At 38.2% G+C, this 70,517-nt stretch overlaps 6 protein-coding genes across 10 annotated transcripts in view; 3 read left to right on the top strand and 3 right to left on the bottom strand.

Annotated features, from left to right (window-relative positions):
* Nucleotides 1–1,571, bottom strand: part of ugdh (UDP-glucose 6-dehydrogenase) — a 7,124-nt gene extending 5,553 nt beyond the window's left edge. Inside the window, exons 1-3 of the mRNA XM_035530019.2 lie at nucleotides 1,330–1,571; nucleotides 279–440; nucleotides 1–48 (exon numbers count right to left, since the gene is read on the bottom strand). The exon at nucleotides 1–48 is cut by the window's left edge and continues 54 nt beyond it. Coding sequence (XP_035385912.1) covers nucleotides 1–48; nucleotides 279–440 — 210 coding nt within the window. The 5' untranslated portion in view covers nucleotides 1,330–1,571. The remainder of the gene's footprint in view (nucleotides 49–278; nucleotides 441–1,329) is intronic.
* A 2,619-nt stretch (nucleotides 1,572–4,190) lies between these two features.
* On the bottom strand, nucleotides 4,191–9,733 carry smim14 (small integral membrane protein 14). Of its 2 annotated transcripts, XM_027014242.3 has the most exons (6): nucleotides 9,406–9,733; nucleotides 8,706–8,742; nucleotides 8,464–8,543; nucleotides 7,411–7,459; nucleotides 7,021–7,169; nucleotides 4,191–6,654 (listed from the first exon to the last, which is right to left on the bottom strand). In XM_027014242.3, the coding sequence occupies exons 3-6, from the start codon at nucleotides 8,536–8,538 to the stop codon at nucleotides 6,616–6,618; spliced, it is 312 nt and encodes a 103-aa protein (XP_026870043.2). In that variant the 5' UTR covers nucleotides 8,539–8,543; nucleotides 8,706–8,742; nucleotides 9,406–9,733; the 3' UTR covers nucleotides 4,191–6,615. The 2 variants fall into 2 exon arrangements, with proteins under 2 accessions (XP_026870043.2, XP_026870042.2); XM_027014241.3 differs by lacking the exon at nucleotides 8,706–8,742 and having other exon boundaries at nucleotides 9,406–9,727.
* A 2,914-nt stretch (nucleotides 9,734–12,647) lies between these two features.
* On the top strand, nucleotides 12,648–16,946 carry ube2kb (ubiquitin-conjugating enzyme E2Kb (UBC1 homolog, yeast)). Of its 2 annotated transcripts, XM_035529681.2 has the most exons (7): nucleotides 12,648–13,066; nucleotides 14,181–14,274; nucleotides 14,436–14,494; nucleotides 14,599–14,681; nucleotides 15,127–15,226; nucleotides 15,510–15,638; nucleotides 16,456–16,946. In XM_035529681.2, the coding sequence occupies exons 1-7, from the start codon at nucleotides 13,004–13,006 to the stop codon at nucleotides 16,528–16,530; spliced, it is 603 nt and encodes a 200-aa protein (XP_035385574.1). In that variant the 5' UTR covers nucleotides 12,648–13,003; the 3' UTR covers nucleotides 16,531–16,946. The 2 variants fall into 2 exon arrangements, with proteins under 2 accessions (XP_035385574.1, XP_081570569.1); XM_081714443.1 differs by lacking the exon at nucleotides 14,436–14,494 and having other exon boundaries at nucleotides 13,012–13,066.
* A 1,597-nt stretch (nucleotides 16,947–18,543) lies between these two features.
* pds5a (PDS5 cohesin associated factor A) lies at nucleotides 18,544–42,698 on the bottom strand. 2 transcript variants are annotated; one of them, XM_027014205.3, is made up of 34 exons: nucleotides 42,584–42,698; nucleotides 42,089–42,282; nucleotides 41,039–41,193; nucleotides 36,236–36,439; nucleotides 36,005–36,091; nucleotides 35,754–35,851; nucleotides 33,280–33,406; nucleotides 31,148–31,228; nucleotides 30,891–31,031; nucleotides 29,788–29,903; nucleotides 29,588–29,682; nucleotides 29,337–29,482; nucleotides 28,957–29,108; nucleotides 28,468–28,581; nucleotides 28,209–28,290; nucleotides 28,033–28,081; nucleotides 27,752–27,891; nucleotides 27,161–27,276; nucleotides 26,450–26,555; nucleotides 25,776–25,936; nucleotides 25,565–25,688; nucleotides 25,238–25,396; nucleotides 25,056–25,124; nucleotides 24,786–24,922; nucleotides 24,419–24,542; nucleotides 24,107–24,311; nucleotides 23,743–23,857; nucleotides 23,443–23,575; nucleotides 23,017–23,136; nucleotides 22,750–22,818; nucleotides 21,753–21,907; nucleotides 21,423–21,507; nucleotides 20,506–20,852; nucleotides 18,544–19,855 (listed from the first exon to the last, which is right to left on the bottom strand). In XM_027014205.3, the coding sequence occupies exons 3-34, from the start codon at nucleotides 41,150–41,152 to the stop codon at nucleotides 19,852–19,854; spliced, it is 3,975 nt and encodes a 1,324-aa protein (XP_026870006.2). In that variant the 5' UTR covers nucleotides 41,153–41,193; nucleotides 42,089–42,282; nucleotides 42,584–42,698; the 3' UTR covers nucleotides 18,544–19,851. The 2 variants fall into 2 exon arrangements, with proteins under 2 accessions (XP_026870006.2, XP_026870008.2); XM_027014207.3 differs by lacking the exons at nucleotides 42,089–42,282; nucleotides 42,584–42,698 and adding an exon at nucleotides 41,840–42,026.
* Nucleotides 42,699–42,721: 23 nt separating this feature from the next.
* Nucleotides 42,722–60,644, top strand: n4bp2 (NEDD4 binding protein 2). Of its 2 annotated transcripts, XM_027014217.3 has the most exons (16): nucleotides 42,722–43,017; nucleotides 44,530–45,409; nucleotides 46,989–47,113; nucleotides 47,941–48,029; nucleotides 50,043–50,119; nucleotides 51,711–51,863; nucleotides 52,704–55,114; nucleotides 55,760–55,845; nucleotides 56,131–56,176; nucleotides 56,307–56,509; nucleotides 56,627–56,751; nucleotides 57,008–57,131; nucleotides 57,447–57,629; nucleotides 58,751–58,919; nucleotides 59,079–59,202; nucleotides 59,296–60,644. In XM_027014217.3, the coding sequence occupies exons 1-16, from the start codon at nucleotides 42,741–42,743 to the stop codon at nucleotides 59,339–59,341; spliced, it is 5,118 nt and encodes a 1,705-aa protein (XP_026870018.3). In that variant the 5' UTR covers nucleotides 42,722–42,740; the 3' UTR covers nucleotides 59,342–60,644. The 2 variants fall into 2 exon arrangements, with proteins under 2 accessions (XP_026870018.3, XP_081570568.1); XM_081714442.1 differs by lacking the exons at nucleotides 56,627–56,751; nucleotides 57,008–57,131; nucleotides 57,447–57,629; ... (1 more) ...; nucleotides 59,079–59,202; nucleotides 59,296–60,644 and having other exon boundaries at nucleotides 55,760–55,864; nucleotides 56,307–56,390.
* Nucleotides 60,645–62,194: 1,550 nt separating this feature from the next.
* Nucleotides 62,195–65,451, top strand: rhoh (ras homolog family member H). The gene is made up of 2 exons (XM_027014220.3): nucleotides 62,195–62,421; nucleotides 63,850–65,451. The coding sequence occupies exon 2, from the start codon at nucleotides 64,230–64,232 to the stop codon at nucleotides 64,815–64,817; it is 588 nt and encodes a 195-aa protein (XP_026870021.2). The 5' UTR covers nucleotides 62,195–62,421; nucleotides 63,850–64,229; the 3' UTR covers nucleotides 64,818–65,451.
* Nucleotides 65,452–70,517: the final 5,066 nt, after the last annotated feature.

The following is a 70,517-nucleotide window of genomic DNA, read 5'->3' as shown; positions in this document are numbered from 1 at the left end:
AAAGAGGTTTTTGCCACGGCAGGACATCACCACCTCATTCAAACCAGGCTGCATATAGACGGGCGTGTGGGGGAGGGGAGAGAGAGTGGAAAGAGAGGCACTCTTGTAAGAGACACGTAGCCTGCAGAACACCAACCTTTGAATGCTACTATAAACAGCACTGACTAAGCTGGTTCAACTAAATGAGAGTATAGTGAGACCTCAGTAGGCTTCTAAATGGCCAACTTATTTAATGTTAGAACATGGCATTTTATACAATGCCATGGTTCTGAAGGTACCTCATATATTGGAAGCGTGTCCGAGTTCCAGGCTTTGATTCGGGTGTCATTCACATCAACCACCGTCACCTTGATCTCGGGGCACATGCTGGCAATCACGCTACACGTCGGCCCACCAACGTACCCAGCCCCAATGCAGCATATTCTTTTAATCTGAAACATCTGTGAGAGGAGGACAAATATTCAGGCTCTAGCAATACCACAGGAAGAAGTTCAAGTTCGGTTTATTCGTCACATACATAGTCATACACAGTATAACTCGCAGTGAAATGTGAAGTAAAAGAAGTAAAAGAATGACTAAAAGTTAATCTGCCATTCTTGACTACATGACTAAACGCTGTTGAGATCCAATTATATAAAAACCCTATAAACATGACAAAAACTCAGGCAAAGTCTAGCAGTTATCCAAAATAGATGATTCACAGCTGTGAACAACCTCTCATTGTTTATAGGACTCTAAGGACAGTGGGTCCCCTTAAAGACCATTTGGAAGGCAGAGGGGGGTTAACACACTACATCCCTCTCAGCCCGTGGACTCAACGGAGACACTGTGGGCCAAATGATAAGTCATTAAGGAAATAAATCCACCTTGACAAGCAAGAAAACAGGACAAGCTTGTGGCGTAACTTGTACTCAGATTTACACCACGAGCAATTTTTTACAGGCGTTTTTTCGTGTTAGGGAAGGGAGAACTAATACTCAATGGCAAGCTAGCTAGCCTAGTTAAAATAGTTAACTTACAACGCTGACGGGCATCTTAGACTACTGGACAAGCCAATTTATCAACAATTAACATGGACAGTGATTGTCAGGGAAGTTAAAACTGGGGTGCGTTTGGAGGTAAAATCTTCGGACCATATAAAATTAACTCAAATTTCTATAAAATTGATGTTGTGTTCTATACAATTGATGCTGTTCAAAAATAGCTATCTTATGTCGAGCAATGCCTTAAATTGTTAAGGTTTTGACTTAAAAAAAAAAAACAGCACCAAGCTATCTTAACCGTACTGTAGTGTGGCGTGATATCCCATTTCGACTAGTTTCTTCTTACCTTGCTTCAATATGAAATTGTCCACCAAGGGAGACCGTTCTAGATAGCTGTAGCCACACGCTTAACAGACCGACTCCGAAAGGTTTACAGACGCTGCTTCACTAATGTCGTTGTTCCTGAACTAATAAAACTGTTAAGATATTGAGACCACGTTCATGCTCTCGCTCGTTCTTAAACTCCCAAATACACACGCACTAGACACAATCAAACCCGGAGCCCGTTTGGGAAATATTGTACCTTTGTCATATCAATAAAGTTATTTTTGAAATGAACACTTCCGGTGAATGAAACAAAATAAAAGTCACACATCAAGTTTTTTTTTTTTGGTGTGTACATCAATAAATTACTTTAATTTCAATTAACATAATAAATGAACTACGTAACTAATCATTTGAGAATTAGTAGTTTAATGTAGTTAACCTCTTGGCAATATTATTTCAACAATAACAAAGTTTTTGTCAGGCTTTTGGTTTGAACCAGATGCAAACGTTCATTGGCATGGGCGGGGTCTACAGGACACGTCAATATGCCACGTGTAGAGCTGAGAAGGGTATGTCTGCGAGCTGTACAGCTCCAAATGGGTTGGACATTACACCAAGGGGTGTAATGATTATGGCTAAATTCAGCCTGTTCAATATGTTTGGTAGGCGTTATGCGAGTTAGGATGTCGGTTGTAAGTAGAGAGTGAAATTGCAGTTTCGCACACTGTTTACCATGACTAACGACTAAACATCTATAAAAGTTTTTATGTTTGCTGTGTATATAGTATGTATTGTACTATCAGTATTCCGTTTTTATGCCCATTGTGCCCATATATCTAATATGTGTGTTCGCGCTTGCGGTGAGTATTAGTATTAGTATTTATCCGGTGAGTATTTATTTCTCATTTTAATTTGGGTGATGACTGAGATCATCAAATTCTGATTATAACGCTTAAGCTTTTCTCTGCCTCTGATGCAGGAGCCAGCAATTGCAAGGGTTTTATCCATTGCTATTCTGTGGGTAGACAGAAATTGAACACTGTTCTATGGGCATATGATGGAGCTGAGATTTTTGCAGGACTACCAGAAAGCCCTCAGTGAGCACTTGCAGGGATATGACTGAGAAGCCTAGGAGCACTTTCTGTTTATTTCTGAACACAGAGAGGATATGGAGCTTTATTTGCAAGCTTGTCTTGATGAGCAGACGCTCCAGGTAAATATCACGTTCACTGTTACGCAGTGCCTTTCTCCCCATAGTGTCTGATGTATAAGACACCAGGCATCAGTGCCCTCACCATGCACTGCCTGCGCTTTTGTTTCAAACTGTCCTCTTCTATGTTGATAAAATAATATAAATCTACACAGTTTATTAACTTTTTTTTTTTACTCAAGGTTTTGTTGTTGTCATGTGATTTTGAGTAGACATTGTGCTGGTGAGGTTAATGTATGAATATTATGGGAAATATTGTGGGTAAATATTTGAATACATTGGGTCCACTTGAAATTTATTGAGAATGAAAAAAATACTGGAAAAAATATATAAATAGTGGCCACATCCTCTCAAGCAACAATTTATCATTCAACATTCAACAATTTATCTGAAAAGACTATAAACAAAAATCAAACCTAATCATGTCTAATCAAGTCTAATCATGCTATTCCATCCATAACTTGCCATGCACAATCCAGGTAAGAATGAAAGAAGCTTTTCCAAGTATTTTCCTAAGACACTGATTTCCAGTTCTCGTCCTGGAATACACCGTGGTCCAGAATACAGCATGCCCTGCACATTTGAGTCATTTTCCCTATTCTATCATACCAGTACCAACTGATTTGTGGAAACTAAAATGTGCAGGGGTTTTAAGTATTAATATACAATTCTCTCCAAATATGATTGTTTATATTAATGTAGCATTTTCTAGTTAAGACATTCATGTGTGTATCTTGTGTGGTAGGTGTTTCTGATAAAAAGGTCAAAGATTGCAGGTACAAGGTAGGTGGACCTAATAAAGCACAAGTACATGCCAGTACAAACATCAAACGTATGACAGAATTAACATGTATTTGCAGCTAAATTACATCTAGCCTTTACAAAGCATGTAAAATATTACTGCAATGAACCAAGAATTATAAGCATTTTATTTTAACTTTTTAAGTCTGTATATATTATAGTGAGATCTGTTTAAATTAAGTGGGCTAGAGTGAATAAGTGTGCTGAAAAAAATGGATTATGCTACATGAATACAATTGCTTTCTTTAAATTTTGTTTTGGCAATTATTGTGCTCATGTTTTACATTTTATTCATATGCAACCATTTAACGCATAGCCTATATTTAATAAGCGATGAGAAGTTTAGTATTTCACAATATGCTCTTTGGAACATATAGTAAATTAAAATGGAAATAAAGCATCAATGCAATGGGAGAACACACACGAAAATAAATAAATTAACTGTTAAAAATGACAGAGCCCAGAGGGCAACCTCTTTTTTTTCTGTCTTAAAATAACATACACTACTTTAAAAAGTGCACTGAAATGCCTAAACAGATGTGCAATAAATTCTTAGCATCTGCTTCCTTTAGTGACGTTTCCAGATAAATGCATGCTGTGGTGCCCCACAGGAACCTCCCACTTGCTGGTCTCCACCCACTTGTGGTGTGAGTCCCTCCCACTTGCTGGTCTCCGGTCAGCAGCGATACATAGAGAATCGCAGTGGCCTTAAGATCTAATGGCATTTAAAATTTAGAATTACTCAGTCACACTCGGGAAGTGATTGGGCCTGCTGCTCAGAGTGAGGCAAAAAAAAAAACAGCAGAGAGAGACAGCCTCATACTCTTTTGCGTGATTATAGTAATTTGGAAGAAACACACACAAAAGAAAAGATTTATTATATTTATTTGCAGTAGCGAAAAGTGCATAGTAGGAGCCCTTTGAGCACTCAGTGAAACAGTGTCTCTACATAGTAGGCGGTGCCTCCGAGAGTATTATGCAGGCTTAAGTATCGTGAAAGGCACGCCCAGACCCCGCCCCCCGCAAAAAGTCACCAATTAGCCAATCAACTAAAATCCTGAAAATCAATGCGTCCACTTTTGCATATACTAGTAATTCAGAGAAAAATGTTACATTAAAAAAACAGAAAAATTATCTATGCCCAACTTTTCACCTTTAATATATGCTCAAACCTTGTGATCAGACTTGGGCTAGTATCAGGTAGTTGGTTACAAAACATTATGGCCTATTCTGGAAAGGATTTAAAAATATAATCCAATATTATGCAACATTACAGCACAGACTGAAATTACTATTCTAGTACATATGCAAGTCTCTCTTGATTTTAAGTGTTCATAACAGAGTTCTATCCTAATACATGCTACTGAGTTTATGCTACACAAGTGATGAAAATTGACGTTTACATGTAGTCAGTGGTCTTTCAATGTAAAAGCCTGAAAATGCAAATCTGAAAGCAACCTTTACAATCTTTTTCATTACTTTTCAGTAACAAATATATTTTAGCTAAGTAACACACTCTTAAACAGGAAAGAGCAAAACCTTTCAACTCTACAAGAGCAAATTAAAGCATAGGTTTGCCATTTTTCAACACACCTTTTTAAAATTGTTTCTCATTTATAATCCTGCACAATCTCACTGATATCTTTAGTACTGAGAAACAACTCCTTTGCAGATTTAAACAAGGATGAATGGGGCATTTAAGCATTCAAAAACCCTAATAAATCAACTTTTACATACTAGATGTTCTTTGTCTGTCAGGTTTTATTGATTTTATTTCTGTGGTTTCAAAGTTGACAAATGGTTGGAAAGTATTGTGGCAATCCAAAAATCAAACATGATATTAAGGCCTACTCTTATTTAAAAATGTTCTCATTAAGCATAAAATACACAACAACATGCTGGAATAGGCTATACTGTCAGATTTCCATTTTCAAATGCATAAGTGCTTTGGACTTGATTTCAACAATTTCCCCAATGGAATGTGTCCAGCCAAAAGAATCAGAGGACTAGTTGTTCTATGTGTGATTTTAATGTTGATAAGCAATCATTTTAATAAAGTATTTGCTGGAAAAAAACTATTATGCAAACCGTTTATGGTCAATAGCAACAGTTCCTATGGCTACTCATCAGTAAATTGATATGAATGACAAATCATGTGCAATTGAATGACTCAGTAAACAAAGATAGTTTAGCAGTGGCACTCAGTGCAGGAAAGTAGTAGTAGTTGTGGAATGCTAACAAGTTTCCTCTCTTTGCAGTCAAACAGAGAACATTCTATAGCCAGTGAAACTATAGTGGCACAAGACCTCTCAGAATTGGTCAATTTTTATATTAAAAATAAGATGCTGTTTGTGGTAGATTGCTACCACAAAAAAAAACCCTGTAGCTTCAACAATCTCCAAAGAATTTTAAAAGTAGTTTTTTTTTTTTTTTTACATTTTCATTATCACAAGTTTGGGAGATAACCAACCACCATAATTGGGCCTAGAATTAAATTCTAAATTCCCCCAGTTCCTCATTATAAGAACCTCATAAATTCCTAGTCTTGTCCTCAGTGGAAGCCACATCCCATAACAATGACCCAAAGCTAAGTCATTTATTCTTGCCCAACAAGACAGCTCACTAAATCAACATGTTCTCATACTTAGAGTCAATACAGCGCTTACAGGATCCACACAGGTGAGGTTATTGAAAAAAAAATCAAGTCTTTGTTTCCATCAACTACAGTCATCCTTAGAAAGTTAAAATTGTGTTTGAGAATCACATGGCACCAGAATTACAGCCCCTTCTGTGTATTTACAAATGACATCTGAAGCATCTAGGATGACACAGCTTTTGCGGAATGTGCTACAACCTCCATCCAGCATTTCCAACTTGCACATTAAACGTACCATACTCGTAATGAGTCATGCTCTTTTAGGAATAACCACGATGTACTGATGGCTGCTGTTAGCACATTTGTAATAGCTCTCTTTTAAAATGTTTCTACAATTTTAAAGTTGCTCTTAGTTTGTTGAAAGGACAGGTCACTCCAGTCAGAATCTAAATCTTAAAATGCAGACTTCCACTTCACTACTACTCTTCTCTTCATCTCTCTCCCTTTCCTTCTCCAACCTTTACTGCATAATCCAAGTGAATACAAAAATTGGAGCAACCGGAAAAAAAGGAAAGATTAGTCAACACAAAAACAGTAACCGGTAAGAGCAGCTGATTAGGTGGCTGCCAGGTCAAAAGCTCAGGTCATAGGTGAACGTTCTTGCCCATGCTTAGAACTCGGGAGGCCTGTTTTTAACACTAATCCACTGGAGGTGCTGGAGGGTCCCTTCCATGATTCTGAGGAAAGTGGCAGATAAAAAGTAAATTAAAACGGGCAGAAAAGCAGCTCTTTTGACAGCTGAGACATTCTGTAAACTTGGTGAAGATTTATACTTGTGTAAGTACAGAGAAATATCACAAATGCTCAAGATTAAAAAAAAGTTCAGAGAAGGAATTTGCTAAAATTCATTAAGACTTTCATTAAGAGTGTATTGGCATTTAATAAATGCTAGAGGCACTATATCTTTCTATATAAGGAACATTCTACAATATTACATTGTGAGAGTCCACGCTGGAGGGGCCAGATTTCACTGTTACTGTGCTTGAAGACCCAAGCATGTATGTAGTGAGTCCTGATTATGGGATGTTGGATGAGCTGCTTACGGTAGGGGGGATTGTGGGTTTGCTGGAGGCCCTGGGGTCCCTCAGGCTAGATGGGCGCAGCAGGAACAGCAGGAAAGCCAATATCATCCAGCCCATAATAATCATAGTTAAAGTCAGATCACCCCCTGCTGGTGCACCAGGATCTGGCACTGTGCCAACACAAAGAAAAACATGCACTCTAACATACAGGTGTAATATGAGAGCACTGAGCCATCTGCTTTGTCCATGAATGGATGACCTATGCTTCTTTTTTAATTTTCAGAAGCCTGTGAAATCTGAGAGTAAAGCTATATAGCTTGTGGTTGCTGTAATGAGAGATGGCCAGACTACTGAACAAGCTCTGATATCAATGTTTTCACCCCCTCTAAGCAAAGGAATGGCTGAACTTACATTCTTGAAGGCACTCTGTGTCCGTGCAGTAAGACTGGGACTGCCTCAGCTGGGAAGAGATTTAAACCGTCAGAATATTAGCCATCAGACAAAAAAGCGCATCGTTTTCTATAACAAGCAAGGAACAAGAAAAATTATCAATATCCATCCCAGATTCAGCAGTCCTAGCTCACTAGATGAGGCCCTCATACCTGAAAATCAATGATGGATATACTGAGAGAAAAAAAAGTTAACTCCACTCTGTTAGCTAACAGCTGTTATTTGCAAACATCTTCAGTGTTCAAAGGCAAATTGCCAAGGGCGGCCATGTGCCTGGGAAATTAATAATTACATTAGTGGAATGGAACTTTACCCTTATTGGTCTACCTAAACCAAGCGGGAAAGGAAAAAAAAAAACCTGCTTTAAGTAAATAAATATGCTTTTAACAAAGAACCAAAGTTCAAAAAGACAGCTGGGGCTCTCCCAGACAAAAACTCACCAGGACCATGAGCTCCCTCTACTGTTGACAGCACCAGCAACCAAATACTGAAATAATCTGACACTACAATACACAACATCTCTTCTTATCTTTTAATAGGAGCTCTTGAGCAATAAGGGTGTTACATGCTACTAAATAAAGGCATAATCACACCCAGCATTGCTAGTCTTAAAAAAATGGACCAGGATCAATGGCTGACAAAGGAAACCATGGAGGAGGGCGGTATCCTCTGCTGCAGGTTCTCTTGCTGTCTCAAAAATGAGACTTCCAGAAGAGAAAATGCTACACTGACATGTTGTAGACTTCCCTTTGCTGTAAAGAATGAACTGCACTATTGAAAGATATCTTGTATCAATGTTTTGTCTAAGTTAGGTTCCAGGAAAAAAGGGTATCATACTAGACTATCTGCTATCGTACTACCCAGGAGAACAGGTACAGTGCAGGAACAGTACAGGAAATACGAGAGTAAAGACAAAGGAGGTCAGAAAACAAAACTGAAAGGTTCATGCATCTTTTTTGCCCTGTTACAGGGGGTTCAGGAATAAGAGGCAGGAGGTGTGTAAGAGATGCTCACCAGGTTGATGAGTCTTCTCATTGCATGTTCCTGAGAACAGATGCACTCACAGGGGTCAAATCCCCCTTCTGCCATCCCTCCTAGAAACACAAACACACACAATGATTTTTTTCTTCTTCTTTTGAGGACGTTTAAAGACAGAACAACTATAATGCTACTGTGTGTCTTAAATTTGACTCATAATTGATTATTAAAAATTCAACATCACTGTGGTTAGGAGGTAGTTCCACTGCATAACGTACCTTAAGAATGTTAATCTTTATGTTTTACCACCGAGTCCTGTGCCAATATAGCATATACAGTGTCAGAGCAGAGGTGATCTTTTACATAGATAATAGTCTTACTGTTACATTTTGACAGAATCAGATCGTAACCAAGAACTGCTTCTGGTGAGTTAAAACCGCCAACCGGGAAATTTTAATCGTTAGCCGCCCAAACAATAGAATAGATATAGGATACTAAAAATAAGATTTACCCTAAATGTTTGTGCTTAGACAAAGCACTCGCTGAAGGCTTTATGGTTGTATGCATCTGTTTTAGTCTTTTAAGTGCAAGAGTAACAGTCGAACATACCTAAACGGAACGTCTGTTTGTAAGCGGTAAAAAATATGCAGAGAAGTAGGCTAAATTATCACATCAAACGTGTAATCATAATATTCGACTTTAACTGCATTTCGAGTTAGGTAGAAAAAAAATGTAACTTTAGGCAACATTTTAAGAGCGTTTGAAACTTCCGTAATGGCAGAACAGATTCCTTCAACGAAGCAGTGCAGAAAAAAATAGCAATATTTGCTAGTAGCACAATATGCCGGAGTGTATAGCAAAACAGCGAAGCACAGGCTATGGAGGTCGCCCTGAACGTATACATTTAAACAGTAAGCGAAAAATAAGCGTAGCATGTTGCAAATAAATGATATGGGACTGAGGCGATTTTTTACTTACCAATTAATGAGACACTTCAACTAGGCACTTTAAACCGTCCACATCAGATTAATGGAAAAATGCAGTAAGACTTTATCACCCCCCCGGAATATCGCACTGTCAGATGCAAAAACCAGATCAATGTACACTTCGCCGGACTGGCACGTCTGTTTTTGGCACGGGGACGGAGCTCCGGCTGCTGTTCCGCCTGTGTTTTGATACGCAAGACGAAAGGTATGCCAGCGCGAGAGAGCCACGTCGCTCATCACGCGGTATGGGAAGCGCAGCTGGACGCTCGAGCAGTCCGCGCCGTTTACCGGTCTCGTCGTCAGCCAGACACTGACCTCTGTTGCAGATACAACTGAAAAGCAACGGCATCTGTGCAGACTATCTGTATGGTGACCTTTGGGAATGCTCGCAGTTTGCCTGACGTTTACGTTTACGGTTACATTTACAGCGTTTTGGCATACGCCCTATTCGAGAGCTATTTACAGAACCGCTCTGTAGTCTGTCAAATACATGTCCTCATGTTACTATATAAGAGACTAAAACCCTATCTATCTATCTATCTATCTATCTATCTATCTATCTATCTATCTATCTATCTATCTATCTATCTATCTATCTATCTATCTATCTATCTATCTATCTATCTATCTATCTATCTATCTATCTATCTATCTATCTATCTATCTATCTATCTCTATCTATCTATCTATCTATCTATCTAGAGAGAGAGAGAGAGATTCAAAATTGTAATGAAGCACAGAAGGTTTCTGGAGAAACTGGATGTTTCAAAGTGCTTCTGAATTTGTAGGATACACACACACACACTCCTCTGTCAGAAATGATTACTACACTAGACTGCAGTTAGGCCCTGATTTTTTTATATATATATATATATATATGCCAACTGCCAACATACGAAATAGTTATTTCAGGTTTGACAGAGCAAATAGAGGACAACAACATATTGCAAACCTCTTCGCTTTTCAGTACTTCTTTGAACTTCTTTGAACTCCCGTTTGATCCTTTACCAAAGCCTGTACCAACACAGCTCTGCGCTCGGATTCCCCCCGTCTCACACTCCACTTCTGTTAACGTTAGTCCTTTTCTTTCACTAAAGCAGTACCCCTTCTTCCTAACAAATGGCGAGGCCCACGCACGCCCAACAATGACAATCTGGAAAATAACCACGGCCCTCAAACAGAACTTGAATTTTTTGTTTGTGCGCTATTGAATTTGGGTTGTAATATATGTACTCGACAGATGCACAAACGTTTCCGTCTTCTGTAAGTAGTCAAATTGCACGCCACAGTTCACAATTCAGCGTTTAGGCTGAATTAATATTTTTCATAAGTAATACAAAGAAAAAGATGCAAAGACGCAAAGATGCTCCTTAGACAATCCAGCACAACAGCGGTTCCTGAGTCAATGGAAGCACTAGGGACCATGAATTTCAAACTGGGAGAAAGGCTCCAGCCAATCCTGGGAACAACATCTGAGATCTCCATCCAAAAGTGGGAAAGTGGGAGAGAGAGATATATATATATATATATATTATATATATATATATATATATATATATATATATATATATATATATATATATATATATATATATATATATATATATATATAAAGATTTTTATATATATATATATATATATAATATATATATATATATATATATATATATATATATATATATATATATATATATATCTCCCACTTTCCCACTTCTGGATGGAGATCTCAGATGTTGTTCCCAGGATTGGCTGGAGCCTTTCTCCCAGTTTGAAATTCATGGTCCCTAGTGCTTCCATTGACTCAGGAACCGCTGTTGTGCTGGATTGTCTCAGGAGCATCTTTGCGTAGCCTGCATCTGGGGTCCTGCCTCGTGTGGTACATCCCAGCCTCTACTGATCTTGTATTCAGAGCTTGTTCCTGTGCTGCCATGATTAGTGCTTCTGTGCTGTCTTTCAATCCAGCCTTTTCCAGCCATTGGTTGGATTTCTCCATATCAGCCACTTACACTGTTTGCCTATGGTACACATTGTGCAGTGGTCTATCCTCCCATGATGGTTCCTGCTTTTCCTTTTTTCCATCTTCCTCAGGTTTCTACTGTCTGAGGTCCTCAGTAAGCACTTCATCACTTGGGGCCATCATCCTGGTGTACTCCTGGATCTTGGTCGTTTCATCATCAAGTGTGGTTCCGACACTCACTAGTCTTCGACCCCCTCCTTCTGCTTAGTGTAAAGTCTCAGAGTGCTGGATTTGGGATGAAACCCTCTGTGCATTGTGAGGACGTTCCTTGTTTTCCTTCACAAAAGTTTTAGTTTTGCTAAACTTTTGCATTGGGCCCATTTCCTTTCATGTTATTTTGTAAGTGCAAAAGATGGAAATAATGTCATCTTACTCAAATGTGTCAATGTGTCATCTTTAACTTAATGCCTTTTGAAAATTGGGTAATGTTTTACTCACTTCACATTAACAGACATTTAGAGCAGGGGATTTTGAAATTCATCCCCTATTGTGACACCATGTAATGGCACAAGATATCATCTTACATACACTTGAGAAATATATGAATAATAATATTTTAAAATCTGTAAGAAGTTATATACAAAGTATACATCATTTTAAGACACATTACCTGAGAAAAATGTAAACATAAAAATAAATAAGTAAACAAATAAATAAAAATAACCTAAAATGCACTGTGCATTGCTTTCGTAAGATAGAAATATTGCACTTGGTTTACTTATGTTACTACACACCAATGTAACATTTCATTTAGAACTAATAGGTGAACTTCTGAGATATTACAATGTTATTGATACAGTATAAACATCTTTCCGATGACCTTGCAATTTAACTCAGTCATTATTGTGAGTACTTGGAAACTAGTTGTAGTTTGGGTTACAACAATATTGTTTTTTTTATATTAGTAATATTACAGTCTGTTGCTGCATGAAATACAAACTAGGTAATTACATTAAAAAAAATAAAACCAAAAGTGATGAACTACACACTATGTTAATATGCAACTACTTATACAATATTGCTTTTGGTATATGCAATCTAAAGGTTTTTGGTCCATGCAGTTTAATTTTAAAGACTAATTATATACATAAAATGACCCCAATTCTTTGTATTACTTATAAAAAATATTAATTCAGCCTAAACGCTCTACCAAATAACGTTACCCTACAGCTACAAGGAGTGAAAGTTAACGACTGTATCCAATCTGGGGTATCACATGACAGTATCTGAACTGTGGCGTGCAATTTGACTACTTACAGAAGACCGAAACGTTTCTGCATCTGTCGAGTACATATATTACAACCCAAATTCAATAGCGCACAAACAAAAAATTCAAGTTCTGTTTGAGGGCCGTGGTTATTTTCCAGATTGTCATTGTTGGGCGTGCGTGGGCCTCGCCATTTGTTAGGAAGAAGGGGTACTGCTTTAGTGAAAGAAAAGGACTAACGTTAACAGAAGTGGAGTGTGAGACGGGGGGAATCCGAGCGCAGAGCTGTGTTGGTACAGGCTTTGCGGACTGGAGGCCCGACCAAACTAGCTGCGAAAACAGCGGAAGACGTGATAGGACGTAGACATGGCAAACATCGCAGTACAAAGGATCAAACGGGAGTTCAAAGAAGTACTGAAAAGCGAAGAGGTTTGCAATATGTTGTTGTCCTCTATTTGCTCTGTCAAACCTGAAATAACAACTATTTCGTATGTTGGCAGTCAGCCGCTCTTAGCCACCTTCGCTAACTAGCTAGTTGCTCAGTCCTAATCAATAAACTGTAGCAAACGCTAGCTGTCCAGCTAAGAGGGGGTAGTCGCCAGGTCCAAGAAGAATATCCTAGAGCTGTATCGGACGTATATTCTCCAAACTGCGTTTTAAGAAAAGTCAGGGTGTTAGCTATAAAAGAGTTAACACTAGGTAGCGCGTAGGCAGACATTACATTTGGCTGACTGACTATGAGCTAGCTAGTTGTCCTAGCTATGGTTTAGAGCTAGCTTAGCTAGCTAGTTTGACAAGGGTGCGTTTGTTAGCTATTTGGCTAGCTAGCTAGAATAGATGTCTGTCAAAATATAACCACCCATGCTATCACATGACAAAGAAGTCACGAAAACATTATTTGTTGAACTTTAAGCCCATTGCCGTTCTACTCTAACGTCCTGTAAGTTTAGGTGTAGCTTGATGCCTCTGATGCATCATTTGAATGTATTATACATGCTGTTTTAATGCTGTATTAAAACAGCATTAAACCACTGATCTTACTTGTTTCAGCTAAATCAGATAGCTAGCTAGCCTGCTAAGCTACCGTTTCAATAATAACAGTACATCGTCATTTGTACAGTAGAGGCCAGACTCTTTGTCTTGGTTCAGAGTTAGCTGTGTGTGTGTATGTGTGTGTGTGTGTGTGTGTGTGTGTATATATATATATATATATATATATATATATATATATATATATATATATATATATATATATATATATATATATACATACATACATACATACATACACACACACCCAATGACCTATGTGCCACAGACGTATTGGGTAACAGCTGTACTGACAATTTAGTTTGTAGACTAGAATAACAATGTCAACATAAAACATGCCTTAGTTACAAGTATTAGAGCAGCAGTGAAGTGAATAGTGAAATGTATCACAGAGCTCAGCCACTGCAAACTTAAATTTCATTCTGTTTCGCTTATCAACAAGCATATCTCTCTCTGCTCTTTCCTTCACACTGAAAATACTTCTGCTAACCAGACGAGTAAAAATCAGATAAAGGTGGACCTGGTGGATGAAAACTTCACAGAATTAAAAGGGGAGATAGCAGGGCCTCCAGACACACCATATGAGGGTAGGCGCATTCCTACAATGCATCCTTCTTTCCACATTTCTCTCTGACAGTGCATCCTTCTTTCCACATTTCTGACCAGTCTCTATTGTATGGGATTGTAAGTTTCCTAAACACCTAACAATGATTCTTATTCTCTGTTCCCTCATTTTGATGTACTTAAGGGGGCAGGTATCAATTAGAAATAAAGATTCCAGAGACGTATCCTTTCAATCCACCTAAGGTAGCAGCTTACTCTCCCTTGCTACTGTATGTAACATAAATGGAATTTCTGAGCCATTCACTGCATCAGTGTAATAACTCATTCTTTTCTTTAAATCCTGTCAGGTGCGATTCATTACGAAAATATGGCATCCTAACATAAGTTCAGTTACTGGGGCAATATGCTTGGACATTCTCAAAGACCAGTGGTGAGCACCTGCTGACTGCATTAACAATGTATGCATGAATGAGAGGTCCACAATTTTAAGTCAAGTTGTGTTCCTACTGTGCATTATTATAAAGAAGTTACATGAGTACCACTTAACACTGATTCCACAGTGTTTTCACAAACTGCCCTGTGCTTCACTGGAAGCACACACTTTGCACTTTTCATTTAGGAGACAACAGAATGCACCAGTGACCCCAGAATTTCCCACCTCCTGTTCCTCTGAATTCCATTTTCAATTTTGTCTTTTTGTATTCCTATTCTACATTTTTTAAACAATTTGTCATCTAACCTGCAATTATGCTAATGCTACATAAATCAGCAACTGTGCAAATTATGGTTCCATGCTTAAAAGTACACCAACAGGCAGTAAATGCTGTGATTTCCTGAACTACAGTAAAGCTCACATACTCATTCACTTTGTGTAGGGCTGCAGCAATGACCCTGCGCACAGTTTTGCTCTCACTGCAGGCTTTATTAGCTGCAGCTGAGCCAGATGACCCACAGGATGCTGTAGTAGCCAATCAGGTGAGTGAAATGTGTGCAAGGGACTTTTTATTAATTTCTGGGTGTATGTTAAGATGCAATAGTCAGGTGTACATGTATGTGTTGGGGAAAAGATATGTCTAGAAATTACTTTGTTTGGCCTCAAGCACTTCTGTCTAGCTTCAGTGTTAGAGAAATGTGTTTGTGTGTGAAGCCACAAAAAAGTAAAAGAAAATGAATCTACATGCTTAATGTTTATTCTTAGGTCTGAAGCTTTAGGATCTGGGCATTTATATTTTGTTTCTCTGTACTTTGGTTTGTTCAGTATAAACAGAATCCAGAGATGTTCAAACAGACTGCTCGACTGTGGTCACACGTGTACGCTGGTGCTCCTGTCTCTAGTCCTGAATACACACGCAAAATAGACAAACTCTGTGCCATGGGCTTCGACAAAGTAAGTACCATAACCAGCAAGAGAAACACTAGTCCACACAGCTATTTATAATGAAAATTTGTTTGACTCAACAAGTGATTCTAGTAAGGGAAGTTCATTCTAAAGGTAAAAGGATCATAAGAATCAGTAATATTAATTTAGCTAGCAAGATATTAACTTTTTGGGGGTGTTGGTGTAATTGTAAAGCCTGAGTCAGGAATTGCTGTATCAAGAAGGGCCATTTTTACGCCTCAGTCACACACATACTCTGTGCCTGTTAGATGAAAATATACATGCTAGTCATAAGAAATTTCAAGCTCCATGTTTCCAGGACTACATTTTACCTTGGTTTAGTAGAAGAAATCTATATTTTTTACTTTTTAAATTTTTTTTAATAAACATTAAAAACCAAAACCAAAATGAAAACTGAAAAGCAGCTTGGATAGAATGATATAAAATTGCTGGTTTGAAAGGTCCATTGAGCAATGATTTAAACTGGTTAAAACCATCCTTAATCTTCGAACAGTTAAGACTTTGCTCTGTGGTTTTAGGGTAGAACTAAGCAGGTAGTTAATAGGCATATAACTGTTGTTTATTAAATACAGTGTCACCACCAGACCTTGATTGTTAATGGCCTGCTAGCCTGTTTGTGCATTCTATTTTGGAAAAAGGTGATATTGGTCTGCTCTTTTACGGAGTCCAGCCAAACAGTGTAAATGCAAAGCAAATCCTGGGGTGGCTGTACAGCTGTTTTAATACCTGATGGGAACTTGAATGTTCCTTGGAATTTGCATATAGTTTTTAATATGACTTTTTTTTCTCTTTCTTTTCAACACAGAACGCAGTAATAGTAGCTTTGTCTTCAAAGTCATGGGATGTAGAGACGGCAACAGAATTGTTGCTTAGCAACTGAATCTTCACTCCTCATCACTTGGCCACAGTTTCATTAACCACCTCTATCCCCTTTAAAAAAAATCATCTATTTCTGCCCCATATTCATCCCATGCCCCATCTGAGGATGTATTGAGAACCAGAGGATATAAGTGCTGATCTGGAAAGAGACTGGCCTGTCCAGAATTATTATTCATTAGTTGGTAAAGAGAAAACCTGCTGTAGAACCAAACCTTTTTCTCTATTTCTCTAAAATGTGTTCAGATAGAGTCCTGGGGGATCATGGTACCACAAAGTTTAGTGTCATATCCCACTAATGCAAATTATTAACACCTTATTTGGCTGAGTTGAGCATTGGAGCAGGGAACACTAAACTGAGCAGTGCTGTGTCCTTCTCGGAATGGAGACTGAACCCAACATGATATGTGGATATGGCTAGTTACACTGTCCTTTTATTTGACCATAAACCAGCATCCTCTGACATTGTTGTAAACACTTTCTTATGCTTGCAGTCCAGTTCTGAAACAAATTACAATAAGAAGTCTGCCTCATAGTTAATTTAGATTTTCAAAGAGGGGAAAGAAAACATCTGCTTGCATGGATGCAACAAACATGACAGTACATGTAAATATGTTGAAAGTTTGGGTACATCCAACAGACAAGGGGAAGCGTTACTTTTTTAACTAGATTGTTAAAAATGCTTTATGTTTCAAGCTATGTTTATTTGAACAGGTTATTGGATTTAATTGAAAAAAATCAGAACCCGTTAAGATTACAGAACAACCCATAAAACTGCTTTTGCATTACTTTGCCCCTATATATTTGGCCAGATGGCATGATTGCTGCTGACTAGAGAACTGGCATTTTTTGTTCCAGAGTTTAGTTTTTTCTAGTTGGGTGCCATTTTTAAAGACCTGGAACCTGTTACATAAAGTAGGCAGAAAAGTGACAATGGGAGATAAGGTATTTTTGTTTAAGCTCTGCTATTGCCTTTCTCTTATGTAAAAGGAGGGGGTAGGATGCAGATTTGGTCTTTTAAGTCATTTCCTAAAACAGGCAGCTGTGTGACCCCCCCAGCCCCCAGTTCCTTAGACAAATCTACCTAAAACTGCCTCTATTGGTTATCGATGGCATGTTTTGAAAACATCTTTAAGAGATTTTATTAATGTGCAGTTCCTTTGTGGAAAAATCAAGTAACAGGACAAGAATGTAACTTAGTAACTTTTTTCTGATTCCCAGTGAGACTTATCTTTTTTCTAAGTGTCTAGCATCCAACCATTGAAAGTTGCTGTTGAAAATTGATATTCAAACATTTTTTTTTGTTTTGGTTAGTGTGAAGGGTGATGGTGGCATCATTCACCAAGCATCTTATATAGGTGATCCGATCCAGGTTTTTGTATACCTTTGATGTCTCACCCTGTAATCATAAGAGAACTGGGCTGTAGCTGTTACTCATTTTTATTGGCTGTGACTAGACATTGTCATAAGGCTCAAATCAGATTTATTGATTTAGAAGCATCAGCAGCATGTGATCATTTGCTAAAATGGCTCAGTATGTAAAATGTCATTCAAATGAAAATTCAGAAGATCTGCTTGGGTATATATTTTTTCAATTTCAGTAAAAAGATCAGACACATATCAGATGTACTGGTGGAGAAACAGGTTCTCCCTTTCTCTACCTGTCCCACCACCTTTATATTAGCTGCATCTTTACAGTGCAAAAACAAAACCCCCCACATACATAAAACCTAAATTCCTACCAGCTTTAATAGCTTTGGCTTATGCACAGATTGTACCTCCCTTCACTTGTACATAAAGCCAAGTACTTTTCTTGAAGAAAAGTAGTAGTCATCTTTAGAATGCACCATTCAAGGCTGGGTTTATATTTTGTATGAAAATCAAAGAACAGAAAAAAAAGACTGTCTTCCTGTAGTAATCAAGTTCAATATTGCACGAAGAAGCAGTGAAAGAAAAATATTTGTGGGGAGGATACTTTGTTCTCTTAAGAAAAAGAAGACAAAATTTAAACAAGCCGTACAAGCATGGTTATTTATTGTGAAACTATCATATTTCTTTGAATAAAAAAAGCTTGAAACGAAAAAAGTGTGTATCTTATTTGTAATTAAAGGACTGAATGTGTTTAATCAAACTAAAGCCTTCAGTCATTTCACAGCTAAAAGCATTTATTTTTACAGGGAAAAAAAATGAGTAAAAGAAAAAAAAAAAAAAAAGTGTGTGTGTAAACCCAAGACAAGGACCTTAAAAAAGAGGCATCAAAAAGAGGAATCAAATAGGGAAAAGTCTTAAAAAGACAACAAACCAAATGTTTCAAATTCCTTTTTTGAATACAGTAATACCCCTGCATTTGGGTATCACTCTTGAATTTAAAGTTAAAATTTTATATTATACATCCCCACTCACCTGAACTATGAGAGGAAGCAGTAGGTAAGAACATTTTGTAATTCTATACTCTGTACAAGACAGGACAAAACTTTAAAAGGCAGGTGCTGTTTCTGTGCTATGCTTAATTAAACCGATCTTGGTAGTTAACTTGAAGTTCATAACTTCAAATACAAAAGTCAAATCCAAGTGATGAGTAACGTCTCCTCATTTCTACTGTCCTGAACAGCATATACATGTGCACAAATATTCTCAAGGGAGCAGAATAGATCCACTAGTATTTTAAAGGGCAATGGGGCATCTTCTGTTGATCTCACACCAACTCAGCCATTTCTGTGTCAGTGCTTACGGAGGGGAAGCTTTTCTTACATCAGTGTTAAGTCACTTCTATGCAAGTTCCCCCATCATTGAAGACCTTATTTTTCACACGTTATGAATAGTGGGCTATGATGGACTAGTGTGTTTGTAGTCCAACTAAAGCTGCTTTCTCCATTTAGCCAAGCCTCTGTCTGTTTGGGACTATTCAAACAGCAGCAAAGCAGGAGAAGGGACAGGAAACCGTAAGAAATATTTCCAGGCATTTAATAAGCAACTGTAGAGCAGATTAAAACTGTATTTTTTTCCTTTCAAATATTCATTTTAAAAATGGCTCCATACAGTGGCAAAAACAAACAAAAAAATTAAACATCAAAAGAAGAAACAGGTGTCTCTACATACGATAACAAATCTAAAGAAGTTAATCCTTGTTCATCTTTAGTGGAAGGTTATGGAACAGTTCTGGTGTGTAAGCGTATGCGCATGCATACGTGTGTGTGTGTGTGTGTGTGTGTGTGTGTGTGTGTGTGTGTGTGTGTGCAGTTCGCATCAGGAGCAAAAGCGCATCTGTATGATGTCATCTGCTGGGCAGTAAACCTCTACTGCCTAACTTTTGCAGACCGCCGCTTTACCTGAGGCAAAAAAAAATATACATATACAATTACTATTCATTACAAATACATCTGAGTAACCATGAAATTGTATACAAGCTGGATGCTATCTGAAATCCTAGTTAAACCCTTTATTAATGAATATTGATAACCAAAATATTTCACAGCATGCTAAGCATTTTGCTACTATAGGTGTAATCTGGTGCAACCCTTCTGTGAAACTCACTCACAGCTCTCCCTGCTCATAGATGGTTTATCTCTTTCTGTGGGTTGGGACACCCCCATTCACCAGACAGATGGTTTCTCCCTGATCCTCCACTAACTGAGTGAGAGAGAGAAAACTCTCTGGGCTGGATTCCAACTCTCTCTCTGTTTCGCCCTCACTTCCATACACACTCAGACGGTGGCGGGGGTGACTGTGAACAATCCCATCTCGCTGTGTAACCTTTGCTGCTTTTGGGAAAAATAAGCTACCACCACAATCAATCTCAGTTATGAAAAGTGAGAATGGCGAACACTTACTTTCAATCTATAATCCAGCACAATACCGAAATGTGAATTACTATCAATTACTGATGCATCTCTATCTAATCCCAAAGAAAATTAACTTGAAAGTGAAACTAAAATGGAACTTAAATCAATATAAATGACTCTGAAGTAGAAAATGTTACCTTTGCAGGTCAATCTGCCTCTGTTGTCCTGCCCTCTTAGAATCTATGTCTTTCTGTTGTTTTGGTATCTTGCCACTGATTGGTTCTGCTGAGGCCGTGGAAGTGGTGTCCTGAGAGGGTGCTGCCCTCTTCCTGCCACGTCCAGCTCCAACCCCTGTCGTAGCTGTGACCTCTTTCTCTGCATTGGCCGTAGCTGCGGCGTTCTTCGGTGGCCTGCCTCGCCGGGGTTTGTTGAGTGGAGGCTGTGAGCCTGGCACGGGGTTAGTGGCCAAGCTGTTCTCCGTGCCATCGCTGGCTGGGGCACCCCGCTTCCTCCCACTGCCCTGAGCCGGAGACGCAGCCTCCTCCTGAGGCAGATGAAGGAAAATGAAGATAAAAGAGGTAAACACGCACTCATACTGCACTCCACATGGTCCTGGACAGTGCTAATCTCAATTCATTGTCATGTTCACAGAACCTTTTCTGGACTGTTCTGACTGTATAGTGTTGTTACAAATGGACCTGCTGCCAACTGTTGATTTGCAGACAGTGTCTTCTCTTTGAAGCAATGTCCAACAATACTCTGTTTATGGCTAGATGTTTTAGATGTGGGTCCATTTCAGTTACATACATGAACTGGGAACCTGCGCTTAAAAACAGCACTGCCATTTTTGACAGACTTTCTGGCCAGACATACCTAGTTAAAAGGCACTTTGATTTTTCACTTTCCCATTCTCTTCTAAATACACATCAATGAAGACCTCAAAAGTACTTTGAAGCCAACCGATAAGTTTCAAATACACCTGAATAAGGTAGATTTAACAGATCAAATTAAAATGGGTGATGGATTTCAAGCTATATCTATTTCAGTCCATTTCGAGCTTAGAGAGCAGATGTCCCAGATATGTAGTGTTACTGCAGGATTTCCAGGATCTCACCTTCTTTCCTCCCTCTGCTTTGACAATCTGGGGATTCTCTTCATTCTCCCTGGCCCCTGCTTCTGACACTTCAGAACTCACTTCCCTTTATCAAGAAGAAAATCAGAATGTTTGCCTTTATTTATTTTAGAAGTTTAATTTTATGTAAATTCCATCACATTTTTTACAGACATGTCAAGAAAGAGTCAAGAATTTTTACTCAAATATATTAAGTACCTACTGATACCTTCAGTTTGAGTTCAGACAATCTAGTATATATGGCCACATGATACACAGCTAGATAATCTTCAGCTCAATATAAATCAATCACTGTACATGACAGGCCCATACCTGTTCTTGGTAGTTGCTGGAGAGATGGGCTGAGAGTTGGCACTAGTGTTGCTTGCTGTGTCAGAGACGGTGGTTTTGGTGTATTGTCTGCGAACTGTTTGAACCGTTAAAGGCTTGTTCACTGCTCCCAACACTCCTGTCTGCTTTGCCTGTTGCTGCAGGGGGCACAAATAAAAATGCTAGTTAGTTAAGTCAATTTAGTAACAAGTTTACATCATTCAACTTAAATACATCTCTATCACAATAATGCTATTAGGCCTTTTTTAAAAGGTATGACTTAAGATATATGGCATGTCTTACATATATGTATAACTTTTTTTTTTAAAGTCATGCTTGAAAGTACATAATCCACAAGTTTTTGTTGCCTGACAAATGCTTGGCTTCAGATAAATAAATTCTCAGACATCCATGGAGTAATTTCTGATTTCAAAATCATTTTTAAATGACAATATCGCTAAAATCACATGCATTTCTTGTAAATTTTTAATAATATTAGTAATAAACTATCATTACCATAACCTCCCTTAGTTACAGTGTCATCTTCCACAGGCATGAGACTAATCTCACACAGACATGTTTGATGATGAGGCAGAAATGTTTCTATAGGAAGTGAATCTGTATTAATTTGAACAAATTAATTTGAATTTAATTACAAATGAATTTGAATTAATTTGAATTTGAGTGGCGATATGGAGTTGGACAGAAGCTGAATGCTCACAGATAACACGTCCAATCAGGTGTGGAGTATTATAGTAATCCATGACACATTGTAAGGTATTTAAACTTTATATTCTCAATATAAATAGAATTAATAATCCAACTGTTGCATCTGTTTCTAAAAGCTAACTAGAAATCAACAGATCTTTGTGCTGTCTAACACTAAAAACCAAGCATTTGACAAAAAAATGTAAAACCATTTTACACTGCAGTAAATGCTTTTTGAAGGATTGCATGGAATTATTACATGGAAGCAGGCAGTCAAAACTTGGGACCTCACCTGGATTTTTCCAGTGAGCAGAACATTTCTGGCCTCAGCAGAGAGATAATCTTTATCGTTGCTGAAGTCCTAAAGGGGGAGAGGAGCGGTCATGGCACAATTGTAAAGATAAAATTTTCTACAGCATCTAAAAATTCAGTACTTTCTGATGTTAAAACAAGACCAAATTGAAATTGTTTTTTAAAATGACATTGTTATTAAATGAGATGGTGAGAATTGGTGCATATTTCAAGTATATTCAATGGCCAGTGGAGTAGTGGAAATTACCTTATCGGGTGGAGTGAAGAACTTGGTGGGCAGCACAGGGTCTTTGGGTGAGTCTAGGTGACAGGAAGTACTCTTATTTGTGATGACGAACAGTGCCACATCACAAACGATGTACAGCTTCTGTTGACCATAAAAGAAAAGGTGCTTCAAATACAAATGTGTTACACATACTCCTCACTTTGTTACAAACTCCTGCATTGTATGTTACAAGTGTACAGGTCTAGATTGTAGCCGATTGGTATGCACACTTTGCCAGCCACCATTCATCACTGCTTAGTTTCTAACTGCAGGACCACTGCTAACCAAGGTTTTTGTTTTGCTAGAAACTGACCATTAAGGAATTGATGCCCAACAAATTGTGCAGGTCAGCAAAGACTACAAAGTGTTTTAAATAAACTTTATGTAAACAGTATGAAGCTCACTCACTTCATTGGCCTTAGGATCATCAGGAGCCTGAGCATCTTTTGTCTGTTTGATGTTTTCCACCATCTTCCTCAGGAATGAGTGACTGTTATTCTCATTCTTTGTCATCAGCACCTCTAACATGAACCACAAGCACCTAGAGAGAGCAAGCGCATGAGTGTGTGCAAGGGGTTAATATCCCACAAACCAGATGACCTTTTGCAACCAAAAACATTTCCATGCCTCTACCACAAAACCAACTCAGCAACAGAAAATACACATCTCTCTAGCTTCTGTATAGCTGACTGTGTGATGAGCTCTCACTCTTTGATGTCTCGGAGCTGCTCAAATTCCTGTGGTTTGGTGAAGTCCGGGTCGTGTGCCAGTAAGTGAATCATATATGGTACCACGTACTCTGGCAGAAGGGACAGGAGTTTCTCTGGATGGGATGAACAAATGAGAGAGAGTCATTCATTCAAAGAGAGAAAGGTCATTAATTTAAATGATCATCTTTCTTTAAAATCTGGAATTCAAATCCTTTTTTATCTCTTCATTCACAACCCAACTGACAGTTTCTACCTCTAGCTGCTATATGAGCATATAGCTAACTCTACATTTTAATTGAAGAAATTGCAAGAGAGATGAAGCATCATTTGCTATTTGTATGTGTGTCTGCATATGTCCTTACCATGTGCCATAGGGTTCTGTTTGATGTATTCCCTGCGGACACTGATGTTTTTGAGGAGGCACTGTCTGGCATGCGCACGTCTCTCCTTCACTGGGTCTTTAGCACACAGTGCAAACACAGCCATGTACTCCAGGGGCAACAAGAGCTTAACCAGTGCCACATGCAGCTTCTGTGCAAAGATCTGACGCACCTGATAACACTCGTCCTGTGGGAACAGAGTTCATTATAGTAACATTATAGAGTAACATTATAGTAAGCAAACATGGATGTACATGTAGGCAAGTACTGTGAACATGTGTGTGTTTAACTTACATTTATGACCAGCCCACAAAGCTGGAACTGTTCTGGTGTAATGATGTCATGGTAGCAAGGCTCCTGTGCCAGTTTCAAGATGGCACTGCCTGCTGCCAATCTTAATCGAGACATATCTGACTTACTACACACACACACACACACACACACACACACACACACACACACACAGAGGTTAAGACCAGTACAGAGGTAGCTGAAGTACAAATTACAAGTCACAGATCTACCCAACCAATGGCTTTGTGCCAATAAGGACAAACAAACAAACAAAATCTGCTACCCAGCCCCCCATAAATCCATTTAATAATTCTAACAGGATGTTTGCAGAGTATTCTGTGCATGCTTATGAGGGGTGAACTTTTCCCACCAGATTTTCTTCTGCTCGGTGAGGTCTCCCTCGCTGACCAGCATGGCCGAGAGCAGCCTGAGTGTGGAGTTTGCTGACTTGGATTGATTATTCTTCATCCCCAGCAGCCATCGCACCAACAACTTAATTGCCTGAACCTGGAAAAAACAAACACACACACACAATGACAGCAGCCAACAAGTATTTAATACTCATTGCACTAATGCCAGGCCTTAAGAAATTCAGGACCCTGCAACAAAAGCACACACACACACGCACGCACGCATGCACCTTTGCTAAAACTTCAGGGGAAACTTCATCATCAGCTGTCCATAGCCTTCCATTCTTACTGCCCACAGACTTAAAGAGAAAAACAAAATAGAGAGAGTAAGAGGGAGTGAAATTGCAACATTCAGTGCCATTTAGAAACATTACCAAAACACAAAACAAAACATCACCCTCGAGACACTCACTCGGTCATTCATCAGCAGGTCTTTGACAATGAAGTTGGCCACTATGGACTTCATGGGTGATGCAAACTGATCTGGAGCCAGCATGGAAATGTGACCCAGAGAGACCAGTGGAGTGATCAACTGCTCTGGGACATCAGCATTAAGACTACGAGACAATGGCTGCAGAGCGATGAGAAGGAAGTAATCAAAATTATTCATAAAATTTTTGTTACCATCATCATCATATCAAAGTCCATATTAAAAACTGAAGCTACTGTGGAATTTAATTATTATTATTTTTATTTTTTTTAAAAAGGACAGTCATTCTTTTCAAATTGTGAATTGTACCTCGAATATCTGAGCCAGTTGGACTTCTTTGTTGTGGAAGATGGCGTGGATACAGTGTACTGCCTGTTTGGCCTGGTGTGGAGTGCCTCTTTTAGCTTTTTGGTGCAGTATGGGAATTAGAGTTCTGAAAACAGAAAGGTTTGATGCTAAATTTATTGCAAAGTTTCATTCGTTGTCAAATGTGTCTGAATGTGGTGGCAGGTTGTCGTACGATCGAATCTGTGGCAGTTCGCTCTCGATTTTCTGGCCAGTGTTTCTAAAGATCTGAATCGCAGCTTCGGCCACCTTATCATCCTCCATTTTCAGACACTGCAACAAAGACTCGTACGTCTCAGCTGAATGGAAGGCTGTGGGATGGGTGAAAGACAAAACCTGAGAGAACAAGGGAAAAAGAAAAAAGGAAGGGTGCAAGCATGGAGAGAGAGGGGGAGAGAGAGATTATGGAACTAGCCCATATAGAAGGCTGTTGGGATTATTTAGAAAGGGTCTTTAAACATCTTAATTAAAGTTTCTGAGTGCCAGAGCCCTTTCTGGCTGTTTGTCACCTCTGAAATTCTAGCTGCTTAAACTTCTTTGTATTCCATAATATGCTGGATTGTCATATTGAAAGCAGTCAGGCACTTCAAATGGTACACGTAAACCAGCAACAGAAAAGGCTGCCAAATTTTTTTAATTTCTCCATTTTAGATGCAAGTTATTTTGCTGACATACTTTGCTCTGCACCAGCCTTATAACCACGAATTGACATCATAGTGAATTTATCAAGGCTTAGTTAAATAGTATATTCAAAGCACAAATTCCTTCAAGTAAGCAAAATAAAAAGCATAAAAGATTAGTAAAATTAGCAAAAAATCATTAACTACACAAATACGCATGTAGGTTCACCTTGAGCAGCTCGAGGCCAGCACGGATAGCAGCATCAGGAGTCACACCCTCATCATCATCATCAGCAGTGCCTTCAACGGACTTATTCAAAAGCTTCACCAGAGCACTACATACATAAAACAGTCACTGTTACTTCAATAGCTTGATGAGGGAGGGGGTGGGTAGTTGCAGTTATGCTCTGTCACCACTAGGTGTCCAATCACATTGAACATGCTGGACACATGACCCATTTATGATTATTTGTTCCTACACACATTAACCAAATATCTGTTTCTCCAAAATTTCACACAGATACAAACACAAAGTTAAAGTATCACTTTTCTAAGTGTGACTGCACACATTTCTACAATGTCTCCATCCATACATCAACAAATGTTAAAATTCTATTATTTTAATCCCATGTTACAAGAAGTGTTTATCCATGTCAAAAATTGTGCAACCACAAAACTGTGCTTTCAGGCTGTGTGAATCATCTGAAGACATCCCTGATCTGATCACACTGACAAAACTGTAGAAACAATAAAAATTCATTCTATGAACTGACAACAGAGGTTCAGACTCATGCAAGGAATTAGCCTACATTCGCTGCCATAAATTACACAGACAACAAGGAAATAGCAGAAAACAGCATCGTATGGCCAGGTGGTCTACAAAGCTAGCCAAGATCTTTAAAAACACCATTTAAAAAGACTTTAGATGCTGTATATCTACCTGATGGCCTCAGAGTCAATGTGCACTGGAGCAATTCTCTCCAGCAGGAACTTGACCATCTCCAGGAAAGGGTTTGTGGGCTGCTTGGGATATGTCAGCTTGCGTGTTATCTCTCTCTGTAAACAGAGATGACACTCTAAAATCCATGATATTCAGATAGCTCTTTCTATACTTGCATTCATGAGCATATAACTCACCCACAAAGAAGCTAATGTAGCTAGCTATAAATAAATCCTTTAAGATTCTTACAGACAAAGGAGTGACACTAGCCTTCATTCATCTTTAGTAACATTAGCAGATCTGGGGGAGCCATTCACAGCAAATTCATTTGACACCATTCAGCAAGCTGAGATACACCATTGCAGTGACACACTTATAATACACAAATGCACAAGATGCATTGGGCAAAAGCTATAAAAGTGTTAAATATTTGCATGGAAGTAACCTCACACTAAGCATTTGCAGGTTTTCACTTTTTAAAAAAAATTGTTACTGGGGATGTTAAAAGACAGCTCTCCATGCATTTCTGGCAGGAGCCAGTGAGGTTGTCCTCTGCTGTGCCCCACGTGGTAGGGCTCCTGTTAGACTCACCACACACTGCTCTGCCTGTTTGCAGGAGCAGGTCGGGCTGATGAGCTGCTCCAGTTGGAGCCGCAGCTTCTCATCCTCACCCAGAACCTGATTAAACTTCTTCATGAAGTCCTGGGCCTTTCCTGGATCTGGCAGATTCTCTGGTAGAAGAGATTGAGATACACTGTTATTCATAAACACAGTAACTGTGGTGTGTGTTTGTGTCTGTGTGAGGCACGGGCATGTGTGTGTTTGTGTGTGTATATGTGGCCATGCACGTTAACGCATATCGGTTTACTCACTGGCTATGGTCATGAGCTTTCCAAACATGGCTGTTGTGTTTGCCTCAGACTGTGTAAACAACATAAATAGCTTAACTGTATACAACTATGTGCTTAGCTATGCACAAACATGAATGTAACACACTGTTGCAATACCAGTTTAAACATGACAGGAAAAGAATGGAAGAGTTTCCCACCGTGGGCAGTTTATGCAGGTCCAGCAGTTCCCTGACGAGTCCTCTCAGCATGTTCTGACACTTCCACATCTCATTTAGTGCTCTAAACAAAACAAAGAGGAGGTATCCAGGTCACTCAGGACATCACTACCACTGAACTCATCAGTAAGGAAAGGTAGTAAAAGAGCTCAAAACTGTTGAACATTAGTAAACCATCAAGCAGAAAACATAAGACAGAAAAACAGAACACTAGGTTTTGAATGTACTGCTTCTGACTCACTTTACAGCATTGGTGTCCAGACAAGCGTAAAGATAATACAAGCACTTCATCTTCTCTTCAGTCTCCAAGCTGTGAGGCACCATGAACTGCGCAAAGATCTTTTCCACCAGCAACCTAAACATACACATAGGAGCGCACGTACACACACACACACACACACAAAAAAACACTGGTGTGCTAGCAACAAAGGTACCTGGGTGAACACATACGCAGACCTCCTTTGTATTAAATAAATAATAAGTAAACATTGCTTGTTTTCAGAAAGCTAAATGTTTACAACAAAGATCAAGAAGAGGGGAAAAAAAAAAAAAAAAAAAAAAAAAAAAAAAAAAAAGACACCTCAAGTTGACAATTATTTTCCACTGCATAAAACATTAACATCTACAAATAACACAGATCTACAGTGACAATTTGTGTATGAATCTGTGTGTGTGTGTGTGTGTGTGTGTGTGTGTGCATGCACAAAAAAAGTGTTGCTCATCATCTCACTTGTCATCAATGCTGTTCTGGTAGTATATATGCAGAAGCTTGTCTTTAATCCAGCTGATTTTCTGGGCTGACTCTTTGCCGGCTTCATGGTGTAGGCAATACTTCTTATACAGCTGAGCCAAACCCATCATGGCCTCCTTACGAACACGCCACTGTAGTACATGTACACATAAGCACACACTCACCAAACATTTGTAAATCACTTGGACCACGTATGAATTCGTCTCTTAATTTACCAAAAAGTTCTAAAGTTGTTATACAAATATGCATGAGTACAGCACACAACAGACTATTTATATTTCCTTGCATTCCTCTGAACAACTCATGCCCCCCCAAATCGCTTTCACAACACTGCTACAGCGTGTAGTATTCTGTCTCACCCTCTTGTCCAACATCCTCTCTCTAACAAAGCCTAGAAGCTGGTCATTAACCAGGTTCAGGTCCTTCTTCCCTGCATTGATGATGGTCACAATGACATCGTGACGGATTGCCTCTTCGGGATCGTGCGACCTCACTTTCAAGTACTCTGGTGTTGTCACAGAAAAATAAGATACATCAAGTCAAACCTCAAATGGTGTGTGTATATACACAAGGTAAATACACAAGGCCATGCAAGCACAAGCCCACATACCTGTCAGATCCTTGGCCAGGTCTGGGTGGTTCATGAGGCAATGGCTAGCAAACTTCACACACTCTAATCTCACAGGTACATGAATATCATTAAACCTTAGAAGGAAAAGAACACAAAGGGTGAACAAATGTCACGAAAATAAAACTGAAATAAAATGCTTTTTAATATGGGAACATATACATGCACTATACTAAGCATACCTTCCCAAAAAGCACTGCCAGAGTGGCCGGTTTTGCGTGGCCAGTTCGGAGTCTTTAGCTCCAAACAGTTTGGCCAACAGCTTTACAACAGCCAGTCGCTCCTCTCCATCGTTGCTCTATACCGACACAAACATGTAATTATTTATATGGACAAATACATGAGTAGAAGTGAGTGTGTGTGGAAGAGCTCTCATATGTCATTTTATCTGCAGAACTGTGCACCTAGGTACAACTAGGGTTGCCTCAAATACTGTTACTGGAATACCTGGCTACCTAATTTCAAAACCAATTCAAGACTAATATTGTCTTCTGTATCATATCCCCTTCTGTACCATATCCCCCATAATGACTACTCCATAATAATGGCTTCTCCTTTTGCACTCGGGTGTGCAAGTCAACTTGGTGGAGGACCTGAGCTCTGACTGCTTGAGAGGATGCAAAGAAAGACAGAACAGTAAAGCATCTTAACAGGTGATGGTAAAGGTGAGCTCAAACTTCACAATGTCTCTTCAAAAAGTGCTGTACAGCTGTGCAACTGAAGAGCTACAGCACCCCCCATTTGGTGAGGCATATGTCAGATAATCAACCCAAGCTCTTCAAAGACATAATGCCACAGGTGCAAAAAAGTAACAGTAAGTTACAATAAGATGTGCAGACATGGAGAAGCAGTGCACAAGCAAATTTTAATAAAAGGAACCCAGCTAATGTTGCATCTTAGCCCACACGAAAACGTCAGTATATACATATTTTGGAAAGCATACAGCCTATCTTATGTTGATAAATTAAAAGAGTTGCTCATTATTTTAAAATGACAAATGCTATTTTACATAAATTAATGTGGCATTTCTTCATACTGTGCCATCACCTCAGAGAGGTCCATGGATAAATCCAGTAGAGCTGTCCTTGCTGCAAAAAGGAAGTTTGTATAACCTGACCTTAAAATATTTTTCACTTTTTTAAAATTGCTTTTTCTCCTACCAAAAAAAAATGCACATATGAGGCCTGTAATGCATGACTATGATGATTTCCTTTTGCCTGTGTATCTATTTTGGATCATAACACACAGCACAAACTGGCATGATGCATGAATGTGAAAATCCCACCTTCAGTTTGAACTCCAACTGTGGCATGACTGAGACAAGCAACATTGGGTCGATGGCGAAGAGCTCCTGTATGAGGTCAAATACATGCTCGGACAGATCGCTCACTGAGGACTTGCCCATCACCAGCACCTGATTAAAGAACTGGGAGGAGGGGGTTGGCAACACAGATTATGACAACTGTGATCAAACAGAAAATAGCTGAGGAACTCACTGATGGACAATCAGAAGTGGAAAGAGAAAGACCCAAGAACACTTACTGACGCTATGCAAGTTTCAATGGTCTGTACAGTCCGCTTCAATAATGTCTTGGCCAAGTCATATGCCTGCTTATTCAGGTTCTACACCATCAGAGAGATACCATTACAACCTCATTTACAGATCATACCTTAGCAGAAACACTGATGACTAAACATGGGATTTGATATCATCTGATAATGAATCCTGTTTTTCTTCTAGGCAATTAATTGCAGGGATGTAAGCATGTGGGATCACATTCCCCATCACCATAACACTGACCTAATGCAAACACCAGCAATTACATTAAAATGCAGCACTTCTGAAATAGTTGAGTTATACAAAATGGTATAAATCATTGTATGACAAACTGTTCAATCTAAGTAGGAATGGCTCCTGTATAGCTTCAAGCTAATTAAAGGGGACCTATTAATGCTTTTCCAGTTTTTCCCTTCATGTTAGTGTGTTATACAGGTGCAACTCAATAAATCAGAATATCATTCAAAAGTTAATTTACGTCAGTAATTCAATTAAAAAGCGAAATTCGTATATTATATAGATTCATTACACACACAGTGATCTATTTCAAGTTCTTATTTCTTTTAAATGTTGATGATTATGGCCTACAGCCAATGAAAACCCAAAAGTCAGTATCTCAGAAAATTAGAATATTGTGAAAAAGTTGTAGACTCATGGTGTCACACTCTAATCAGCTAATCAACACAAAACACCTGCAAAGGTTTCCTAAGCCTTTAAATGGTCACTCAGTCTGGTTCAGTAGGCTACACAATCATGGGGAAGACTGCTGACTTGACAGTTGTCCAGAAGACAGTCATTGAAACCCTCCACAAGAAGGGTAAGCCACAAAAGGTCATTGCTAAAGAAGCTGGCTGTTCACAGAGTGCTGTATCCAAGCATAAAAATGGAATGTTGAGTGGAAGAAAAAAGTGTGATAGAAAAAAGTGCACAAGCAACAGGGAGAACTGCAGCCTTGAAAGGACTGTCAAGAAAAGGCGATTCAAGAATTTGGGACTGCTGCTGGAGTCGGTGCTTCAAGAGCCACCACACACAGACGTATCCAGGACGTGGCCTACAACTGTCGCGTTCCTTGTGTCAAGCCACTGATGACCCAGAGACAACGTCAGAAGCGTCTTACCTGGGTCAAGGAGAGAAAAAAGACTGGACTGTAGCTCAGTGATCCAAAGTCCTGTTTTCAGATTAAAGTAAATGTTGCATTTCATTTGGAAATCAAGGTCCCAGGGTGTGGAGGAAGAGTGGAGAGGCACACAATCCAAGCTGCTTGAGGTCTAGTGTGAAGTTTCCATCAGTGATGGTTTGGGCAGCCATGTCATCTGCTCGTGTTGTTTGACCAGCAAACTCACCTAACCTAAACCCCACAGAGAATCTATGGGGTATTGGCAAGAGGAAGATGAGACACACCAGACCCAACAATGCAGACGAGCTAAAGGCCACTATCAAAGCAACATGGGCTTCCATAACACCTCAACAATGCCACATGCCACACCGCATTGATGCAGTAATTCATGCAAAAGGAGCCCCGACCAAGTATTGAGTGTATATACTGTACATACTTTTCAGTAGGCCAACATTTACGTATTAAAAATTATTTTTTGAACTGGTCTTATATAATATTCTAATTTTCTGAGATACTGACTTGTGGGTTTTCATTGGCTGTAGGCCATAACCATCAACATTAAAAGAAATAAGCACTTGAAATAGATCACTGTGTGTGTGTAATGAATCTATATAATATACAAGTTTCACTTTTTGAATTTAATTACTGACAAATTCACTTTTCGATGATATTCTAATTTACTGAGATGCACCTGTATAACTCTTATCAAGTGCCAAGCTTAAAGTATATGCCAGAATGAGTAACACTTTCCAAAACAAAACTACTTTTCAAATGTGGAAGTGTGGAGACACAGAAGCCTTGACTGAGCATTTCACACAGAGGGTGAAAAGATGGACAATATGAGAAAATGTGTTTTTGTAACAGTGAAGCACATAAATCTATTCTGATAGACCCCAAGAATAAAATTATGATCACTGAAAATGAGGTCCCCTTTATAGCAGTGCTTAAAATGGTTGTGAAGCCTTGCCTGAGGCTCTACACTGGTGCGAAACTGATCACCTTGTGTGCAGGAATGAGATTGATGAGGATGGTATCCAGCAGCTCTTGAGTGACTCCATCACCCTCCATTATGATAGAGCTCATCAGGTCCAACATGTGCATTTGCACCTTCTGGTTATGGCTGTTACTGAAGAGAAGAAAAACAGTAACTGCATTAAAATTATGTTGGGGCTCAGCAATTATTACTACATTGTTTATAGTCCTTACATATTGCAAATGGAAAACTTAATTAAAATGTATATTTTTGTAATGTATTTTTAGCTATATCCATTAATTTACCTTTGTAAATAGTAATGCCTTATTTCACATCAGTAATTTATTATTTCATCTCAAAGCTCATGTAACAAGGAACAACACTAGAAAATAAAGCAGCTAATGGCTCTTTTAATAGAAGTTTTGGGTGTCGGAGAGCAGCAGGTACTTTTTTGTGTATGTGCTGGAACAAATTTATTTTGCCGCTATTGTTGGTTGCAAATTACTTGACATACATTATACTTTACAATTATTTATTCCACATCTGACTTATCAAATTCATACCAATTCCATAATGGTCAGATTCCCCCTATAGCATCACGTTTCCTATGCGGCTTCATTTTTATCTCTGCCCTTGTCTCGTGTTTTGTATATCCCTGCCCTTCACCATTTGCACCTGTGTCCATTTCCTCACTAAACTGTGTACTTACACCTCATCTTTCGGTCTTGTGTTGTCAGCCATAGTTGTAATCATCTCCATCATTCGCTTTGCATCTGTGTTTTAATTTTACCGTTTTCTGGCTATGCATCTTTGTCCAATGGTTATTTGACTGTGGACTGTATCAAGGTTAATGATAATGGATTTGCCCTAAATAAACATTCATGTGTCCTGTCTCAAATCACTTCATATTACAATATCACTAAAGTGATATTTTCACCTTTCTTTTCTATGAGGTCTTCTCTCTGCAAACTGCTGTTTTCAATGTTTTTTTTTTCTTTCAATGAATCTCTGATTATCATTTTGAAAATCTTGTTAAAATATTAATTAAATGAATTAATCACCCAGCACTAGGTAACAAAGATCCCATAAGAAGGGGTGCATGGAGTTTTCCCAGCTGTCATATTGACTCTTACAGACAACTTGCTTTGTTACTTGCAAACTCCTAATTATTCCGAGGACAGCTTCATGAACATCTGAAAATTGTGTGCATTTTTTATTGATTGTATTTTTCTTGCATCCTCCAGTAGCTGATTTATTTTATTGTTCTGGCAAAATATAGGAGTATAATTTGTCATAACAGTTACCTTTATTGTTGACTAGCCAATGTTAAATCCCTGTTAAAGGCTAAGTGACAAATATTGGTCATGCTTTTCAAATCACTGTTAGTTTCCTTTATATTATCTACCACAAATAAGCGGAATTCAAAATTTCAACAGATAAGCAGTTGCTGAGATCATTATCCAACGTGGACTAAAATAAGGTTACTTAAGCCAAATCACATATAAACACACACACTGATCTTACTAGCTTCTAAACATTTAGACCGATACCGAAGCAGGTGTAAGGTGTGTTATTTATAATACCATTCATAAAGTTAAAACCAACAAATCAAAATACTGTCCATTTAAAGAATTTTGTGGTTTGTTTTTAGAATAGGTCAACTAGTAATAATCTACTTCAGTCTGCTATGTTAACTTGGCCAAGTAAAAACTAATTGTTTTCTGTGCTTTATCTTCACACCTCAAACTCACTTCTGCTAACCTGAACCACATTTCTGCTAACATATAGTCATTATGATACACCCAACTACTATTTGTATTTGTCTGTAATTTAAATGCATTAATGTTAAATTTAAATCACATAGCAATATCAAAGCAAATAAACAAATAAGTTGTATTTCACTTTATTCAATTAAAAAAAGCCATAGTTGTTTTTAATGGAAGGCAAAATCTTAACATAGCCTGTCTCCCATGTTTACATTATATAGTTCTTTATCTTTTCTAGTTTAACTTTATCTTTTTCCTATTAAGTCAGTGACTAAACCAACCAGTAGCACCTAAGGTCTAAGTAAAGTAAAGAAGCACAAACCTAATTATAAATTTATGCATATCCCAGTCCGGGAAGCATAACCCAAACTTATGCATTTGGCTACAGGACATCAGGTCAAACACACACACACACACACACACACACACACACACACACACACACACACACACACACACACACACACACACACACACACACACACACACACACACACACACACACACACACACGTAGAATTTACAACCATGAGCAAAGGTTGTTTCTGAACTTTGACATCCTAGCAAGAGAGTGGGTGACCCTCTAACACTACAAAACTAACCCAAAATTTTAAAAAGCTAAAGACAAAGTAGTAAAACACTAGTAGTATATACCAGTTGTACGCACACTAGAACTTTAAGGATATATGCATGTTCTAAATGGGAATGCACAGTAAAATGCAAAAATGACTCACTTGATGACAGAGAAGAGTGTTTTGAAGAGCTGAATGAAGATCTCATTACAGTCTTCAAGTTCAAAACATATATTATATGACTTCACCCATGCCAGATTCTAAAGCAATCAAAGATTGAAGGTCAATAAAGTATCACTAACATGGCCAGTATTTAACATTTTACTGCAAGACATTTATACCCAACAGCTGTATTAATGATTAAGACAAGTGCAAGAACTGAATTTATTAAGTAAAAAAAACACACCACCAACCTCAAGTAGATAGAAATATCTGTTGAACTGGGGGCTCTTTGTGTCTTCCAAGCCTTTCAATTGACGTGTGATAAACAGAAAAATTTCCTGCATGCGGACAAGTGAAACAAAGCCTCATGAATAATATTATCCAATCAAAAAGCACCATGCATAGTTAGTGTAAAATGTACACTGTGTTGGTGCACTGACTTGTGCATGCCTGTGTGAAATGGAACAAGCATCCGTGTGTACCTTGAGTTTATCATGTGACGTGTATGGAGCTTCAGGGGCATAGATCCTGAAGATGTCTGCAAGACAGCAAGCCACGAGCAGCCGAACATCTTTGTTGGGGTTTCGCAAAAAGAACTCGGAGGCCAAGTGAAGGGCAAGAGCCAGGTACTGCTGCTTCTCCTCTTCAGAGTCCTGATCCATGTCCATATACGTCTTTACCACCAGCTAAGAGACAGAAAACAAGAGGCAGAGACATAGAAATGGAGGCAGAAGTGAAGATGGAAGAATTAACTATTCAGAAATAAACAAACAAACAAACAAACAAACAAACAGTCATAGATTGGACACACCAGCTTCTTAATTTGCATTCTAACATCAAAATAAGCCTCAGCCTATGCAAACATTTTGAAATGCACATGAAGCAAACAATGATGGCTGACATTTTGGAAACAGAGCTCAATATCATTGTGTTCAGTGAAAAGACCTGAGTGGCATGTTACATGAGAACAGAGGGCAGTGACATTACAGTGACATTACAGTGACATTACATCAAGTTCCTGTCTAAAGAGTCTTCCACTGTGGCATGTAAAAACTAGATCAATAAAAAGGAGCACATTTTTGGAATCCATAAATAATCATAGTGATTAGGTATTAAGGCGTAGATTAGTTAAACGTTCGAGCGCTTAAAGGCCTCTGCTACTACATATTTTAACTGTTAAATTGACTTTGTGGCGCCAACATCTATTGATGCTTCACCACTAGCGGCCATAAAGATTCAACCTTAGCATAATGAAAGGTGCAACATCTATATCCTAAACTCTTCTAGCTATAGGACCCGGGAGATTTGCTAACTCCGCTCTGCTAGTGAGTATGTTGTGGGGGGATGGGCAGTCAGTGCTCAGAGCCACAGCACATTCATACTCTTGCTTTCCTTCCCTGTCTCTTCGGTTCTCTGCCACAAACATTCAACTTTTTTTGCCCATTTTGTATTTCATTCTCCCTGAATGCCTTTTCTCTTTTACCATCTTTCTCCAACAATCAACTGTGACAAAACTAAGGAGTATTACATCAAAACGTTTTGTGGATTATGTGAATTAGCCTAAAAAACAAGCAGGGCACATTATAAACTATAAATTTTTTAGATTATACACATTTAATAGTGAAAAGACATTTTACTAAATTTCATGGGCTGGGGCTTTTTCCCCCATGCATACATGTGCTTCAAACTGACAGAAATACTGCAACCAAAGAAATCAATATTTCTGATAAAACTGGTCCTACCTGAAGATCACTGAGAGAGAATTAACAAGGTAAAAACTCTTGGGTTCCACAAGAAACTTGCAGATCATGTAGTTTCTACAGCGTCACATAATTACACAACCTAGAGTAATCATCTCCCATTGTTCTCGGCATTTTAGACACCAAACAGCTATCTACACTTTGTCAATCCTTCTATGAGCCATTGTTTTTCTTCCAAACCCTTCAGCACTGTCAGCATACTGTCATTAATCTTTTTTCTTTTACAATGGTCTTCCTTGTATATAAAAACCTCTGTGTAAAGTCTCTGGCTCTTAAGGTAACTCCTGTCATACAACACTTTCAACAGGTGTAGCTACCAACAACTTTTTAATTTTCAATAGAGGTACAACTTCAGTAGAGCTCAAAATTAACTAGAAGCTGTTTTAAAAAGAGATTCACCACAACTTGACCAAAGAAAATTGCATTTGTGAAGAAAACCTCAATTACTGAAATCTTACATCAGCACCACAAATAGCCAGACAATGAAAGTTAGAAAAAAACTTCCAAAGCACATGTTTACAAGTCATTATAAATGCTGCACTGGAAGATGCATATCTCTCATACTGAAAACACCAGCAGAAAAACAGAAGAGAGTCTGCAAAGTTAGAGGACAGAGCATAGAAAAAAAGAACATTTCTCTCATTCACACACACTCAATCACATGGCTAACTGAGTACAGAATCTTCCCTGCCTACAAGAAGCATGGAACATCAACCAAAGAGCTGATCAAGGGAAACCATGAAAAATCCAGCTAAATCTATGCATCATCTTGGTTACTATAACATATAATTACTACAACATTCTTGGAATTATTTTTACTTAGTTATTTGTTTATTTAATTAATTTTCCTCAGATTTCTCTCTCTTATATAGTGGACCTTGGGGACTGTGTGTACCTTACTAATAGACTGATTCCTTACTAATAAATATAAGGTAAACAAATATTGTTTCTTGCATATTTACAACTGGCAAAGACTGTGAATGTTGAATAACGAGTAAAACAGTGTAATAGCACAAGGAGTGTCTCAATACTTCTTGAGTATCTCAATCTTCCTGTCAGCAGAACCTATGGCCTTCCTGCTATTTTCTGCTCATGCTGACCACCATCAAAAATGCCACACTACATTCATCCCCTTCTAAAATGCCACTGACCAATTTCCAGGGTTCCAACATATTTTCCATTTCAAAATGTCATACTTTTCCAGACTCCAATTTCAATAGAGACAATATTTGACATCTAAATATAAATAGTTAGATGTAAATAAATAGTTTCAAAAGCCAACTGTTTACATGTTACATTGTGGCCATGTATACTATTATGCTGGCAAATAATTGTCAGGATTGTACCTAGGTACTGTATCTCAAATCAAATAACACCAAACCCAGACAAGTTCAATGCACACCGTTTTCTTTAAGCTACAATACTGAAACAGTGCAACGTTACTCAGGTTGTCATGTTTAAAAAAAAAACAACAACAACAAAAAAAAAAAACTGTACACCTTCAGCCCCTACAAAAACAAACCAGGGAACTAGAAAAGAGAACTAAAGTCAACTGACTTTAAGCAAACTGACTTTGCTTAATTGGCTATAAGATAGACTAAATATATATTGAATAAATAAATGTTATTGCCCCCCTTATTTTAGTCTAATTTATAAATAAGAAATGAACATGTCAGATAATTGAATTTTCATGACATCTGTAGAGCCTTGTTTCACCCTCTCCACAGAAACAAAAAATGAACACAGCCATATGGTTTGCCTTACATGGTAAAGAAAGATAGTCCATTTATTTTTCAGATAATTATAAAATCACTGTATAACTGAAATATTTGAAAATGTTTAATATTTGTTTTTTGGCCATATAATCACCAAAGATAGAAAATGCAGAAAAAGAAAAGAAAGAAAACTTTCAGATGAATTTGGTCATGGATGACCAGATTTGATATTGTTATAAGGCACTTAGGCCAGTTCTGTTTTGCAGGCTGTGACATACAGATACAGAGGCAACTTCTTGCCTTGTTTTTGACAATGCCAAGTTTGCTCTGGCCTGTGCTCTCTCACACAGTGGTAAACATTTTGGCTGTGCTGACTGCCTACTTCAAACACAACGAATAACATTCTGCATGCATGATCAATTTATTTTTAGGAATTCAGAATTGCATATTTTAGAAAACAGTAGGAGCAATAGACTGGAAACAATTTTATTACTTTTTTCCCCCCATTTATCTCAATGTGGAAATGACTAAAATCAAATGTAATACCTTCCCATACTGCATAGGTACCCTGGATTGAAGTCCCTGAATGTTTATTATTTAAACAGAGTACATGAGAACTGAGGACTGGACCTGTGAGTGACTGATGAAGTCCCATTCCTATCATAAGGCCTCTTATTGGTCTATTTTACTCCCTCATATCATCTTTATCTATTCAAGACTGTCTGATCCTATTGTTTTCTCTTTATATCTGTCCAACTGAATTGTTTTTAGCTCCCTTTAAATTTTAGTTGAATCTTTGCATTTATCTTTTTCAGTTTCTTTGTAAAGAATTTTATAAACATGTTTTCTTTAAGTAAACTAACATTTTCCAGGAAGCTAATTTTACCTCTCACTAACGTATTGCATCATGCTTACATGTTGGCACTGACATACAACATCTAAAGAAAAGCTTATTGTTTCAGTACATTGCACATTGTTTCTTGAGCAAGGAAATGCAGAAAAAGCCCCAGATCCCAATCATGTTACTTCTGCAAAGCTTACAGCTGGCATTGCCCACTTCTAAACAAATTAACCATTAATGCAATAAGTGACAGTTCATTTAATAAGGTCTAAATGTTTGGATGGCCCTCAATATCAGGAATATCACATTCTTAATTATCAGCTTGTTCCAACTCCATGAGGAATATGTACACATGCACAAATCTGGCAAAGCAAGAAACACAGTTTAACATAGGCCTGGAATTTAATGTGGACTACAGCAAGCTTAAATATTATAAACTTACATATAACATCAATTAAAACTATTTAATAAATATCCATCGATTTGTATCCTGTATCACTTTGCTGATGAAGGAGCAAATGCATCACTGACAACTAATTAATGTAAAGTCTAAAGCCTATAGAGTCAACTACCAACCTCTGTTACATTATCAAGAACCAACTTAATGGAGCCTGTGGAACACATGCATGTGTTATATCTTGCAAAACATTCACCATTTAGGCCCAACAGCAATAAACACTTAACCCACTATTTTCAGGTTAAGAAAGAATTTAAGGCTAATTACATAGTAGTGTTATAACTATATTTCTAAGCAATAAACAGTAACCCTCCATATATCTACGAACTTGAAATTAAATGATTCCTCCTCATTTAGACACTATACTAAATTTCTGCCGGCTGTTTCCTAGCTACCTGTTGTAATAAATCAATTTTTAAAACTCATGTCAAGTTAGCCAACTTATGTAAATACATTTAAGATTTGCGTAGTATACGTATTTTGCATCACAGTAGTCAAAACAACGCCCTTACCTTCAACCTTTTAACCACTTCATCATTACTGATTTTGTCAGTTATCTCTTTAACGCCGAGCGGGTAGATGATTTTGCCGTCAGCCACCGGCTTCTGCTGCTGCGGGAACTCCATGCCGCTGAACGTTGATTTTCCAAACAGTCCTCCACTGGCCTCTATGGGTGGGAAAACAAAAGTTCAGCAAACGAATCAACCGCACTTTTGCAAAAACACATTTTAAAACACAATATGAGTAACCATAAAATAGGCCTGTGTTTTATAACCGCATAATAAACAACCAATAAATCATCAACTATCTTAAATACATTTCGCATCAAGTCAAAGAAATTTCCTAGTTAAACAAATATCTGAGAAGCTAATAAGCTAGCTAAGTAACTAGCCTGGAAGCTAGCTAACAAGGTTTGCTCAGACATCGTATTCTGCAGATTATTCAAAAACTGTTCTATCCATTTAAGTCCATCTTCAATAGGAAACCTGACGAAACAAACACTTCCACAATTTATTCTCTAAACTATCCCCATAAACACTGCTAATTTACAAGCCGCCCGACAATGCAATAGCTATAAGCTAACATTAGCGACCTAGCTTTGCATTACATGTAGCCCAGAAACTGTGGCCTAGTCAGCACCACGCTAGGCCTCAAACTACTGATTCACACAACACTGACATTTACAAAGCGCTAAACATCAAAACCATCAGTTCTAATCTACAAAAAGCTAACTCCATTCACATTTGTGATTTAATACCGCCACATTTCTAAACTACCTCAACTTTAGGTTACGGATAATAAAATATATTTACTTGTTTGCCTTTATAACTTCCACTCAGTGGGCACCATCGTTCCTATTGCCGCTAACTGAAAAAGCAGCGTTTACAACAGGCGGTGCTCATCGCCTCCCTCACTGACGAACTTGCCCACAGCGAGGATCTGAACATCCCAGTAAATGCATTACCACACAGCGAGCTTTCTATCCAACAAACTACCGCACAAACTGTCTCAACAGCACGAGTTCATTCATAACTCGACTGAAATATCTTCTCGGTATTTACCTCATAAACAAGTTGTTTTAATTCATTGGTCAGACTCAGGTTTGGGCTTTTAGTTTCGGCACAAAGCTGCTTCTCTTTCACACAGCGCTGTTCAGCGTCCTCCTCCTGAACATTGGAGACATGGCGCCCCCGTCGGTCTAAACCCCGTCTCGCCACACAACGTGCGAAAGGGCGGGAGAGAGTATAAACATTTCCTATCGGAAGAACCACTCAATTTAGATTATTTAAAACCACGAACCAAGTAAAAAATAAAAATAAATAAGTGGAACAAAACAAAACTGATAATATAATACCTTGAACAAGTGCGCTTTGATAATGGTTTAAACTGCTGTTTTATATCTCATAACAGCCCTATACCTAGAACAAGGCTTCATCTGACGCTCCAAACTAAAAACGATGAATTAATAATTGCCCTTAAAACAAATAGAAATTAAGTAAATAATAAAGACATTAAATAAATTCTACCTTGCTTATCTGTGGTTATTCTTTACTCACCCACTAGTTGTGCTGTTAGATATAGGCCTCCCGTAAAAAGGTCGATGAGGGTTTGGATGGCTTACTCAAATGTTTCATATCTTAGGCATGTTTTACTGAAAACCTGCCAGCCGTGGAAGTACCGTGGGCACCTCAGGGACGAACCGACGTCAGCAGCATGCCAAAGAGAAAGAAAAATGGACTTAGTCCAAACCGAGTGTCTGCACAGACGGGCGAATACCGGAGTGTTTCTGATGTTCGCGTTCAGACGGCTGACGGAGCCAGTTTAACACGGGTAGCCCCAAGGGACCAAGGTAACGCGGGATCCATGCTGCCCACATCCAACCAGTCGAGCTTTCAAGGCAAAGACGAAATCGTGAAACGCATGCAAGAGATGTTTTCGCACTTGGATCCTGTGGTTATCGATATTGTACTTTCTGAAGCCGATTTTAAAGGTAAGGTTGTTCATCTATGGTGCGTAAGGAATAGATAAACGGCTAAACTGGTTTGCCTTCAAAATGTCAGGACATTTCCTCTAGGCTAAGTTACTCCTAGCTAGCTAGCGTTAGCATAGCAGCCATATTTCTACTTTGTTGACGTTTTTCGAGTTAGCTAGCTAGTTACCTAAATAAATAATAGCCGTAAACGAGCAATAAAGTGCATTTCTGACTTCTTTTCTAGTTACATCTTGACAGCTTTAGGGTCCTATAGACAGAGATTATTATTGTAATGACTTCCAAAACCTTTTTTCTTTAAATATCTTTGCATTCTTAGTTTCAAAACATGTTAGCTATGCCTGCCCTGAACATTTTCTATAACGCTAGATGATTATCACCTTATTTTTGTTTAATAACAGTAATTCTTTGTTTAATAAATGTTTAATAATTGCCTCTGCCTCTGTTTATTAAATGTTTTAAATGCACTTTGTTTTAAATGTTTTACATGTACTAGCTAACTTCCTTTGTGCTGCTGTATTATTTGGCCTGCTATCACTCATGCTTGACAGGATTAAAATGTTACTTTGTTTCAGGGCTAGTTTTATAAAGGTAGATACTACATTAATATAACCTAGCTACTTGTTGGGAGTTCACAATTTCTTTTATTAGCACGTCCAACATGAAATCATATGGCTAAGAGATTTTTCTTGGCCATGTTGTTTATCTTTTTTAGGTTTAATCCTAATCCTAATAAAATCCTTTTTTATTATTAATCCTAAAAATAATTGTTTAAAAATACATTAGTTTGTTATTTCTCAGTTGTATCGTTGCATTTAAACTTTGAAAAGGCTAAAAGGCAGTGTTATTTACAAAACTTTAAAACCCACTGGTACCCCTTTCTAGAGTCTCTGTCTAACAACTTACTAGCTAGCTATTCCAGCTAGTTAGCTAACTTCAGGTTAGCTTTAAAATGGTTATTTTAAAACAGTATTAGCAAAAAAGGAATTACTAATTCAGTAGCAATAGACAACCTGATAATTATGAGTCTACAGTTTAATCAGCCAGTTGTAGCTCAAGGCTATGTTAGCTAGCTAGCAGAGAGGTGTCCAGCTGCAGCTCTGCAGACCAAGCCCCTGGGGAGGCAAAGCCTGTTTGGTCTATTTGGTGAAGTGTTTGCCAAGATAGAAAATTGCAGTTCATGAAAAATCATGTATGTAGCTATAAAAAAAGAATGAATAATTAACATTTTTACTAAAAGAAATGTATTTTTAAGTTCAGTTCAGTAAGCTTTTATTGGCATGACCATATACGATGATAGTATTGCCAAAATATTTTTCAAATATCAATTCATTTTACTTTGCTTGTTAGTTTGGTTATATCATGCATATGAGGACAATGCATTGCTTGGAGTTTTAAAAGTGACCCATGTTGCACATTTTGTTGTGATGATAGTTCTAAGATGTTTGGTAAATTTGCTTGCACATTCTCTCTCATGTGCCCCTCCTCACTGGAATAATGTTTCTCTCCTAGTGGAGAATGCAATGGATGCTCTTCTGGAGCTGTCTGATGCTGCTGAAGGCAAGCCCATGCCTCCTCCCCCACTCTCAGGCTTTGAGATGGCTGCTGCTCTCCTTGATCCACGCACCCCTAAGACAGAACCTGCCACAGTGGCATCAGAGAGTTCCTCAGCATCAGAAGTAGCATGTCTTACAGAAGAGTTTGACTCTCTTATTGATCTGGAACTGGAGAGTTTAAAATCACTACAAAGTCAGCCTAGTGACCACCCATCACCATCCTCTGTTCCTCTCTCTTCCTTGCATCTTCCTTCTCAGTCAGTCTGTCCCTCCTCTCTACCAGCTCAGAACATTCCCCCAGGTCATCCAACCATATCAGTATTTGAGCATTTAGACATGGGAAATCTAAATGGAGGCACTTCACCAAAAAAAGAACTTAGTTTTGTGGGTGTGTCTGTGCCTAATGAGAACGATGTGTCTGTCGACTATAGTCACTTGACAGAGGATTCCAGCTCAGATGGTCCAAGGCCTTCTGCCTTTAAGGCCTACCGTAGACCTGATCAGTTTATGAACCTGAAGGATATAACATCAACTGTCCCATATTCTGAGGGCCTGCACACCCCAGCCATGTTTTGGAACATTCAGGCTCCAGAGTTCCAGCCTTGTGCAGAAGGACCGACTTTCATCACTCCTATTATGCAAGCTTCTAATCGTTGGAGCACTTTCTCTGCTGCACAGTGGTTGGCCCCCAGGCCTTTCAGTCAAGCTCCTCTGAAGCCATCAGCCACTATTCCCAAGTCATGGACCCTCCCATCTCAGAGTCGACTCAGATTGGAAGGTCAGGTATTGGTGCTGCTCAGAGGTGCTCCAGGATCAGGCAAAACCACACTTGCCAGGTAAATATCAGTCAGAATTGGGTTTATGTTATATTGTGCTACAGTCATTTTTGTATGTACCAAATTAGTATATTGGAGAAAGTGGAACATTGCAGACCCAAAATTTCTCTAAACCTCAGTTCTGTTTATAAATTGGCTCAAATTGGCTTGTTTGTTATTCTTTTATCACTTAGGATGTATTTTGAATTCACACAAATTAATCTCTGTGTGAGTGTGTGAGGGCTGCACGATATGGACAAAAAAATGTGCAATAATATTTTGGATATCTCCATGTTGATGTGAAATGCAATAAAATTATGATTCAAATAGAGAAGTCCAGTGCATACCTGCTCAGCAGCACATTCAGGACCTGGAAAGGAATATGTTGATTTTATTATGGAATGAGTTTATTATGGAACTACTTTGCAGGCTTATTTAGCAATAGATAACATCTCATAAATCAAATAATTTAGCAAATAATTATCGAAATAATTTTAGTACAAATGTTCTGTACAATGTAAGGCTGTGTTCTTTGAACAAGCAAGAAGATTTAGTTTAATAAAATTAAAAATTGGCTACTTTTCTGGTATCAGTGCAAGTTTTACCATAAAAGACCCAGATTTATGTTTGATTCTCCAGTAGTTGTCTGATTTACGTTTACAGCATTTAGCTGATGCTTTCATCCAAAGCGACTTAGTTGCAACTGAATACAACTTGAACAATTGAGGGTTAAGGGCCTTGCCACTCTTATGTACCTGAGCAACTCGGTGGTGATCGAGTTGAACTGGTAACCTTTGGATTACAAGTTGATTATCTTAACCAGGGAGCTATTGAGCAATTCAAATTTTTTATCAAACAGACTGGTTCTGACACAAACATACTGCTATAATTAATCATAAGCTTTCAGCTGTTCAGTTTTGTTGCTCACAACAGCAGTTTAAATTCAGTAGGAATTGGGTAGACTACCTTTGTTAGAATTTTATTTTTATTTTATGCAACACTGTTAATATCTACAAAAATTTTCCACATTCATTTGATTTGAAACAAAAATATTGCAAAACTGATGTGTTGACGCACTTCTTCTGTACAAGCATTTTTTTCCTCTTTACCAGAATGTAAGTCACATACTAAAATTTCTTTGTTCCTTCTGCATACCCCATAAATGCAAAAGGAACAAAGCAGTTAGCATTGTTGCATAAATAATCATGAGGTGCAAAAGGGAATAGTTAAGAAAGAAGCCATTAAAAAATGTGATGCTGCAATGGTATGTTGCAGAAAGCAACAAGACAATAATTTGCGTAATGATGTTACTGATTTAAATGATCACAATATTTGATGAGATCAGCCCAAAGCTAGACCTCTCTGCTTCGCTATGGCTCAAGGCTAATTGTCATGTGTACAAAGTACGCAGAGTAAAAAGTTCTCTCTTCCAGTATGCAGGTAATGCAGTTTGAATGGAGCTGTTCTTCAGCAACTTTTAGCATGGTCCTTTACAATGTGTTTACAGTGAAAACTCGTATTGCAATAACAATAAAAATACCATGCAGCTATAATATGCATGTATAAACATGTAATGCTAAGTCTTTCTCGTGCTCTGTAGTGCAATGTTGGAACAAAACCCGAGCGGGGTTGTATTAAGTACAGATGAGTACTTCATCCAAAATGGGGTGTACCATTTCAATCCAGAATTGCTAGGAGAGGCTCATGCATGGAACCATCAAAGAGGTAAGCATTACAGGCTTTAAAAAGACACTCTGAAATACTAATTTAACACTGAGGACACCCTGAAATACTCATTTGACACTGGTTCGTTTTGTGACGATGGCTGTTGTAAAAAGTGCTATAGAAATACATTTTACTTTGACTTTTAATAAGCTCCCCATTATTTTTTCGAAAGAGCTGGAAAATTAAAGCTGGTGCTACATACTTAAATGTACATGTTATTAATCCAGACCAAAAAAAACACAGGACACCATTACTTTCAGCCATTGCAGTGGTACATTACAAATACTTTAAACTGACTTGATTTTGAAATTCAATTTTATAGTGAAACTTTGTTTGTTACATTGACACACTAAACTCCATATTAAATAATCACTGCAAGCATTAGTTTAACACAGTGTTTATGTGCATACATAAACATTGTAGGTGTTGTTTCGGCACTGGGCATTTGCTTGGACCTGGAAAACTGCTGTACTTTTTTGAGATCTGGTATACTATACACAGTTCTTTGGGTGTGAATCTCTGTACTTGGCACAAATTCAAAAATGTTGTGTTAAGAAAACCTAGCTAATAACTCTGGTGTGGTGTTGTTCATTGTGGGTTAAACAGCAACACGTCTTAGCAAGAAAGTAATTAATTCAGAGCCAACTCTCTTGGTATGCATAGCAAAGATAGTGTTATCATAAGGTGCTGACTACTTGAATGCCTTGTCTCCGCAAAGTGCTCAGTGATCTGTATGATCAAAATGTATAGACCTAGTTACAAGATGACTAATAATGAAATATTTTCTTAAATAATAACATGGATTTAAATTTTTTTTTTTTTTCCAGCAAGAGAAGCTTTTGAGACTGGTCTTACACCTATAATAATAGACAACACCAACTTGCAGTGCTGGGAGATGAAGCCCTATGTTGCCATGGTAAGCCCTATGTTGCTATTAAGTTCTATATAAGGATCCTTTTAAACTGCATGGTTTACACATCTCATTGCTTGCAATACCTTTTGCTCTACACTAAATGTGAGTAGTCATCACTTATTTTGTGCATTGTAAGGCATTATGAGTGGCTTATATCACACTATAAATGTGTTTTGCTGTTACAGCCATCAGTGAAACAACAGTTGTGATAGGCAAAAGCTCTAGGATTTAATTAGACACTTGGTGAGCCCATTCTGTCACAAGACATTCCATCATTTGAAGCAAAATTGTCCCTGGATGTGCTTTTGCCTCATGGACATGCAGCAATATCACTGTATATCACCACTAAATTTTAGGATATAAAGGCATTAAAATAGAATTTATGTATGAAACCAAGCATTTAATAGTAATTTAGTTGTATTCATTATTATTGTGGTGTGTGTATATATAGTTGAGGTAGAACGTTTACTTACACCTAGGCTAGTAATGTCAAGCATGTGGGATTGAGTTTAAATTTGAGTTTATATTTGCTAATTTTCTACATGCACACACACATGAAAGAGAAATATGTAACAGGATTTGGAGTTATAAACAAACTCTTTGAATATTAATATTAATAATACTGTAATTGCAGACATACCTAAACCTTTTGTTACCCCCCCCCCCCTTTAAAAAAAATTTTTTTTTTACCCCCAACAAGTCAATTGGGTATTTATTTACTTTGAGTTATTTTTCAAATATTCATTGGCCATTTTAGCTTTAATTTACTATATCAGATTTCTGATGGGTTAGAGGTTTAAATATACCAGATTTCCTAAGTGGAACTGATGTAATGAAGTTTCAATTTGGCTTCAACTTAGAAGCTTCTAATTGGCAAATTGCCTTTTTTTGGAGTTAATTGGGAGTGCATTTGTGCTTGTCTTTAAAGGCTTATTTATGGAGCCAGTGCTTTTTTGCCTTTGATACCAATAATTGTATGCAAATATAAATATTTTGGGACCACACAGACATTGCATTATTCAGAAAGGAGGCACACATTAATGTCCAACATTGAATTAACTTTAGTCTGAAAGGTTAAACTAATCCCCAATACAACAACACAAAGGAACTGGACGTACCATCAGGTACCGGAGTATCCCTTTACCTTTATGATATGTTTTTTACCTTTAAGAGAGTCCTTAATCAACATGGTCTGAAAAACTATCCCATACAGAAGGCAAACCTACCCCAAGACCGGAATAAAAAGCAAGCATATTCTGCTTTCATTATGTTGTATTTAAACCATAAAATACTTTTGATTCTGCTGAAGTATTCAATTGGCCATCAAAAAAGCCCTTACCCGAATCCCATAAAGTTTGCGGATGTAATTGAAAACATGTCTGAACAAGGAAGCCAGTGACCTGGTTACGCCCTGACTGAGGCCAGTTCTGCCAGGTGGAATAAGCAAATTATTGTGAGAAACTTGTGGAATGCTATTTTAGACCCATTGAAAATCTCATGCAGTAAATCATGCAGTAAATCTGACTCTTATTTTGACACTACCTGTTATGGAAATAATGTACATATCTTAGTTGACTTACCACATGAAATATATGGCAACAAAATGTGTGGGGAGTTAAAATATCTTTAGACTAGATGAATGTAAAGTTTTGGCCTCAACAGTAAACATATATACTTGCTAATTGTCTACACACACACACACACACACACACACACACACACACACGAAGTGTGTAAGAGGATTTGGATCTATAAACCAACTCTTTAGAAATATTGGTCCACAGAGCCATAGCATGAAACACATATGAAGGACAGACCTATACTAGCGCTATAACTGTAGTTTAACCCAAACTGTCACCTGTCAATTTATTATTGTTCACCCCACTTACAGTATCAATATAGTACTTAGTAGTATATTATGTCCCTTCAGCGAGACATTTTGTTACTTAATTCTCAATCACACACTCAAAAACAAATCTAATACACTTGACTGTTCGCCACCTGTGTTTTTCTCAGGCACTGAAGCACACGTATAGAGTGTTGTTCCGTGAGCCAGACACCTGGTGGAAAACCAAACCCAAAGAATTGGAGAAGTATGGCAAATGCAAACACACAAATATAATCTATAATCCTGTCTATAATCTTGTCTTTGATCCAGTTAGGCCTGCCCAAATTGTGAATCATAAATATTAAACTTGATCAGTATTTATGACTTAATAACACAACTTTTTAAAAATTAATTTATACAGTGCTTTTTACAACAGATGTCACAAAGCAGCTTTGCAAATGTCCAAGTCCAAGCCCCCAGAGAGCAAGCCAAGGGTGACAGTGGCAAGGGAAAAACTCCATAGAACATGAAGAAGAACCCTTGAGCGGAACCAAGACTCAAAGGGGGGATCCTCCTCTTGCCAAATGTCCTGTAGTGTAGGGTGGATGCTGATTCTTTGGTGTGAAACGTGACGTTGATATCATGGCTGAAAGACCATCAGCCACTGAAAGCCAAGCCGAAAGGAATAGTCAGTGGTAGAAGTTATAAGCATGGCAGTTAAATGAAGAACTATGTGAAGAACTAAGTAAGAAGGAATTAAATTGCTTAATATTGTCATATTTTAAAAAATAACCCCAGGTTATTTTAATCCTGTCTGAATTGCCATGTCAGTAAATATTCTGTAATATCCTGTGGAAAATTAGTTTTTGTTCTTCATATGGAATAGCTCAAGGAATCTTTTATTTTCCAAAGACGTTCTCAGAGGAGCAACACTTCTCGTAGGGTTAGATGAATTCTACTACATGTAGGCTATGTATCCTGCTCATGTTAAGACAGAAGTTATTGGTACTGTTTTATTAAATCTAAATATTTTACATAGATGATGTGTCTAGGTTTATAGCTAAGTCAGTGAGGAATTTAGACCAAAACTAAGCCTCCTGGTTCATATTAGCCAAAGATATATAATGTGTAATTTAATGAAGCAATAATGTTTTGTGTTTGTGGCCATCAAACGGTACGTATTACCAGTGGTTTTGTTTGGGTTTTTTTTTGATGGCAATGCTTAAATTAATTTATCCTGTGTGAATTGGCCATAAATATTACACATTCCGTTGTAAAATTACATTACCCAATTTCCCCATGTAAAACTAATCTTGGCTGAATAGGGCTTATGTAACTAGTAGGGGGTGCAGAATAGTATGTGCCCTATTTCTTGAACACAACATTAATATCAAAATAACCCAATGCATATCTTCCTATGCAGTTGTCTGTAATCTACATATACTTCCATTTACATTAAGTAAATGATATACCATGCTTTTATAATTTTTGTTGCTTTGTATGCAAAACAGGACTAGGCCTTTTTGTTATATGTACTCTGTACTATAAACTGTATATATAATGTAGTGATATTTAGAATTTTGAAATGACAATGAAATTAATTATTTCTGGACATGGTTGCACTGTTGGTTAATTATTTTGATTTAAAACTTTAGCAAAGATAGCTCTGTATCTGTGATCAAAATGTCACTTTTGGCTATTTTCAAACTATTGAACAAGTTGTAAAAAGACCAAAAATATACTATGAATTAAGAATAACCACTAGTAAGTGCCCTATAAATTGCAACTTAAAAATGCCATAATGATGGATGTTTAGGACTTCCAATCTATTTATGGCAATTTCCTTTCTTTTGAAGGCGTACTAAACATGGAGTAACAAAAGAGAAGATTAGAAGAATGCTAGAGCACCAAGACCGATATGTGTCTGTCAAGAATATCATGTCTTCACAGCCCAAAGTAACAGCTATCTTTGGTGTTGATGTGGATGTGTCTCAAACAGACCCAGCACAGTGAGTGCATCTTCATTTACAGTACATGAGACTTGCACAACCTAGTAAAACACATATATATGATGCAGTCCATAATAATAAAACAGTATTACAAAATGTATTGCAAAATTCTAGCATATTGGATGTGAAATTAAATAATGACTATGGGATGAAACTGCAAAGACAGCATTAATTCCACGGCATTTACATTATATTAACTAAACTAGTTAATACTGAACAGTGCCATTACATCATTAGTTAATGCACAAGAGGGATAACAGAAGGTCATAAATTAATTTTAGCTATGATGGTTGTATAAGGACTGATGCTGTAAATGGATCACAGCTATTAGGCAGTCTTTGAGTGCTAAACATGACAGGTTTATTTACAATAAAGTTAATTTATACAATGAATTATGATCTCCTAAAATTGTAGACTATGTATTAAAAAAGGCTGTATTTCCAAAATTATTGGAATCCAATATCTGTTAAAACACAATTCTAGCAACACCAAGGTTTGATCTACAAGGAGTAGTACTGTCATACTGATATAAGTACAATATGTTCCTCTGGATAAGAGTGTCTCCCAGATGCTGAAAATGTAAATGCACCCTTATCAATGTAAATCAATGTAATTTATCAATGTAAATTATCACCCTTATCAATGTAAATACTTTCGAAATAGAAAGCTTACATTCTACACCTCATAGTCTTTGCTTAATTTCAGACCCAGTGGGCTAGAGAATTTTCCATGTACCTAGGATCCAATCTGCATTGCATGTGTACCCATGTGTATTTCGCTATATATCAGTCTTCTCTATTTAATGATTAATTCTTTTCTTTTTCTTTTTTTTTTTCACAGGAAAAATTTAATGGTTGGCCTATGCTGTCCTGACCTAGTGGGTGACCCTGGATTTGTTAAACCTGGTGGCCACCTCTCATCCTCCCTACCTGATGTTTCTTCAGTTGCTGGGAAATGTAGTCCCAGCTCAGCAAATATATGTGCAGAGACTGAGTTACACAGGTCCAAAGAATTCATAGAATCCTGCCAGATGAATTCTACTGAACAAGTTGGAATGCCACAGCCTGAGCTGTTAGATGGAGCGAACCTGGACTGGGAGATAGATGCGTGTGTTTCACAATCTCAGATTTGGGAACTAAATAAAGACATAAATGAAGACCCTGGCATGTTGGAAGAGAGGGTCCTTGACCAGCCTGTGGTCTTCTCAACATCCATTGGCCAGCGAGTTAGGAGAGAGAGAGACCGTAACAGATTTGCAGATAAAGTTGTCATCAGTCAGCAGCCTCTGAACTTTGAACTTAACGACTGCTCTGAAAAGCAAGTCAAACCAGGTAATGATGCTAAGGAAGACTGCATTGTTGGTAGTGTTGAAACAGTTGGAATGAAACCGGAACTACTAAATTTTGTTGGAGACTGGCCGTGTGCAAGCCTGAAACAGCGCGCACAACGTGATTGGAAGTCAGTGTCTCAGACATTGAAAACCCAAATTCAATCCCAGGAAAAATCTAACTTTGCAGATGATATCAGTAAACATCATGATGGGTTGTTGGGGCATTCTGATTGTAACAGAACTAATAAAACAGAGTGTCAGAAGAATCAAGATCTTCTTCAAGGAGATGACAACCACCTCAGCCAAGAAACAACTCGGGACTCTCCAACCTTCAGTGAGAAAAAGAAGTACCCAGGGATAGAGGCCCACTGTGTACTCCCTGATTGTGTTCTTGACTGGAAATCTGGAAAATCCACTGATTGTGAAAAAGACTCCACTCATTCTCAAAGCCCAACCAAAGAGCTTGAAACAGGCCAGGGTGGGTATTCAAACAAAGACGCACAAAAAGCCAATATGGTTGTAGAGTCACAAGCAAATGCTGGGAAAGGGGTGGGCAACAGGGTTTCAGAGGAGACATATAAGCCATGCCTTACTGCTGACACAACACTAAGCTCGGGAGGTTTAATGGATCATAATGCTGAGGCCAGCCAGGAGAGATGGAGAGGACCCGGTCGCAGGCCTGGGAAGTCCTGCCGACTGGCGCTTACGTTCACTAACCAAAGCCCAACCTCTGTCTGCATATCTGCAGACACTCCAGTCACTTTGCCAAAGTTATCCATCACGATGCCTCCACTGGAGTCACATTCAACAGCGCAGACATGTTCATCACAGACAGACGCTCAGGACTTTTCTCTGCTATGGAGAATCAACCACCAGAAGTATTCTGAGCCAGAAGGCTCTACCAGGGGCGTAGTGGTTTTAGAGGGAAACCCTTTTCGTTTTGTGCCGGAAACTTTTAAAGGGATCAACCCTGGCCAACAGGAGGTCCCATACCGTATGTGTCATGAGAAAGGGTCACAGGTGGAGGAAAGTGACCTGAGAGAATTACCCTTCAAACAGCACAGTCTGGAGATACTGAGCCACTATTTTAAACATGTCCCCATGGAGACATTGGAGGATCTGTACGAAAAATGTTACCAGGACATGGAGTGGACCACTAACTTGCTACTGGATTCAGGTGAGCAGTTTTATAAAGATGATGAGGAAGATGGTTTGGACCCTCTGGTTGACAAGGAAGTTTACTTGGCTGAGTTCACTAAGGATTGTCAGGTAACAGGGCAGTTGCGTGAGTCCTTGGCAGCCTCAGCAATTAGCAGTGAGTGGTCAGGCGGACAGATTGCAGAGCTAGCCATAAGAACAGACTACCGTTCAAGTGTTGGCCCTGGTGCTGGAGAATATGAGGACAGCAAGCAGAATGATCTAGGCCGAGCATCAGAAGACATTGACAAATGTTTAGAGCATCAACTTAAAGGACCAATGCAAGAGGGTACTGTTGAGGCACTTAAGTGCATGTCCAAAGCTTCTGTAACACATCCATATCAGTCTGTGGTGGAATCCAGAAAACAACAGGATACGTTGTTGTCTGATTCTGCAGAGGCAAAAACGGCTCCACCAGATGAAGTGACATCAGTGTTACAAAGACAGATTTTTAATCAGTATCTGGAGTGTGGTGAAGAGGTGGAAGGAGAAGAGAAAAAAGAGGAAGAAAAAGAGATGAAAGAAGAAACACATGCCGTAATGGGGTCACTTCTGGCCAAGCTTGAAGAGATGGAACAAAGGCAGGAGGAAGACAGAAAAAAAAAAGAAAAAGAGAGCAGTTGGAGAAGTGGATCTATGGACATTAAAATATTGGAGTTAAAGCTACCCACAGAACTTGCTCTGCAGCTCACTGAGCTTTTTGGATCTGTGGGGATCTCTCCAGGTAATTGTCCCATAACTTACATTTTTGTAAGTTGTCCATACTTTAAATCATTGGTGTACAAAACTAGTATGTCTAGATGGAAGTCAAATTTGGTAGGGCAAAGAGGTCACCAGCCTTTTAAATTGCAGTATATTTGGCATCTTATGTACTGCAGTTCTGCAAAACTGCAGCAAACTATATTTAAAAAACACGTGACATATATTTGAACACATAGTAAAAGTGAACACAGTGCAATCTGTAAGCATTTGGACATAGAAATAACTTTAGTTATTGGATTTGTTACCGAGTCTGGAATGTCATGAGTTGAGGATCTAAATGTCCAGTGACTTTTGGTTCCCTAAAATGGGAGAACCGTGTATAAAAAGGTCGTCTTCGTGGTTCCCCTGAGATGGGTGTACACACACATAATAATTGTATCTTTGTAGTCAGTTTCATTTCAAACCTAATGTGCTTAAAGAATAAAGCCAAAAAAGACATTATCAATTATTTATAGACAGCACTGTTTATCCCAGTAATGAATACTGTCCATGTGAAAATCTGAATGGACAGGAGAGAGGGAAGACGATAAAGAGAAATTATCAAAGTGAAAAATGCCTTCAGTTAAAACGAAGGCATATTTTTGAATGCTTCAATCTGTGCCTACAGGTGAGTTTTCACCAGAAGATTGCTCAGTGCTAATGGACCTTAACTTTGCCAAACTGCTGCACCAGAAATGGAAGGAAACCATCCAGGTTAATTATACATCTGCCTGTTAGTTTACTTTAGACCATGCTGATTTACATGTGCTTGGCAAATCAAAAAGTTAAGAGATTATAAAAAGATATGGTCATGGAAAAAGCATCAACATTCAAACATGCACTTTATAGTAGAGTATTTGGTCAGATATGTAAATGTTTCATGAGCGAAAGAGGAGAACAGCAAGCTATTATAGTCTTTGCCTTTTAAATGTATTCAGTAAAGAAACATGATTGTATCACGTGTTTTGTTTTTTTTTTGTTTGTTTTTGTTATTTTAAGAACAAACATAGACAAGCAGCTCTTTCATATCATCTATTGCAAGAGAGTAAGTTTATACATTCACACAAGCCTTCATTTCTGGATCTGTCTGCATATACATTTTCATTTAGGAAAAATGGTAAAGAACATTCTCTTCCTCAGTTTCCCTCATTATATATGTATCTGTGGACACCCAGGTTCTGTCTCCTGGGGTGAACCACAACCAACTACAGTTGGCCAGAGGGACTCGGCTGCTCATTTCCTGATTGGTGCAGAGGGATATTTGTCAGGTGTCCAAGAAGGCTTTCCATTTATGGACCACTGGAATGTGTCCCACCCACGAGTATCTCTCAGGGACATCATGATTGAGGAGCAAGTGATGCAGGACAGCTTGCAGAAGGTAGCAACAATCAATTAAAATGCATATACTTTTTCTCCAACATATAAAAATGTATAAGGTTATAAAACTTATAAGCTGTTCGGAACTGTAATAGTGTGTGTTTGTGTGCTTGTGTAGTCCAGGTTATATCAGCATGATTTGGACAAGAAAGATGGAGCAACAAAATTAAAGGAGAACCAACTTTTTACTCTCTTCCCCACCATTGATCGGCACTTCCTCAGAGATATCTTCACAAATAACAAGTAAAAGATGAAGAGAAATGTTTTTTCTGTGAAAAAAAATCCCTTATCTGGTTGTTTAGTAGCTGTTTTGCAGTGAAAATATTAATGCATGTATAATAATGCCATGTAATATCAGTAATTTTCAGATAATGTCACATAACAGGAATATAACTTTGCCTTGTAACATATTAAAATGTTTCTAAAAGGTAGCTTTTAAAAAATCAGGATGTTATGTGTTATGTTTGACTGTATTTGTGACATTGGACTGTTTATATAGTTACTCGCTGGAACAAACGGAGCAGTTTTTGCATGCGCTGTTGGATGATGGCCCGGTCAGAAACATAGTAGCTCCCAAAATCAGCCCTGATCATGAGGCACATAGAGTACCTTATAAAGAGAAGGTAAAGACAAGAGAAATGACACACACACCCCTGGTCCATTTTCACTGCTGCAAAGTTCTTCAGTTCAACATGTGGGAAAAATAGCATATACCATTTGGTCCTTGTCTTATTCTAATATACATTTTTAGCTATAATTATCTCAGTGTATTTAATAAAGGACTTGGAAGTTATCTGATGACTCGATCTGGGCAAAAAATACACTAAATGGTGTGATGCTTCAGGCCTTGGATTGGAGAACCGAGTGTTTTCTGGGTATTACTCCTGTCAAAATGAACCCTATTCCTTCCATATTCTGCATTCTACATGGTTTCCCAGAAGTGGAAACAGAAGGAAGGGGAGCCAGAAGTGGCACTGTTCCAGGACACGGAGGATCCGGAGTACGAGGATTTCCGCACAGAAGCCATGCTCCAGAGGCAGCGCCAACAGGAGTGTTTCAGCAAGGCTGCTGAAGCCTACAGACAGGGGTGCAAGGATGTGGCCAGCTTCTACGCTCAGCAGGTCTGACATACACACACATTCACACTACTGTACTACATACATATACTGATACACACATTACTATACAGGTCATGGCCAGCTTCTATGCTCAGCAGGTCTGACACACACACACACACACATTACTGTACTGAATACCCATACTGACACGTTACTATACTGTTCACACTTACTGACATACATATTACTATACACACATCAGTATATTGCACATGGCCAGCTTTTGTGCTCAGCAGGTCTAACACACACACACACACACACACACACACACACACACACACACACACACACACACACACACTTTACTACACAAATTACTATATTGTGCACACATAGTGACGTTACTATATTATAAACACACACTGATATACACATTATTATAGTATGTACATACTACATGTATTCATATGCTACATTCACGCAGCAAGTAGAAATGGCCAAAATCTGATTTTCTGACCAGGTCTGATTTTTTTGCATGTCATTCCTATAGTTATGAATAGCTGTCCGTGGACAACTGTGATAAAAATAGAGCACGCCTTCAAATGTTGCCTGGCCACTGAAATCCTCTCTCACTGTTGACATCTATCTTTGTTCTTGGCAGCACAAAAGTATGATGAATGTTCAGTTGGATTGCTGTAAAACTCACATGAATTCCGATCTGGCTGTTCATATAGCCATGTATCGGAGTTATATTGGATTTCAGTACCACGTATGGCCCAGGTGGCACAAATCCGAACTGAAAATGAAAATCACACTGACATCCAAGTGACAAATCTGTGTCGCATATGGATGAAAAGATTTAATATGAGCTACATTTACATGTTGTGTGAAAGTTGCTATACTAACACACACATTAGTATACTATACACATGTATACTGAGACACACTATTCTGTACACACATTACAGTATGTAGGCAGCTTCTACACTCAGCAGGTCTAACACACAGAGACACACATTACTATACTGCATGTGGCCAGCTTCTATCCTCAACAAGCTTAATACACACACCCACATACTGACAAACATTACTGTACAGAACATGGCCAGCTTAGCAGGTCTAATGCACACACATTACTGGATAGCTTCATGTATGAGACGTTTTGTATGTGTGTGTGTTTGCAGGGTCGCTTACATGGGCAGAAGATGAAGGAAGCAAATCATCGTGCCGCCGTGCAAATATTTGAGCGTGTGAACGCTACTCTTCTGCCACAGAATGTTCTGGATCTCCACGGACTGCATGTGGATGAAGCGCTGCAGCACTTGCAGCTGGTCCTTGCTGACAAGACCTCAGGTAAGTGAAACACACACACTCTTAAAATTGGGAAGTATATGTGTGATATTGTATTTACAGTGTTTGCAGCCAAGTGTATATTACTCAAGACGCAGTGGAGTTTGACTATGTTTTGATTGTTTTAGCGAGATGTATAACAGACTTCCTGTATCCTGTTAGATTGGCAGCAGGGTTTATGCCGCCCACAGCTGTCAGTCATCACAGGAAGAGGCAATCGCAGCCAGGGGGGTGTGGCCCGCATCAGACCTGCCGTTCTCGACTACCTCAAGAGCAAGCACTACAGGTACACACGTACCCCAATGCTTTTGTTTTAGTCTGACTGAAATAAGTCTGATTTAAATTACTTCTCTTCCAACCCTTTCCCCCTCTCTCTTAGATACTCTGAGCCCAAACCTGGCCTGATGCTTGTTACTTTGCACTGAACCAATAGTCAGCTGCTGCTGTGAAACAACGGGTCATTGTCTCCCTGCACAAATGTTACACAATGTCCTCTCATCCTTTTCCACATTACCTATTTTTCATAGTATTGTCTTCCTTCAGTCTCATTTTCTCTCTTTCCCCATACTTGTCTGTCTAATTGTCTGTCTCCCTCTTTCTGCCCAAGTACAAACATCTTTGAGTATTCATAATCACCACTAAGGGTTCATGCACCTGCCAGCACAACTGCGTATGTATCATATCTGTAAATGTAACTTTTCTATATGTTGATAAAATATGTTTACCAAATATATATTTAAAGTAGTTTATTAATGAAGGTGATAACTAATGAAAATGTTATGTATTGGGGTACTTGCATGGTTTAATTTAAAATGCAAAAGGATTTAACTTATTTTTTCTTGTATCTTCATTTAGAAATGCAAATAAGTTGCATTTGTGGAATACATATGAGGCTGATTTTATCAGTGTATTAATACCAGTGAATATTAATGAAGTTATGCCAAAGAAAAATTAATGAGTACAGTATGTACTAACATGTATAAATAACACACTCACTAATTGAGCACTCAACAGTGGAACACCATGTTGCCTAATGCCAGTTAAATACTTGTGGACCAGAACTTGAAAATCAAGTTATATTAAGAGTATCAGATATTTCTGGTTTTATTTTATGCTTATTTAAGTACCCTCAGCAGCATTTGGGAAAACACCTGGCTTCTTAAAAACTAACAGCATCTATCATGTACTCTTTGATCTTTAAAGCAGTAGTATTCAGTGTCAGATTTGCACTCTCACTCTCACTCTCTCTCTCTCTCTCACTCACTCTCTCTCTCGCACTCTCTCTCTCTCTCTCTCTCTCACTCACTCTCTCTCTCGCGCTCTCTCTCTCTCACTCACTCACTCACACCAGATGAAATATCTTAGTAGCTTACTATGGTGCCAGAAAACCACCCTTCCTGTACTGGTTATAATTGTAAGAGGCTGCACAGGGAAAAAAAAGGTGTGTTTTTAATGCTTAATCAGTGTCTGGCCTAATATGACGGTTTTAAATCCTCTACATTATTATGTTCTGATTTTAGTCTAAATTAAATTTTATACATATTTAAGCCTTCAGTGCTAACCTTTTAAAATTGACCTCGCAATGCTGCTATGTTGAACAACATTGTTACTCTGTAACTGTGAGAAAGTGTACTTTGATTTGTATATTTTGAATGTATAAATGTTTTTTGTAATGTGTTTTATTTTTATCAACAAATATTAAGAATAAACTTTTTAAGAAAAGGTATGCAATATTGTTTGTTCTAAGCATCAACTCTATTCATAAAGTCAGTGGTTCAGGAAAATGCCAAGATCAAGGTTATGGACTGGTTTCCCTGATCACACCAAATAATTGTGATAATTTCAATGGTCATTTTTCTGGCACTGTGATTTTGTCCAGGATCAGGCTTAATGCATGTTTGGGGAAATGGGTCATATACCTAAAACAAAGTATGCTTTTTTTCTTTGTTTTTTTTTATCCTGTCATCTACAATACTCTGCAGAAAACGTTGGTGGGGGAAAATATTATTCAGCAACTTTGTGTCTGACATTCCATTTTAAGATGCAAAGGTCAAGTTTCTCCATGAGGTAAAAAGAACTCGTGGAATCAAACAGCTGTAATCCCTCATTTGACCATTAGGGGGAGACAGAAGTGCATTTCTGCAGCTAAGATTTTTCGAAATATGGGACGGATGTCACAACCTCCCACAACCATCCTGAGCCTTCAGCTTTCCCTTCAGTCTGTTTCGGTGTTGATAGGATGTTTGTTATATGTATTAAAAGTATAGTTCATCCTAATTAAAAGAGTCTTTTTGGATGCATTTTTAATTATCCATGAGTATTTAAAATATTTGGTTATTACATCTTTATTCTAAAAGTGCAAGTTACATATATTAATATATGTAGGATCTATGTTTCTGTCATGTCAAGCGTTTAGAACATATTTTATCCAGACATTGTAGTTTGGTGAGAATGAGAAGACTAAAAAACTTAGCTTGTAACTTTCAGGATGGTTGTTTTGAGGTTAGCCATTCTTTTTACTCTTGAAGGTGTACTGACTACTAATTTAGTGATCAAAGACCATGTGACTTAAAGCTGCTGTAATTGATTTTAATTCTTGCTAACTTCAAACCAATCCAAAGAAGGAATCCATGCTCTCCCTTCACTCCTATGCCCTTCATCCAAACCTTTCTCCAAAGCTCCTCCCTTCAAAGACATGCACATTAAACTCTTCGAGCTTTCACGATTTTGCACCAGCATCACATTTCTACTTTCTAATGGAACAATGTAAAGCATGTAGAAAGTAGAAATGTGTTCTACTTTCTACATGCTTTACATTGTTCCATTATTACTACAATGCTGGCAGGGAGTGGCTTGGTATACCTCATACAGTTTATTCTTCTGGAAATCCATCTGAATGCTCTCTCAGATCCCAGCCACTGTATATGGAGACTGCACTTTGAGCCATTGGTGTACAGAAGGTATGAGGATTCTTGCACAGCTGCCAAATGTTCTCCAAGCGCCCTTGCCTTGGATTACAGCACCCAGTGCTTATGTTCCCTGTCCCAGACACAAAATAATGCAAACTATGAACTCAGTGGGTTTTTTTTTTCTAGTAAGTGATCTAATCAGGTAATAATTAAATTAGGATTTTGGTACAGTTCACAAGAGCATGCATCATGAGCATGTACACAAATGAAAGCTTGCAGATAAAATACGTCATGCACTGCACACTCTCAGCGGATGAAGGGAGGTATCTTGCGATTTTATGAAGACCAAAGTGGGGGAAAACTGCTTGTTTCACTTCCCTTAGCTGAGATCGAGACATCTGTTCGGCAAGCTCTGTTTGAGATCTTAAAAATAATCACCACGTACCAAAATGGAAATTTTATGAACTACTCTTCTCTGAGTACATGTAGAGAAATTAAGTTTAGATTTTTGTTAGACCTAAGAAAACAAAGGAACATAACAGGCGTGAACTTCTGCCTCATATCTGAAAGGGAGAAAACGGAAAAGGTGAAAATTGGTGAGTGACTTTTAGTTGGTAACTTTTAGTTTTCTTTTGTTACTTTCTTATAAGAAATGTTAAGTGAGAGCATTTTCTGTTCTTTTCATTTACTTTCCCCTTTTGTTGTTGCTGATGAAGGCTCTATAGAGGCCTGTTATGAATGTGACCAAAACATTTATCAAATATCTGACAAATATGTATAAATGTTTTTAATTTTTATGAATATTAAGAATACACAAAAACATTTTGTGAGGTACAATTGATTCCAAAGTTTTACTAGATTTTCACAAATATATTTTTCCTGTGCTTACACAAAATACGTTTTATTAAAGACAAATTTTTAGGAATAGAGTTTTACTGATTAACTTTTTAACAAATTTTCAACACACATTAAAAAAAAAAAGTTACTTTTAGTTTATAAATATAAATGGAACTTAAATTAAAAAGGTGAACGCCGGATAGCATCCGTTAGCAATGTATTATCACATACCCGAACACACACAGTAAACTATTAAAATAAGATCTCAGTAAAAAGACACATCCTGCTGTCTGTCTGTCTGTCACTACCTAATTTACTAATGAAAAATGACTTTGCATTCTTGCAAATATTTAAATAATCATTTAGTACTTCTACAAATGCATATGACACTGGTAATACACTTTGAAAAACATAAATACGGTACATTCTGGTTAAATTATTTAAAATGGGTTCAGATTCACGAAGGTACGTTGATAACCAATAAGCATCTAGAGCTGAATTAATATCTTTTAACACATGAAAATGTGTATATATATATATATATATATATATATATATATATATATAAACTACAGTTATAGTTATATATGGATGTAATGGATATGATGAAAGATAATATATATTAACTGTAGTTAACATACATTCAAATTACGATTAGGACAATTATACCAGACATATCTCTTTTGAGTTGTCGTATGCATTGAAGTCCAGAAGTGCAAGCCTCTGGGATTTTTTTGATGAAAAAGTCAAAGAAACCTTTAACTCAACCATGATTCTGCACCATTTGAAAGCTTTTATGGCCCCAAATTCATAAATGTTCTGCTGTATGTGTATGGTTCTAGAGTTGTACGTTTACTACTGTCTGTGTATAATCCTAGTCTTATGTTTTCTGCTGTCTGTGTATATTCCTAGAGTCGTATGTTTTCTGCTGTTTGTGTATGGTCCTAGAGTCGTATGATTATTGCTGTCTGTGTATAACCTTAGAGTCGTATGTCTACTGCTGTCTGTGTATGGTGCTAGAGTTGTATGTTTACTGCTGTCTGTGTATGGTCCTAAAGTCATGCTCTGCCTGCCATGCCTCTTTATATTGTATTTATATCAAACATTTATATCTGTCTGTCTGCCTCTCTTTCTCTCTCTCTAAATAAGCATCTATTTAATTATTTATTTAATTGTCATTAATGCAGAGCAGAAGAGCAGTAAGACGCTGTTGTGGATGCTGGTCTACAAGAAGGGGATCCACGAAAGCAACCCACTGCATCACCACAAGACTCTCTTATTGGCCTTTACTGTTCTTGTGAAACCCCTCAACATTTGCCTGATCATTTCAGTTCCTCAAATCTGACCCACACACCCATACCCTACTGACCAGACTATATACTTTAAATATCACCCTGGGAAATAACATCTTTTGACTGATAAAAAGGCATTGACAGCCATATTGATTCTGAGTTAAGGTAGTATTTTTTGCGTAGCATAATTCTGATACACGCAACAATGACCTGTATGCTTCCCCACCTCCCCTGAGGATCTTTGACGTGGACTGCAAGCTTTCCAGGAGCCTGCAATGAACGGGTTGCCCGAAACATCCGTGAAGTGTGTGCTCGTCGGTGACTGCGCCGTAGGCAAGACAGCGCTCCTGGTGCGCTTCACCTCCGAGACGTTCCCAGACAGTTATCGGCCTACCGTGTATGAAAACACGGGCGTGGATGTGTTCATGGACGGCGTCCAGATCAGCTTGGGCTTGTGGGACACAGCGGGTAACGACACATTCCGTCAGATCCGCCCCATGTCCTACCAGCAGGCTGATGTGGTGCTGCTGTGCTACTCGGTTGCCAACCCATCCACGCTGTCCAGTATCCGGCACAAGTGGATCAACGAGGTGCGCGAGTACCTGCCACATGTGCCCGTGCTGGTGGTGGCTACGCAGACGGATCACCGAGAGATGGGGCCGTACCGCGCCAACTGCTCGGGGGCAGCTGAGGGCAAGCGTGTGGCCCAAGAAATCCGTGCTAAGGGCTACCTGGAGTGCTCGGCACTTAGCAACCGCGGCGTGCAGCAGGTGTTTGAGTGCGCTGTACGCGCGGCCATCCACCAGGCACGCAAGCGCAAACGACGACGCTTCTTTGACCTCAATCCGTGCCAGGTCTCCTGAGGGATGCCACACCCTGGGTAGAGGTGGGGGGGAGGGCCTTTGACATACACCTCATCCAGAAACTGCTGACCGTTAACATCTCATGCCAAAGCCTCAGTGAAGACATTTTGTTGATATATAAACAATACTATTTATTTCATCTGATACCGTAACAGTAGTTCAGTAGGCCAGTAGTGGGATTAAGGACTCTAGAAACCTGTTTTATGTTGGTCTCGTATTTGTTTTTTTGTTCTTAGAGATTGCGTCTTATGTTTATGCTAAGTGTTTCAATTAAAAAGTATAGTTTTATTTATGCTCCATTCAAAACAACTTTAAAAGGCTTTGAAGGAGAAATACATAACTTTGAAACTTTTGTTATACTTTTTGTGCAGTGCATGTAGATAATTCAGCACACAAATATCATCCTAAAAGCAGCCAGAGGTTGTGAAGTCTACTTTTGTGGTATCTCTCATACAGATTTGAGATTTTACACAAAATATAGGTTTTTTAATTCTCCACCGTATTAGTGACATCTAAACTTAGTTTTTAAATGTATCCAAAATTAAAAAGTACTAAAAATTAATAAGTGTTTTAAAAGTATTAAAATTAATGATAAATAAAATAACAAATAAAAAAGAGCACAACAAAAGTCTAATATTTGTTTCTTTTGTGTTCCTCTCACATGAGCATGTCGTAAAGCTTATAAAGACTGTTACAGGTCCTTCCTGCGAACACTAGTATTGTGTACTCTATCTGGAAAGGCTACAAAAAGACTTTAGTATTGAGAATATTTATAAGTGTACTGACATATGCTGCCTGGGCTGAACTAGTCACCTCACCGTGAAGCATTAGAGCTCCAAGATCTGCCAAAATGGATCTCGCATTTGCAGTTTTGAAGAATTTGCTGAATAAAAGCGAAAGCCATTAAACTATATAATATTGAAGGCTTCTTTGTATCTTCAAGGCATATACATATTTTAGCCTCTACAGATTTATTTATCCTATTTCTAGTTGTCAGTTGTGCCACACAGTTCTTGTCCCTTGCTTGTAGTCAAAATCAAAGTCAGGTTTATTATATAGCGCTGTTTACAGCGGCCGTTGTCACAATGCAGCTTTACGCATGTCCTAGTCCAAGCCACCAGTGGTCTTGTGGTCGTAGTGCATCAAATGCTGCTGTCCCTCAAATTCGCCTTCCACTGAATTAATGCCATCTGTGCTACGGCTATTATCTTAGGTTAGCATCGTGCGACATCAAATATAAGCACGAACGTTTCTGATTCTGTCATACGTTTTCGCAGACTGCTTGTACAGTTATCTGCAGCCAGCTGTACACTTTGAAAAGTGTTGGGTACAAAGTGGTGGCTGCGCCTAATTTAAGCATATGGTTAGGATGTCATTTTTAGCGAGAGACGAAAGGAGTGGCGTGTACTCTGGTGAAATCTATTCCTCATTTATGGAGTTACGCAATATCAATACTAAAATGGAATGAAGTGGAGGTATTACAATGAAGAGACATGGGTGCTTTTGAAATGAAAAATGCCACTGCATGCACTGTTAGAATTTCCCTTGTTACTGCTTTTTTTCATTTACATAGACATTCTTCAGTTTCTGTCTGGCTTTAAAAGCTTCAGTAATACACCATCAATGAAAAAAACAAGTGCTGCATTTGCCATTCAAATACATTCTTGGTTTTTGTCCATGTGTTATTAATAACAGCAATTGGAAACATCACAATAACTCGCTTCTGGAACAAATGTTCACGCATCAAATCCAGGAGTTTCCAGGGGTTTTATGTGTGTGTGTGTGTGTGTGCATTTGTTTCAGACACGCATTCTAAACTGATAACCTTCATTTGATAATAATACAAAATATAGAAGTATGCGGAGGTGTGATGAATAAATTGAAAAAGAAAACATTTCTCTTTTTTCCTTTGCCCTTTCAGATGTTGAAAAACAATCTCCATCCAACAAAATACTAACAGTATTGGATGCATATGCATTTTATGTAATTGCATCAGATACTCATGATTATTTCTGCGGTCGCAGTAAACTGGTGTTAGTTATGAAGTGGGTGTTAGTTATTAACTGTGTTGTGCACACATTTTCATTGTGGCATGGAAGATATTGTGTTTTCTTTAAATAACACACACATTACTCAACAGTACAGCCACTCTCTGTGTTACAAGGTGGTGCAAGTTGGGAGCTGTGGTGAAAATGGTTAAAAATGTGAAGAAAGTTTTATTGTGTTTTTAACCTCAATAACTCACAGATGATTGGTTTATGATGTGCAACCATTTTTTATTTTTAAATAAGGGCACACAATCAGGAAGGATTAAAAATCATATGTATATGTCTGAGCACGTGTGCATGTGTGAGCATTTGTTTGTGTGCAAAAGACTTTGTATACATATTTGAAGCCTCTCATTGGACAAATATGTGTACTTGATCATCTAGGCTGTTTCTCTGATTGCTCATGATTGTATGTGTACGTGCTAACATATACCATGATAACCGACTGCATTAAGGTTTAAACAACTGTAACTGTTTGCATGGTAAATATATGATTGGTAATATACTCAAGAGGAAAGCAAGCAAGCAAGCACACTGTGTATATATATATATATATATATATATATATATATATATATATATATAACAAATGCACAAACAGACAAATAAACCCTAAAACCATGACTAAATTTTACTTGAAAATGTAACATTCTAGAGCTAGGTGTATGAATGATCTTACTTAATATCTTACTTGACATACACAGTGTAAGATATTATAACAAAGTTAAGCTACATTACATGTGAACCTAATATATGATGTGGTTTATGGAGATGGCAGTTTAAAGTAGGCATGTGCTTTTGGGGAACAGAAGAGGACCCAAACCCCAAAACCACTTCCCATCAGGAGCTCTGAGCTCTCTCACAACCCTCTCAACCTCTATACATGCTACACACACAGCTTGATGCTGTGTGCTTCACACATAATGGTAGCACTCAGAAAAAAAGCAACAAAAATGTCCCCACCATATTTCAGCATCTAACTGAAGAGATGTTTGGATATTTACACTTTGACTTATCTTTAGAGAAAATCACTGCAAGGAAAAATTATGATTATAAGAGCACAGCTCATTGTGTGTTAATGCATATTGTTTAAAAACCTCATTAATGTGCAAGGTTCACTGGACTAAATTAAAAAACAGTGCAGCAGGTCTGATGGAAATGAAAACCCAACGTTAACCCAATGTTTTGTCCTTTAGTTTGTAGCTTCCTTCTTTTCTTTTTATCATTATAATCTTTCATTTACCATTATATAACTGTTCCATGAAAATGAACACATTACCCCATTTTAAATAAGCAATTTTTGTTGTTTAATTTATATAGAAAATGAGATTTGCGGTTTTGAAGGAAAGTATTGTATAGTGTTGTATTGCGTTATAATAGAAATTGTACATTGTATAGCATTATAGCATTGCGTTATGCTTTGAATCTAGGTTTCAGCACTGACTTGTTTCTGTCAGTACAATGGATTAATGGTATTTTTGGACTCTAAGGATACTTTTCTGAGTAGACAGCTAAGCAGTTTTGTAAGTTGATTGCATCTGCTAAATACTGTAAATGAAAATGTAACAAAAGGTGTTATATGAGTTGTGACCTTTTAATGAATAGGTTGCTATCTTTTGTGTTTACAAATAACATTACACATTGCCGATAGTATCACAGTTCTTTATGATATTGCTATTCCTTATACCTCAGCCACAAACCTTAAATTGTAGTCATGCTCAATACTGTGAAATGACATTGCTGTCAAGCTCGACAAATGTTTATCCCATGAACACCCTTATATCATCTACATGTCTTCTGTTGCAGGAGTGCCTGGCTGTAGTGATCTGTATGTAAATGTTTCAGGCAGGACTGAGTTTCTTCTCTTCCGCCTCTGTGGTCATAGATTTCTCCCACCCCACCCCCCACTCCCACCAATGAACCTTAGGAATGGCCATTTTCACACACTGAGCCCTCAAATCACACAGGAAGAAAATGTGCATGAACATTTACAGCTGTGATGTATTGTAGTGATAGCTATGATATGTAACAAGTAAAATCTGACCCACACAAGTGAACTTATGTGTGTGTGTGAGTGTGTGTGAGATGGTTGGGACTTTCTCTTCTATTATGATGGGACCTGATCATTGCACTCCAGCAGAGGTCAGCTCCTAGTTTGCCATGGTCTCAGAAACATACAGATACGCAGTGCACCGCAACCCTCTCTAACCACCCCCCTGCGCTCTCTCTGTCTCCAACAGGAAACACCTGCAGTGAGCTCTTGCCGCACTAGTGCTCTGTCACATATGTACAATGTACGAATACACGCGAACAATCACGTGCAAAAAAGACAAAAGGTTTGCACAATTGTCTAATTGTGAATTATATGTTATCCGTTAAGAGTTTTCAGCTTTCCACACAGTTGCCTCCAAAGCTGTGGGTGAATAGTGGTAGTGGTAGTTCAGTGGTTAAGGTACTTGACTAATAATCAGAAGGCTGCCACTTCAAGCTCCACTGCTGCCAAGGTGCCACTGTTGGGCCCCTAAGCAAGACCCTTAACCCACAATTGCTCAAGTTGTATTCAGACATAATTGTAAGTTGCTTTGAATAAATGTCAATGAATAGCATGCAGATATACTGCACTCAAGGTGTCATTGTGCTATGAGCACCTGGAAACTGTGTACAAATGAGGTTTTAAAATATGTGTGATTATGCACAATGTGTGTCTAACTTCCAGTTCTTAATTTTCATCTGCATTTTTACATACACATTATGGTCTATAAGCATTATACTGGTCAGCATGTTTACAAGCAGCAGGTCATATAATTATCATGCAAAGTAAATAAATGGAATGTAAGAGTTATCAGTTTAATAGCTGGTTAAGCAAAATTTCTGAGCAGGTCATTAATCAAAGTGTAGGTAGATTAGATGTGAATGAAAGAACACACACCTAGTCTTCTGTATCCTCGTAGGGACTTTCCTAGTGTTCTGGTGCTTCAGTTAAAATGTGCAGTCATTAAAGATTCATCTCAGTTTCTAAATGCCTAAATAAAGTGAATATTTAGGTCATTATACTAAAGGTCATAATGTTGCAGCTCATCATAAACCTAAGGTATATTAGTAGTCAGAGAACAGTCCTATGAACAATTGTGCTCTGTGAAATGTTTTAAAAACTTATGCAACATCGCTCACACGGTGAAAATGGTATTGCTTGTTACTGTAACTGAAAGTGTTTTAAATGAGTGCATCATGGGAAAGGTAGTTTAGCTAAGCATCTTACATAAGAAGTCAACCTCTCCTTCCTGCACAGCTAAAAGAGATGGGGGGTGAGCGAGAAAGGCTGCATGACGCCTTGAGAAGAACCACTTCCTGTCTCACTCTTCTGATCTCGCTTTATCTTAAAGCCTTCTATCCTGTGTGTGTGTCTATCTAACCGGTAGGCATTTCAGGAGGTTGTGAAATGCGTGTGGGTTGAAGTATAAACGATTTCACCTGAGGAACCTCAAAATAACTGACACAAAACAATCACTTCTAAACAATTTATATTGCCAACAATAAAGTTAAATTACAAACTTCTATCAAATTGGCAAGATCACATCTGCGATTCCACTGTGGTTGTAAACTCAGAATTGTAATTATACTTGAGTTTGATGAGGAAAGGCCCAGATTAATT

This window comes from Electrophorus electricus, chromosome 5, assembly GCF_041902795.1.
Source record: "Electrophorus electricus isolate QZ-2024a chromosome 5, ASM4190279v1, whole genome shotgun sequence".
NCBI classification, from domain to species: domain Eukaryota; kingdom Metazoa; phylum Chordata; class Actinopteri; order Gymnotiformes; family Gymnotidae; genus Electrophorus; species Electrophorus electricus.
Note: the sequence above shows the minus strand (reverse complement) of the source record. Positions and strands in the feature narration are given on the sequence as shown.

Excerpts from the sequence above, each read along its gene's own strand:
- rhoh (XM_027014220.3), top strand. The coding sequence starts at position 64,230 with ATGAACGGGTTGCCCGAAACATCCGTGAAGTGTGTGCTCGTCGGTGAC.
- n4bp2 (XM_027014217.3), top strand. The coding sequence starts at position 42,741 with ATGCCAAAGAGAAAGAAAAATGGACTTAGTCCAAACCGAGTGTCTGCA. Across the intron at positions 55,846-56,130 it reads AATGGAAGGAAACCATCCAG|AACAAACATAGACAAGCAGC; the intron begins GTTAATTATACA and ends TGTTATTTTAAG. Across the intron at positions 59,203-59,295 it reads CTCAAGAGCAAGCACTACAG|ATACTCTGAGCCCAAACCTG; the intron begins GTACACACGTAC and ends CCTCTCTCTTAG.
- pds5a (XM_027014205.3), bottom strand. The coding sequence starts at position 41,152 with ATGGAGTTCCCGCAGCAGCAGAAGCCGGTGGCTGACGGCAAAATCATC. Across the intron at positions 28,582-28,956 it reads CAGAACAGCATTGATGACAA|GTTGCTGGTGGAAAAGATCT; the intron begins GTGAGATGATGA and ends GTGTATGTTTAG. Across the intron at positions 28,291-28,467 it reads CTGGACACCAATGCTGTAAA|AGCACTAAATGAGATGTGGA; the intron begins GTGAGTCAGAAG and ends TGTTTTGTTTAG.
- smim14 (XM_027014242.3), bottom strand. The coding sequence starts at position 8,538 with ATGGCAGAAGGGGGATTTGACCCCTGTGAGTGCATCTGTTCTCAGGAA. Across the intron at positions 7,460-8,463 it reads TGAGAAGACTCATCAACCTG|CTGAGGCAGTCCCAGTCTTA; the intron begins GTGAGCATCTCT and ends ATCTCTTCCCAG. Across the intron at positions 6,655-7,020 it reads AACCCACAATCCCCCCTACC|AATCATGGAAGGGACCCTCC; the intron begins GTAAGCAGCTCA and ends CACTTTCCTCAG.
- ube2kb (XM_035529681.2), top strand. The coding sequence starts at position 13,004 with ATGGCAAACATCGCAGTACAAAGGATCAAACGGGAGTTCAAAGAAGTA. Across the intron at positions 13,067-14,180 it reads AAGTACTGAAAAGCGAAGAG|ACGAGTAAAAATCAGATAAA; the intron begins GTTTGCAATATG and ends TCTGCTAACCAG. Across the intron at positions 14,495-14,598 it reads ATCCTTTCAATCCACCTAAG|GTGCGATTCATTACGAAAAT; the intron begins GTAGCAGCTTAC and ends AAATCCTGTCAG.